The 72,089-nt window shown below is 43.3% G+C and overlaps 1 protein-coding gene and 1 non-coding gene across 2 annotated transcripts; both read right to left on the bottom strand.

Moving 5' to 3' along the window:
• Positions 1 to 1,518: 1,518 nt before the first annotated feature.
• trnac-gca lies at positions 1,519 to 1,594 on the bottom strand. The gene has a single exon. It is a non-coding gene; the product is annotated as a tRNA-Cys (tRNA).
• Positions 1,595 to 12,552: 10,958 nt separating this feature from the next.
• On the bottom strand, positions 12,553 to 71,132 carry LOC120022376. The gene is made up of 7 exons (XM_038966268.1): positions 71,053 to 71,132; positions 70,278 to 70,783; positions 39,202 to 39,398; positions 31,609 to 31,738; positions 21,237 to 21,377; positions 13,178 to 13,204; positions 12,553 to 12,581 (listed from the first exon to the last, which is right to left on the bottom strand). Exons 1-7 carry the CDS (start codon positions 71,130 to 71,132, stop codon positions 12,553 to 12,555), a joined length of 1,110 nt encoding a protein of 369 aa, XP_038822196.1.
• Positions 71,133 to 72,089: the final 957 nt, after the last annotated feature.

The following is a 72,089-nucleotide window of genomic DNA, read 5'->3' as shown; positions in this document are numbered from 1 at the left end:
CCAGGAGCGGAACAAATGACAATAAATTGAACTATTATAAAGAACAGAGGGCTAAAGAGGAATTCTAATTAAAGTGTAGCAACATACTGTAGTTTTCCCCCCCTCTCTGCATAGGGCTCCCGTGTGGCGCAGCGGTCTAAGGCACTGCATCTCAGTGCTTGAGGCATCACTACAGAATACTTTAATGCCCTGTATAAACTGAAAAGCACAGGACCCAAAATTGAACCTTGTGGAACACCACGTGGCATGTATTGTCTCTGCATTATGTTCACCAAGGGTGACAAACTTTCGACCGGTTAAATAGGTCCTAAACCAAATACAGCACTTAAATCCAAGATTTCAAGGACAGAGATCTGTTTGGCGTCTGTGTTGGCTCTTAAAAAATGATTTTGCTGTTTGAAAACCAATTTCTCAAGAATTTTGTTTAAGAGTGGAAGGTCGGAGATTGGCCGAAAATTGCTAAGAGCTGAAGAAACTAGATTACTTTCTTCAGAAAGGGGTTTCACCATAGCAGTTTTTAGTGCAGTGGGGAAAGTGCCTATAAGCAGGGAGTGATTAACAGTAGCTTGCACTTCATCAGATATGTAATTAAAAAACTGTTTTGAAGGTGGTGGGGATAGGATCGAGAAGGCCGGTTGAAGGCTTAAGTTGTGATATCACTTTCCTGAGCATGTCTGTGTCAACCAGGGAAAATAAATCCATAGTGCCTTTGCGTGGTAGGCTGGGTTACAAATCAAACGTCTCATCAGGTCTTGACTGACACCCAGCCTATTGTTGGTTCTTTTTTGTGGAAGTTCACATATGTTTGCGGGGGTAGGATTTATCAGGCCGAGAAGAGCGCTCTCAAATTATTCTGATTAATAGTGATCAAGTTAGAAAAATGGGCCCATCTGGCATTTCTAATTGCCTTGTGACAAGTTGCTCTCAGAATATCATAATGGACCTGCAACTTTGACTTTCTCCACTTCTGCTCTGCCTTTCTGCAATTGTGCTTTAATTGATTATGCATGATTTAGATGGAGACACATTAAAAAGAGGGACAGTGTGTTCTGTCAGACTTGGGCCCCGACAGTGAATTTCAGTAACTAGGTTCCCATCCCATTGGTGACAGATTATCATGTGAATATTCCCAAATCTGCATAAAGAAAATACAGATTTTCCTTCCAGTGGTGTGTTTCCACCAAATGGACTTGTTGTGGAGTAAAATCAGTGCGTGATGATTTTAGTGCACACAAAATGCAACGTTTTTGCTTTAGTGTTCATGTACTGAATAAAAATCTAAAGTTCAATGTGTTCCCATCGCATTTTTCAATTCTACAGATAGTTTTGTCACAAAAACAGTCGTTTTAAATAGCGAATGTCCTTACCCTGGTCTCGGCATCTGCACTCTAGCCAACAACTCGCAGATACATTGCGGGAAGGCTTTATGGGCAGGCTACACTTTACATTTGAGTCATTTAGCAGATGCTCTTATTCAGAGTGACTTACAGTAAGTAGTGAGTGCATACATTTTCATACCGGCCCCCCGTGGGAATTGAACCCACAACCCTGGCGTTGCAAGCCTCATGCTCTACCAACTGAGCCACACGGGACCGAGTCTACCTGAGATTATTATGGGTAAGAGCTAGAATATTAGTATTTGTCAAACAGCAGTCAAGCATCGATCATCATGTCACCGGAATAAGACCCTCAATATTTATTGGAAAGGAGAATCATGCTCATAACATGCACTTTCAACACCCTGTGAAGTTCATCATCTGTAGCCTAATAAACCGAATGGTTTCCCGAGTCGTAGCGGGAGGACCACACACACCATATAAATCGGGTGACTCCAAGTTTGTATTTGATCTGCACATGTTCCAGCACCAGTAGAGCATTCCTCCCTCTATGCTTATGCAGTTCGGGGAAAAAAACTGAACGTATGAATCTTTTTGTATGTAAAAACTATCTGTATATGTCCGAACTCTGAATCAAATAGGCTTCCCAAAATTGACATGTTCGCTGTGTTAGAACATTTATTTTGATTGGCAATTCTGTGCATTTATCAAAATCCTATCAGGTAGCCTGATTTCAGATGTGTAATGTAGGCTAAACCAGATTAGGGAAATTGTTCTTCTTGCAAAGCAATAATCGTGTTCCTATTGGTCAAAACATTTTGGACACGGCCAGAACTTTGTCGGAGCCTACGACCGCATGTAGTGGTGCTTAAAAATCGGATCTAGAACCTGTCACACTGAACAAGCCAAGATGTTTACGGCCTAAGAATATGCCCACGATGTTAACATGTTGTCTGGGATCGGCAAAATCGTGGCATAAAACAGTTAAAATCGTACAGTCTGTGCGGGCTTTAAGAGTGACCCCATTAAATGTGATTAAGACAAAGGAATACTGCTCATTCATCGGACGACGTGGATTTCAAAATGGCTGCCGTCCCATGGCAACAAATCACATCCACCATGACAGGTCATAAAACAGAAGAAATTGTTGAACATGCTTACAGCTAGATTATGTGACTGGAAATGTCCAACCCATTAATGTCATGTCAAAACTATGAATCTACAGCATGTTAACATCTGTATACTGGTACCACTACAGCCAGGTGCTAGCTTAGGCTAGGCTAACCCCTCTCAGCTAACTCTGCAGCCCATCTTCAACCATCCCCCCAATAAGACACTCGAAGACAAACATTTCTTCTAGTAAATTCCCATGCGTATTGAGAGAATATCTCAGTGGGGACACATCTCAGCGTTGGCTGGACACACATCTCTTCTTTACGGCGGTGCTGCTTGGCAGAGGCACACTGAGGCAGCCCAGGTCTGTATCATCAGCAATCTCTCTCTCTCTCTCTCTCTCTCTCCCAAGATGAGGAGTTCAGTTTGGAAGATAATCAAAGGGTGTAATTAAAATCAGGAGTGTCCCTCAAACATGGCGCCTGGCACGAGCAGGGCCAAAGGGGCGAGAGAAAGAGGGCCGACAGAAAGAAGGCCGACAGAGCGAGAGGTCCGAGAGAGAGAGAGAGAGAGAGAGAGAGAGAGAGCGCAGACTGTCATTCTTAGCTCGCATATCAAAGGGGCCAGAGTGAGATCAATCAACCGGAATGGCTAAAAGACCTTTCAATGAACCTCCTTTAAACTCAGTACAATGCTACAAACAGAGCGTCACAAAGTGGGGCCCTGGGGTTTAATAACTCCCTCTTTGAAGACCGTACATCTTTAATAGAGGGCAAGTTAAGCCTGCGGTGGCGCCGACAATGTGCACGGTGGTGCGCTTGTGCTGATCTGGATGCTCGATGATGCACAGACGACGACGACACCTGACACACACAAACTGAAATACGAAGTAGCATTACAGGGTTACACACACACACACACACACACACAACACACATACACACACAAACAAACAAACAAGATAGACGCAGAGAGGAAAAATGGATGAAGAACTTACAAATAAAAGCCTCATTTATATTTCACCCTCCTGGCAAACCTTGCCTGTATATATTTATAAAGTCATTAAAATGAAAGTTAGAAGCTCTCTGAAGCTCCAAGCCTTGTGAATTCATTTAGTCTCAGTTATAAAGATAAAAGGCCCTTCTCTGCACTTTTCATTCAGTAAACCATCAGGCCAAATCTTATCAAACGGCAATACATGTTAGGGCAGCGATTCTCAACTGGTGGGTCTCAACCCACATTTTTAAATATAGTTTTCCATATTGTACTTTGGCGATACTTGTTTGCAATGCGAATATTGGGTTGCGACTGAGACAACCTGGTCCAATTTGGGTCCAGAGGCAAAACCAGTTGAGAACCACAGTAGGCTGGTATGTTGGTAGGCTGTTGAAACTAAGTTGGGATCAACACATTTCTGACTGATACCCAGTACCTGGATATCTCTCTGAGGTAGCTGTAAAACTAAAAGAGCTTTGTCCACCACAATATACAAGTATCTTCCAAAATAAATGAAACACTTAAGTAAATGAGGAATAGAAAAGTAAATTGAAAGCAGGTGCTTCCACACAGGGTTGGTTCCTGCGTTAATTAAACAATTAACATCCCATCATACATAGGGTCATGTATACAAATGCTGGGCTGGACATTATTTTGGCTACAATGGCTATGCCCCCATAGGATGACAATGCCCCCATCCACAGGTTACGTTATGGTTTGATGAGCCTGAAAACAATGTAAACTATATGCCATCTCGGTCACCAGATGAGGAAATTCTGTGACAGCGGTGTCCACCACCACCACCATCAACAACAAAACACCAAAATGTTATTTATTGTGGAAGAATGGTATTGCATCCCTCCAATGATTATACACTGCTCAAAAAAATAAATGGAACACTAAAATAACACATCCTAGATCTGAATGAATGAAATAATCTTATTAAATACTTTTTTCTTTACATAGTTGAATGTGCTGACAACAAAATCACACCAAAATTATCAATGGAAATCAAATTTATCAACCCATGGAGGTCTGGATTTGGGAGTCACACTCAAAATTAAAGTGGAAAACCACACTACATGCTGATCCAACTTTGATGTAATGTCCTTAAAACAAGTCAAAATGAGGCTCAGTAGTGTGTGTGGCCTCCACGTGCCTGTATGACCTCCCTACAATGCCTGGGCATGCTCCTGATGAGGTGGCGGATGGTCTCCTGAGGGATCTCATCCCAGACCTGGACTAAAGCATCCGCCAACTCCTGGACAGTCTGTGGTGCAACGTGGCGTTGGTGGATGGAGCGAGACATGATGTCCCAGATGTGCTCAATTGGATTCACGTCTGGGGAACGGGCGGGCCAGTCCATAGCATCAATGCCTTCCTCTTGCAGGAACTGCTGACACACTCCAGCCACATGAGGTCTAGCATTGTCTTGCATTAGGAGGAACCCAGGGCCAACCGTACCAGCATATGGTCTCACAAAGGGGTCTGAGGATCTCATCTCGGTACCTAATGGCAGTCAGGCTACCTCTGGCGAGCACATGGAGGGCTGTGCGGCCCCCCAAAGAAATGCCACCCCACACCATGACTGACCCACCGCCAAACCGGTCATGCTGGAGGATGTTGCAGGCAGCAGAACGTTCTCCACGGCGTCTCCAGACTCTGTCACGTCTGTCACATGTGCTCAGTGTGAACCTGCTTTCATCTGTGAAGAGCACAGGGCGCCAGTGGCGAATTTGCCAATTTTGGTGTTCTCTGGCAAATGCCAAACGTCCTGCACGGTGTTGGGCTGTAAGCACAACCCCCACCTGTGGACGTCGGGCCCTCATGGAGTCTGTTTCTGACCGTTTGAGCAGACACATGCACATTTGTGGCCTGCTGGAGGTCATTTTGCAGGGCTCTGGCAGTGCTCCTCCTGCTCCTCCTTGCACAAAGGCGGAGGTAGCGGTCCTGCTGCTGGGTTGTTGCCCTCCTACGGCCTCCTCCACATCTCTTGATGTACTGGCCTGTCTCCTGGTAGCGCCTCCATGCTCTGGACACTACGCTGACAGACACAGCAAACCTTCTTGCCACAGCTCGCATTGATGTGCCATCCTGGATGAGCTGCACTACCTGAGCCACTTGTGTGGGTTGTAGACTCCGTCTCATGCTACCACTAGAGTGAAAGCACCGCCAGCATTCAAAAGTGACCAAAACATCAGCCAGGAAGCATAGGAACTGAGAAGTGGTCTGTGGTCACCACCTGCAGAACCACTCCTTTATTGGGGGTGTCTTGCTAATTGCCTATAATTTCCACCTGTTGTCCATTCCATTTGCACAACAGCATGTGAAATTTATTGTCAATCAGTGTTGCTTCCTAAGTGGACAGTTTGATTTCACAGAAGTGTGATTGACTTGGAGTTACATTGTGTTGTTTAAGTGTTCCCTTTATTTTTTTGAGCAGTATATATATATATATACACACATACACACATACATACATACATACATACATACATACACACACACACACACACTAGATGACTACGGGTGCTGTTTTTGATGCCACCGTGCCTCCATCTTGGCTCTCCACCACCATTGTAAAATATATTTTGGAAGCTATAGAAATGCATTTATTAATGTCTACATTTGTTTTTGCCATGTTTATTCTATTACAGACACCCTAATTCATATTTCTAAATTATAGTATGTGAGCTAAACATTAAAAAAAATTATACTTTAAGGTTCTAACGTTACTGTCCCCACTACAACAACAAAAAAATACATGTAATTCTGTCCTCAACATTTAATAAAAATACTGCAGAATACCCTTCATTCCTATGGTAGGACTGCTTCTTCTGGGGAGTGCCAATATGGCCGACCAGTGGCTTCAAAGCCTTCTTATTGGAAATTACATACTGTAGCATCAGTAATCCAGGGTTTCAATACGCAACATGCAACAATTTCAAAGATTTTACAGTTCATAAGGAAATCAGTCAATTGAAATCAATTCAATAGGCTCTAATCTATGGATTTCACATGACTGGGAATACAGATATGCATCGGTTAGTCACTGATACCTTTAAAAAAAAAGTAGGGGTGTGGACCAGACAGCCAGTCAGTATCTGGTGTGACCATCATTTGCCTCATGCAGTGCGACACATCTCCTTTACATAGCGTTGATCAGACTGTTGATTGTGGCCTGTGGAATGTTGTCCCACTCCTCTTCAATGGCTGTGCGAAGTTGCTGGATATTGGTAGGAACTGGAACACGCTGCCGTACACGTTGATCTAGAGCATCCAAACTGCTCAATGGGTGACATGTCTGGTGTGTATGCAGGCCATGGAAGAACTGGGACATACAGTTGAAGTCGGAAGTTTACATACACCTTAAACCAAATACATTTAAACTCAATGTCACAATTCCTGACATTTAATCCTAGTAAAAAGTTCCTGTCTTAGGTCAGTTAGGATCACCACTTTATTTAAAGAATGTTAAATGTCAGAATAATAGTAGAGAGAGTGATTTATTTAAGCTTTGATTTCTTTCATCACATTCTCAGTGGGTCAGAAGTTTACATACACTCAACTAGTATTTGGTAGCATTTCCTTTAAATTGTTGAACTTGGGTCAAACGTTGCAGGTAGCCTTCCACAAGCTTCCCACAATAAGTTGGGGGAATTTTGGCCCATTCCTCCTGACAGTGCTGGTGTAATTCAGTCAGGTTTGTAGGCCTCCTTGCTCGCACATGCTTTCAGTTCTGCCCACAAATTTTCTATAGGATTGAGGTCAGGGCTTTGTGATGGCCACTCCAATACCTTGAATTTGTTGTCCTTAAGCCATTTTGCCACAACTTTGAAAGTATGCTTGGAGTCAATGTCCATTTGGAAGACCCATTTGCGACCAAGCTTTAACTTGAGATGAGATGTTGCTTCAATATATCCACATAATTTTACTTCATGATGCCATCTATTTTGTGAAGTGCACCAGTCCCTCCTGCAGCAAAGCACCCCCACAACATGATGCTGCCACCCCCGTGATTCACGGGCTTGCAAGCCTCCACCTTTTCCTCCAAACATAACGATGGTAATTATGGCCAAACAGCTCTATTTTTGTTTCATCAGACCAGAGGACATTTCTCCAAAAAGTACGATCTTTGTCCCCATGTGCAGTTGCAAACTGTAGTCTGGCTTTTTTATGGCGGTTTTGGAGCAGTGGCTTCTTCCTTGCTGAGCGGCCTTTCAGGTTATGTTGATATAGGACTCGTTTTACTGTGAATATAGATACTTTGGTACCTGTTTCCTCCAGCACCTTCACAAGGTCCTTTGCTGTTGTTCTGGGATTGATTTGCACTTTTCTCACCAAAGTACGTTCATCTCTAGGAGACAGAATGTGTCTCCTTCCTCAGCGGTATGATGGCTGCATGGTCCCATGGTGTACATACTTGCGTACTATTGTTTGTACAGATGAATGTGGTACCTTCAGGCATTTGGAAATTGCTCCCAAGGATGAACCAGACTTGTGGAGGTCTACAAAAATCAGTCTTGGCTGATTTCTTTTGATTTTCCAATGATGTCAAGGAAAGAGTCACTGAGTTTGATGGTAGGCCTTGAAAAACATCCACAGGTACACCTCCAATTGACTCAAATGATGTCAATTAGCTTATCAGAAGCTTCTAAAGCCATGACATAATTTTCTGGAAGTTTCCAAGCTGTTTAAAGGCAGTCAACTTAGTGTATTTAGACTTCTGACCCACTGGAATTGTGATAGTGAAATAATTTGTCTGTAAACAATTATTTGAAAAATGACTTGCGTCATGCACAAAGTAGATGTCCTAACCGACTTGCCAAAACTATAGTTTGTTAACAAGAAATTTGTGGAGTGGTTGAAAAACAAGTTCTAATGACTCCAACCTAAGTGTATGTAAACTTCCGACTTCGCGACATGGGGCCGCGCATTATCATGCTGAAACATGAGGTGCTGGCGGCGGATTAATAGCACGACAATGGGCCTCAGGATCTCATCACGGTATATGTGCATTCAAATTGCCATCAATAAAATGCAAATTGTGTTTGGGGTCCATAGCTTATGCCTGCCCATATCATAACGCCACCGCCACCATGGGGAACTCTGTTCACAACGTGGCATACCACTCGCACATACAACACTATACACGCTTTCTCCCATCTGCCCGGTACAGTTGAAACCGGGATTCATCCGTGAAGAGCACACTTCTCCAGCATGCCAGTGGCCATCGAAAGTGAGAATTTGCCCACTGAAGTCAGTTACGACGCCGAACTGCAGTCAGGTCAAAACCCTGGTGAGGATGATGAGCACGCAGACGAGCGTCGGTGAGAATATTTCTGACAGTTCTTGCAGAAATTATTTGGTTGTTTAAACCCACAGTTTCATCAGCTGTCCGGGTGGCTGGTCTCAGACGATCCCACAGGGATACATGACAATTACATTAAGATTCCAGATTCGGTATATACATTAAAGGTGTTTATGTCTAACAACTTCAAGTATGTACACTACAAAGTATGTATACCAAAAGTTTTAGAATACCTAGTCATTCAAGGTTTTTTCTTTATTTTTACTATTTTCTACATTGTGGAAATGTAGAAAATTATTCAGACCGCAGAGTGACAGAAAAGCAGCCAACAAGTGCTCAGCATATGTGGGAACTCCTTCAAGACTGTTGGAAAAGCATTCCATGTGAAGCTGGTTGAGAAAATGCCAAGAGTGCTCAAAGCTGTCATCAAGGCAAAGGGTGGCTATTTGAAGAATATCAAATATATTTTGATTTGTTTAACCCTTTTTTGGTTACTACATGATTCCATAAGTGTTATTTCATACTTGATGTCTTCACTATTATTCTACAATGTAGAAAATAGTAAAAATGAAAACCCTTGAATGAGTATTTGTTCTAAAATGTTTGACCGGTAGTGTAAATGCTTATTACAAGTGTAATTTGAATTGTCCAAGTCATCATGACTAACTCAGTGACATTATTCCTAGTGGTGAATAGGTTACCTATACTCTATGTACTGTACTCAGACTGGTGCCATGACTGGCCTGTGAGGACCACAATGGGTCAGATCAGTTTGGCAATGGCTGACAATAACCAGACCTTCTCTCACCCGCAGAGGGGAGGAGGGTACTGGTGTGGGGGTTTTGACACAAACACATCCAGTCGTAAATTTAAGTAGGAGGCTTTCTCCCCCTTTAGTATAAACCAAAGGAATGTCTTAGTTTCACAGACAGTGTTCCTGTCGAAACTCTAACATGATCAAACGTGAATAATGGAATAATAATTGTACAAAAATGGTATAACAGAAATACTGTTAACTTGAAAAGTATATCCCCTTCATCCGTCAAGTTTTCATCCAATATGTTGTACATATATGAAACATCCTGAAAGTTATTTTGTTAAGATATGTGATGGATTTTAGTTCTCTAATAAGATAATTGTTTTTGATAATACTTTGTACAAGTAAGTAGTCACTCCCCGGGTGAGGTCAGAGAGCTTGTCAGCATGACGGAACGCCCCTTTTGACCAAGAGCGCATAAAAAGCCTTGGTAACGAAATTAACATTAGAACAGGACACATGAGGCGTTAGCTACATGTTTGAAATGGTTTAAACTTTGAACCTCAACACGAGGTGAAGAAAAAAACGACATTCCTTTAGACCAGAGAGACAAAGAGCTGCAGTTCATGCCCATAGTGGTCTGAATCCTGAACCCTTAAATAATCAACACGAGGAGGAAGAGGCGGCAAACTCCCCTCTCAGACGATCACTGATACAGCTGATTAGTTGTCCTGAGTCAAATATCTCAAACCATCCCATCTTACTATGATATCAAATCACCGTACGCTACTCTCGTCACCCCATTGGAACCATCGGCACGGCTGGCTTATCTTCAAATAAGCAGATTCAGGAGCTAATGGAAGCGTGAACTCTGAAGTTCTGTTCAGGATTACACAATGGATAAAGACAATCATACGTAAATACATTCATGATTTCTTATTCGAAACTTGCAGTGGTTTGTCTGCAAAGTATATGATTAAATGGGAGAATAGTTATAGAATGTATCGACGATAAGTGTATTTTTTGCTCTCTATGTCGTTGGGTAAAATGCCATATTGTGTCAGCCCGCTAGGGAACTTTGTCTCATGTAAACTCAGGGGGAAAAAAAGTCCTCTCACTATCAACTGCGTTTATTTTCAGCAAACTTAACATGTGTAAATATTTGTATGAACATACCAAGATTCAACAACTGAGACATAAACGGAACAAGTTCCACAGACGTGACTAACAGAAATTTAATAATGTGTCCCTGAACAAAGGGGGGTCAAAATCAAAAGTAAGTCAGTATCTGGTGTGGCCACCAGCTGCATTAAGTACTGCAGTGCATATCCTCCTCGTGGACTGCACCAGATTTGCCAGTTCTTGCCGTGATATGTAACCCCACTCTTCCACCAAGGCACCTGCAACTTTCCAGACATTTCTGAGGGGAATGGCCCAAGCCCTCACCCTCCGATCCGATCCAACAGGTCCCAGACATGCTCAATCTTTTACCTTTATTTAACTAGGCAAGTCAGTTAAGAACAAATTCTTATTTTCAATGACGGCCTAGGAACAGTGGGTTAACTGCCTGTTCAGGGGCAGAACGACAGATTTATACCATGTCAGCTCAGGGATTTGAACTTGCAACCTTTCGGTTACTAGTCCATCGCTCTAACCTCTAGGCTACCCTGCCACCCCTCAATAGGATTGAGATCCGGGCTAATCGCTGGCCATGATAGAACACATGAGGGAGGATGTCTTCCCTGTAACGCACAGCGTTGAGATTGCCTGCAATGACAACAAGCTCAGTTCGATGATGCTGTGACACACCGCCCCAGACTATGACGGACCCTACACCTCAATCCCGCTCCAGAGTACAGGCCTCGGTGTAACGCTCATTCCTTTGACGATAAACGCGAATCCGACCATCATCCTGGTGAGACAAAACCGCGACTCGTCAGTGAAGAGCACTTTTTGCCAGTCCTGTCTGGTCCAGCGACGGTGGGTTTGTGCCCATAGGCGACATTGTTGCCGGTAATGTCTGGTGAGGACCTGCCTTACAACAGGCCTGCAAGCCCTCAGTCCAGCCTCTCTCAGCCTATTGCGGACAGTCTGAGCACTAATGGAGGGATTGTGCATTCCTGGTGTAACTCGGGCAGTTGTTGTTGCCATCCTGTACCTGTCCCGCAGGTGTGATGTTCGGATGTACCGATCCTGTGGAGGTGTTGTTACAGGTGGTCTGCCACTGCGAATCTGTGAAGTTATTTGGATTTTTACTAATTATATTCGAAAGACAGGGTCCTGAAAAAGGGACATTTCTTTTTTTTGCTGAGTTTAGTAAGTGTGTGTGTGTATTCTGTGTTATTATTTAGTTAGCTAGTAAATAAATAATTAAACCAATTTGTGTAGTACTGAATTATCAGCAAGGCTGGGGTTTTTGCAGATGCATGAGGTTACGACTGTTCAGAATGATGACATGATAAAAGGTAATAATTAATATGTTGACTGTTATGGATGTTGTAGGTAAAGACCTTGTAATTTGGGAGATGCTAACTCTTTAAACGACCTCTTCCGTGGTGGCCCAAATTCCTAATTAGTTGTTACATGATTAATCAGGTAACAATTAAACATAGTTAGTGGATTAAATAAATAGCCATCAGATTAATGAAAGTGAAGTCACGACACTGGCATTACTAAGCAGAGAAACACATTTACTTTTGTTATCCTCCAGCTTGCATGTTCAAGCCTCTCCGTCCTAAACGGACAAGCAAACAATCACTTTTAATCTTAAAAAAAAAAAGAAAAAAAAGAAAAAGAGCCTGACATTTTTGTAAGCAATATAAAAAATATATAAAAAGAGATAAGGTGTAATGGTACCAATTATATTTGATGATGTTGATCAGTGTACCTCATGCAGGACTGTGTTTCACCATTTCTCCCCATGATACTGACTGAGTGCATGCTTGAACAGCAGGGAGGACTGGACAAAAGCCCAGATAAGGGCCACACACACACACAAATACAGAGAACTCAGGTTACAGACGGTGCCGGGACAGGCATTAGCACTGTTTGTTGGAGCTCAGTGTGACTTCACAGAGGAAAACCACAAGAGATTTAAATAGTACAGCAAGCTATAGCAAACTACTCGACAAAGGTTGACGCTAAAGTGTTTTGACATTATACAGATTCAACATCGCTGAGTACAAGTGGTCTGCTGTATATATACACTGGTAACACATTATGTCATGTATTCATGTTTTCAGTAAAAATTCAGTAAGTATTTTTTTTAAACTTCACGCTTTGGGCTAGATGTATAGTTCATACATGCATAATCCTTAATCAGAATTACTGTCTTACCTCAATTAGCCACGAAATCCCTAGTTTGAAAGCAACTTTTCTGTAAGCTGTGTGGCGTCATTGAGTACTGCAAGCTTGGCCACGTGTGCCAGACCCTTAGCAATTAGAGTTCCAGACAATGAGCTTAAGCCCCTGCTATTTGAGGAACAGCTAGCAAGATGCACATTGAAGAGAGTTGCACAGTGAAAGAAGCCTGGTCCAGGCCTGCCCAACGTTATCCAATGAGGTTGCAGGGCTTGCCCAACAGCTCAGTAACACAACAGAGAGAGAGAGAGCACGAGAGCGAGCAACGTTGTACTGCACATACATACATGACGTAGTACGCACTTTTCGGGGACCCGTTTTGGCTAGAGGCTACTTTCAGAACTACTGGCTAAAAAGTATGCAAATCTTCCTCAAAGTCTCTTTAAACCCATATTCCTTATTTCCATCACCATACATGTTCACCCATCATATGTGAAAACAGATATTTTTAATGTTCTGTAATTAAAATATGAGAAAAACATCCCAAAAACAATTACATGCACTTTAAATTTTTGTGGTTGTAAACAAAAATGGCCACCATGAGATGAAATGATTGTTTTGCTACTTTGTTTTAGAACAATGGAGGTAATTATATGACCACCACTTTAAATGCTGTGTTACGTTTCTCTGGTAATTACCATTTCAAACTAAAATCATGAATTACTGACAACAATCATATTTGCCCTCGACGTGAAAGATTATCAGGTGTAGCGCTGCGGCTATCGCTAAGTGCGGTATCATAAATCCTGAACACACAAATGATGATCCAGGACTTGCATTATAGACATAAAAGTAAACTATGTACCCCCTTGATACACATAATTTCCCTCAAAATGCCCTTGCTCTCTCGCGCCGTCTTCCTCCTTTTTACGACCATCCATATGCATCTATGGCAACATGGGCTAACACGTCCCATCTGTTCCACGCCTATAACTTAACCTCTATCGATCTTAACTGAAAGACCAAATACAGACAAACTCCTTGAGATTAAGATTGACCAGCTACTAAAAATGTACTAAGGTAAAAAAGAGAGAGCCACTCACTCTAGCGAGAGAACTAGACACGGAGTCACAAAAACAAAATAAGCAAGACCAGTACAAGAAAAACAGGCTATGCTCCAAACTACATTAAATGATCCATGACACACAATCTACTACATTAAGGTCACCATGGCAACACATAAACCCACCAAAACCTATAAAATGTATAGTTGTGAGGAGGAGTGTACTGCGTCCAGAAGCTAATTCACCTTTCATTTTCTGTATTCAGGCTTCACTCAAACATTGTTTTAAAGGTTTGTTTTACTATTGACAGTTACAGCTGATTTCGGGACTGTATATCGATTTGCTTTCCTTAAATATAAGTCATCTGATTTATTAGTTTCAGTCTGAGGTGTTTAATCAAACTTGTCGCACTCTGCTCCTGATAGAGGATAAATTCTACAAATCGGTCTCCTGAATTAGCCTTCTACGCATGAGCGCCCAGCTGGCACACGTGCACTAGGCCTGAGCTAGTTTTCCCCAGCTAAACTAGCGGAACTATGCTAGTTTCCCCCAGCTAAACTAGCGGAACTATGCTAGTTTTCCCCAGCTAAACTAGCGGAACTATGCTAGTTTTTGTCCTCATTGCCAAACCCTCAAATACTGCACCCTCAACTTCAAAACTCTTTTGCTAGTTATATAATCACGTAACTAAGACATTTGCTGGAAATTAACTTGAATAGTCACCGGTTCGAGATGACGGTGACAGCGGCGAAGGATATCATTGCTACTTAACGCGAATCCAAGTTCAGTGATCCACCGGTGTCATTGGTGTCGGGTTAAGATGGACGATTCTGAATGGTCTTGGAACTGTGACAACGGGCAGCCTCTCCCCGCTTGGCTCATTGGGATATGTTGTGATTTTGCCAACACAGCCAGATACTGTATGTAGACAGTCTTGTACCCTTAACCTTTTTTTTCAACTGACGATCATATGTTGTTTCAAATCTGACTTGATTAATATAATGAGTAATCCAGGAATGTCACAAGGTAATTGACACAAGAAAACTCTACAGATCGCAATGACTACAATGAATGGCTAAATGACTTCCGGACACGATGGGTCCGTGGAGCTCCAACTCTTCCACAGTCCTATAGCAACCCTCCATATAGGGTTGGAGCCAGCAGCCAAGGCCCAGGGATATATAATGGCTGTCCTCGGCTGGTGGTGCAACAGTAAGTCGTCCCTCTTAGGTATTGACCCAGGTTGGCTAGATCATGAGTGAATGCTGGGAAGCTGACTTCATGTGCCTGACTGCCTGGGCGGGCAAGTGTCTTGACTCCTGAGTGGCCGGTGGTGGTCGGGACGGCTGTCTACAGACTGAGTGGAACCAGCTACGGCAGGGCGATGCCTTTTTAACGCTCTTCGTTTCGCCGTAAACTGATGAATGTGGCTCAACGGGGTGAAACTTAAAACCGCCATGACCAGATGATAAAAAAACAATCAAGATTTTTGGGGGCTTTAAAATCGACCTTACGGGTCATTATTGTTGCAAAGTTCAGTGCATGGATTTGCAGAGTAACAGTTTGAAAAGTTAATCTGTAATAATAGTCTACTATGTTCACAACAGTTTCCATTTCTGATAAACTCATTTTCGTATAATGTCAATGTCCATGCTCTCTATAAAGGTCCATTGTAGGACATGAAACTAATAAAGCCTTTGCCTCTAGAGTCTATAGCATCAGCTAACAGATCAGAACCGTAGCACTGCCTTGACAGGGAGTCTGTTTGAAATATCTCTGTGCTTCTACCAAGTTCAAAGGTCGAAGGTGATGCTGCAGAGAGACTCACGTATGACTACAGTACCATCAGTGCCTCTGGCTATTCTACCTGCATGCGCTCTCGCTGCCCTGGGTATTCCATAGCGGTGCCCTCTCTCCTTCAGCTTCATTAACAGATCTGCACGTGTTGTTCATGCTTCACTGCCCTACTGCTCTGACATCCTTGAGAGAGCGCAGGTTAGAAGGTTTTGTTGTATTCTTGTATTCCCTGCTTCTCCCGGGATAAAACCAAATGAAATGTGCTTTGGCAGCTAACCTTGACGTTCTTCAACTCCCTCTATGCGAGTAGGCAGGGAAACCAAAGGAGAAAGAAAATGTCCGCTGCACACTCGCAGTCCGGTCTGAGGCATTTGTGAGGGAGCACAGTGGCTCTAATTGGTAACCTAAGCAGGGAGCCTTTACTCCATATTGAGGGGAATTGTTGCCGGAGGTTATCAAAAGGTAGAACTATTCTTTTCAAATGCCACAGTGTTTTGTTCCAGGCTCGTTTCAAAACACCTGGGGTACATTTCCCACTCATTACCAACTGTGGGGAGGCTGATATAGCGTCATTGCCGAGGCCCCTCTCAACACGGTGCAAATAAATGGAGTAAATGGAGTCTGGGCCTTTAAAAAAGAGAGAAATAATTATTTCCTGTATTTCATAACATTTATTAGCATGTGGGCTGTGTAGCTACATTGTCTCTCACCGTGGGTAGCCAAGCTTTCAGACATTAGCGGCTAATGAGCGAGGGCTCCGAGGCAATTTCACGAACAATGCGGCCACGTTACTTTGCTACATAATGACACCTAACCTTTCAAATATGAGCCACGATTGGTACCTAATATGTAGTGCCACCTAACGCAAACTTGTGTTTCAAGTTTAAAATAGGGAGTAACCAAACTGAGGACTTCATTAAAATAGTGATATTATGCCACTCAGCTTCTTTCTTATAGGTAAGAATTACATCTAAAGGCATTTCCCTTTTTCTTCACGTTAATCATATCTTGCCGACGTTCCGGTGCAGATAGGGTCTCTTTGGGGGGGGATCTCGCTGACAGGAAATAAAAAAAAGAACACCATCCAGGCAGAGAGATAGAGTAAAAGAGGGGGAGAGAAGGGGGGGGGGGGGGAGAAGGGGGAGACTGAGGAGTTTTCATGGCTAGTGACTCCACAGAAGACAGCAGCCTGCTGAGCAGAGAGCTCAGATAATGAGGCCTCTCAGTTCAGCCTCTTACTCCAGAGTAAATGCATTCTATTCACTAAAGACTCCAAGGAAAGACACTACCCCCCGAAGACTCCTTTGGAGTAAAGACAACTGTATATTTCGCTAAAGACTCCAGAGTCAAGACTCTAAATCAGAGGTGCCAAACCTTAGAGATCCTATTAAATTACTATTATTAGTGTTTTAATTTCTAATTCTGTGTCAAACATACATACCCATTCAATCCGGCCTGGAAGGTGGTTTGAGTAATATCTATATTTTATTTATCACTAAATATCACCAAGTGAAGACATGCCTATGAGGCCATAGAGCAGGGAGAGGTATAATTCATTAAGGAGCCTGGAGCAAGAAAACTCTGCACTTTAGACTACGGTGCAAAGACTCTTCATTAAAGAAAACACTCTTGCTTAAGAATACAGTGAGATCAGAGACCGTTTTAACCAGTGACCTACAGCAAAGACAATAGGTGACGTGGACTGCAGCATTTAGTTATTGTTGCTACTAAAGTTATCGTTCTTCTAACATAGTAACCAAAGTGTTTCCTGCTATATCCATCTCCACCGATTAGTCCAATACACTTGACGGGTAACTTGGTATCAAACTCTTTGTGCTGTGTCATTCAAGTTCCTAAGAGTAATGCAGTCACTTGCATCCAATGGCATGTTAATGAGGTTTGCCTCTAATAAAGAGTTACTATCGGAGTTATGCATCGTTTATGGCCATGAAATTCAATACAGAGGGGACAATATTTTTGAACAACTAACCGCTAACGTTCCAGTCTATGGAGCGCAGAGATCCAATACAGCCTAATGTGAACTACCCACAACTGTTTGAAAAAAAATATTCAGTACAAGTCAAACGTTTGGACAGACCTACTCACTCAGGGGTTTTTCTTTATTTTTTACCATTTTCTACATTGCAGAATAATAGTGAAGAAATCAAAACTATGAAATAACACATGTAGTAACCAACAACAACAAAAAAGTGTTACCCAAATCAAAATACATTTTATATTTGAAATTCTTCAAAGAAGCCACCCTTTGCCTTGATGACAGCTTTGCATTCTCCCAACCAGCTTCATGATGTAGTCACCTGGAATGCATTGTTAAGTTCAGAGTTCAGGCTTGGATCCATTTTGAACATCCATGTACCTGAAGGTGAACAAACTATGTTATGAAAGTATACTTTCAGGTACATGGATGTTCAAAATGGATCCAAGCCTGAACTCTTTACTCTCAATCTCATGAAAGAAGTTGTGCACAAATTCCAACTACATCAGTTAATGCCAAATCATATTAGTGATACTGTACTGTAAGAGGAAGGTGGGTTGCTACAACCGTTACTACAACCGTTGCTACAAAGTTATGAAAATGGAACTGCCCGTTTAGGCAAACAATGACACTATCACGCTTTACTAATGTGCTCCGCAGTTTAAAAACCTTCTTTCCCTAACTTGACTACTATTGTTTAGCGAAAGGACAACTCTCCCTTTTTGTTGATAAAAAGTAGAGAATCCTTCAGAATCATCCCTCTGGTGTGGAAACGATGAGGGGAGTGAGAGATGGGAATCCATTTTCCTCCCATGACCCACTGTGCCTTAAAGGTTAATCACTACACCAGCGATCTCCTCTCCTCATCTCTCCTTCAGTCTCTACTTTTCTCACAAAAAAAACATGTCACTTTTCTCAACTTCCCTCACCATTAGGTGCTTTCCAGCTGTTAGCCTTCCCACACATTTATTCCAAAGGTGTCTGAAGTACACTACCTCTCCTCTGTTTCAGGCTCTCTCCCTCTACCATCTTGTCATCCTCCTTCAGTGTTTGCTTCCCCCACAATTGACCCACCGAGCACTTTCCGCAGTATATGCACTAAAACTAGTTCTCCTCTGTCCATCTCCTTCCCTCAATCTCTTCCTTTTCGCACTTCCTCCTTTCTTCACACCAATCACCATTTCTCTCTCCTTCTCTCACCTCCTCTCTTCCCTCACTGTTCTAATTCTCACTACTCCTCCCACAGCAGTATTTCTAGTAGCACAAGCTTCGGCGTTCTAGGGACAAAGAGGCCCCTCTCTACCCCTTTTGTTCTCCCTTCTTTCAACTCTTTCCCAGCAGTAGCACCTACAGTGGACTTGCCCGGGGGCCCTAGTCTGTTCCAGCCTATCCACTGGCCTTTCTCTCTCCCCTCCCGCTCTCTGCTCGTCAGCACTGCAAGGCCAAAACAAGTGGCAAGAGAGAGAAGAGTGGCAATAAGAAAGGGGCATCAAAAGCGAAAACACAACTCCAACTGTTTTCCTGGAATTCATGATGAGAATAGTTTCCCAGTATTTGGGTTTCGCCCCCGAGGCAAAAGCGGTCTGCGTTGACAGCAAGAGACAAGTTGATGGGGATGAGGCTGATTCCAGTTGCCAGTGGTGATGTGGGCGTGTCAGTGCGAGTGATTCTGAGGAGAGACTAATCGCTAAGAATGACTGGATGTGAGGGGTCAGTTACTCAGTGTTGGGCTTGGATGATGATCTGATATGGGGAGACAGACTGTAGAGAGTAGGTCCCAGAAACACACACATAAATTGGCTGTAGTGCTGATTGGGGCAGGTGGCTGTCTGCCTAGAGAACAATTTAAACTGATTGAATGTAAAGACACACGACCATGCAATCAGGTGAGTGAAATGACCTATCATTTCACAGGCTATCATTTTTAAAGCTGGTCACTGGTCAAACAGGAATTATCATGACCAATGACAGGGGTTTTATGACGTGCATCCCAAATGGCACGCTATTCATTATATTCCTACTGTTGGTCAACAGTAGTGCACTATATAGAGAATAGGGGGCCATTTGAGACACTACCACACAGAATGGATATATTTTTTAAAAATATATCCTCAGCAATCTACACACACACACACACACACACACACACACACACACACACACACACACACACACACACACACAACTACCCCAAAATGACAAAGCGAAAACAGGAATACCTTATTTACATAAATATTCATGCCCTTTGCTATGAGACTTGAAATTGAGCTCAAATGCATCCTGTTTCCATTGATCAACCTTGAGATGTTTCTGAAACTTGGAGCCCACCTGTGGTAAATTCAATTGATTGGACATGATTTGGAAAGGCACACACCTGTCTATATAAGGTCCTACAGTTGACAGTGCATGTCAGACCAAAAACCAAGCCATGAGGTCGAAGGAATTGTCCATAGAGCTCCAAGCCAGGATTGTGTCGAGGCACAGATCTGGGGAAGGGTACCAAAAAATGTCTGCAGCATTGAAGGTCCCCAAGAACACAGTGGCCTCCATCGTTCTTAAATTAAAGAAGTTTGGAACCACCGAGTCCCTTCCTAGAGCTGCCCGCCCAGCCAAACTGAGCAATCGGGGGAGAAGGGCCTTGGTCAAGGAGGTGACCAAGAACCCGATGGTCACTCTGACCCGAGCTCCTCTGTGGAGATTGGAGAACCTTCCAGACGGACAACCATCTCTGCAGGACTCTACCAATCAGGCCTTTTGGTAGAGTGGCTAGACGGAAGCCACTCCTCAGTAAAAGGCACATGACAGCCTACTTGGAGTTTGACAAAAGGAACCTAAAGACTCTCAGACCATGAGAAACCAAGATTGAATTCTATAGACAATGCCAAGCGTCCCGTCTGGAGGAAACCTGGAACCATCTCTACGGTGAAGCATGGTGGTGGCAGCATCACGCTGTGGGGATGTTTTTCAGCGGCATGGACTGGGAGACTAGTCAGGATCAAAGTACAGAGATATCTTTGATGAAAACCTGCTCCAGAGCGCTCAAGACCTCAGACTGGGGCAAAGGTTAATCTTCCAGCAGGACAACAACCCTAAGCAGTCTCTGAATGTCCTTGAGTGTCCCAGCTAGAGCCCGGACTTGAACCCGATCGAACATCTCTGGAGATACCTGAAAATAGCTGTGCAGCAATGCTCCCCATCCAACCTGACAGAGCTTGAGAGGATCTGCAGAGAGGAATGGGAGAAACTCCCCAAATACAGGTGTGCCAAGCTTGTAGCGTCATACCCAAGAAGACTCGATGCTGTAATGGCTGCAAAAAGGTGCTTCAACAAAGTACTGAGTAATGGGTCTGAATACTTATGTTAATGTGATAAAACATTTTTTTTTACAACTTTGAAATTTAAAAAAACAAAACTGTTTTTGCTTTGTCATTATGGGGTATTGTGTGTAGATTGATGAGGATTTCTTTTATTTTTTTTTATCCATTTTAGAATAAAGGCTGTAACGTAACAAAATGTGGGGAAAAAAATCTACGGGTCTGAATACTTTCCCGAATGCGCTGTATACCTTGCGTGAGTAGTTGCAGGGTTCGGACTTCCTCTCTGACGCGGAGCTGCAGGACCTGCTGGAGGATGTACTGCCGTTGGCCTTCCTGCATGATGCCCATTCGCTCCAGCTTCCTGTCTGTCAATCTCATCAGAGCCCGTCCTGGATGGAAAGAGGGAGAGAGAGAGAGCGAAAGAAAGGTTAAAACCAACCCCTCACGAGATAAGACTGATGCGTCTCTCCCACCCAAAATAAACACCATAAGTAACAATGTATATTTAATGAAATTGATCAATTGTTTGGATTTGGATCACACTTCAGATCTCTGAAGCACCTCAAGGTGAACTAAAGCATAACTGACCGAAAAGGACTGTCTCTCTGAATGCTGCCTTCAACTGCATTCAACTTTGCTACATACAATAAGCTGCACAATATATACATCCATGAAATATCCCATTTACATTATGTGTAGATCTCATCAAGGGGACTATTCTCAAACCATGATTCTCTAGTTCAGGGTTCCCCAACTGGCAGCCAGTGGGCCAAATTAGTTTTCTGAGCAAAAAAAAAAGCATATATATTTTTTTTAATGTTCAGTGCTTGACATGTAAAAACACCAGGAAATCAGCTCCAAGTAATTTAAATTTCCAATCAAAATAGAGAGACGTGATCATATACAAAGGTAAGCAAGGTTTGAAATGATTGTGTTTTAGTCAAATATATCATTTTGGGCTTCTTGCGGTCAATCTGCAGTCTACAAATGATTTGTAATTACGTTCCGGCCCCCCGACCATCTGCTCAAGAAAAAAAAAAAGCGTAGTTTATGATCCCTGCTCTAGTCTATCCATTCAATACATGTTATTCAATTTCTGCGCGGGTATGCTAGCAGGTAGCGTCGAGCAGCCAACGATGACCCACTGAAGAAATATCTTCATCTTGCGACATAACATACTTAACATAATTATTCATCTTTCACCCATAGGCACCTCCTTCTGGGAGCTCTTGATTTTATTATCCCTAATTTAATATAATTTGTTTAAAAAAAGTGGCGGATTTCGTCCGGTAATAAAAACACAGTGGAGAAAGTAGTCTGATCAATTACGCTCGTTATGGAAGGCCTTTGTGGCAGTGTGCGGGATTGGGGAGCTAGATAGTAGATCATTCCCGGTGATTACTATGCATAAATCCGACCCCTGTAGAGCCCATCGCTCGTTTACCCTAATGACTCTGGGCTCCGGATCGCTCCTCCTGATTGGCTAGCAGCCGTTAACTTTCCCTGGTTTACGGTCTCACAGCGGGTCTACGGCGGTGTGACTGTCACATGCTCTCTCTTTCATCCCCGAGCTCCTTCCTCCCATCCACTCCTCCAACAGCACTGTACTTCCTGACTCTTTACGCACTGTAGATTTTCATAACGATTTGTTACTATATTTACTTTCTTTGACACGGCTCATTATTTGAGATAACAAAAATAACAAAAAAGGGTGTTTTGTGAAAGCATTGTAGGCTAGGTCGTCTTCTGAAAGTCACTTTTGGTGATTTATTACAGTTTTAGGCTTTATGCAACCATAAATTACCACACAAAGAGATCACTTAGACAAGCTACAGTAGGCTGTGTGTTGGTGGTATAAAGCTGACAGCATTGTAGAGCTGGGACGATAAACCGAAAATTATCAACACCATACCAATCACTTATCGCAGGCCTTTTGCTGATATTGTTCATTACAATAAGTAGCCTATACTAGAGAAATGTGAAGTTTGAAATGAATAACTTTGCTAATATGGGTATTCGTTAAATGCGACAATTGATGGCTACAACCATCAAACTACTAGTAGTTGTAGTTTAAAAATATAAACCCAGCAGATTAAGGTTATAAACGTATCGTTATCGCATCAGTTCAAGAAATGTATCACGATATTGGTTTTTGCCTATATCGCCCAGCTCTACAGCATCGGAAAATCTACTCTGCCAAAACACTTTATTTGCGGATGACTATGGCAAGTGCGGCAAAAACGCTAAATGTGTCCAAAAAATAAAATACAATTGTAATGCCAGCTCCTGTATGGTTTAATGATGACTACTACACAAATACAAAGTCGCTAACTATAGACATTTTACTGGTCTACGAGGGCCAGTAAAATGGGATGTGAGTGAGAACTACAATATGAACGTTAAAGGATCACTTGAGGAGTCTATAAATAACGACCAACCGTCACTTGGCACCTCATCCGAAATCCGACAAAAATCTGCCTTTCAACAGAGACACCTCTTTAGCTTTACCTCATGGCTATCTGTTCTACAAACAAACAGCCATACAGGACGTATGAGAGATAACGCTTTCAGATCAATGACTAAACAACTGCTATAATAACACATCTTTAGTCATCAACAGCTCAGAGTTGAAAGGAGATAGAACTGCAACGATTGTGGACAGCTTAAGATGCGTCGAAGATAAGAGGAATTCGGAGCCAAGCGGACAGTTTTTTTTTTTTTAAATGTTATCCCCTTTTCTCCCCAATTTTCGTGGTATCCAATCGCTAGTAATTACTATCTTGTCTCATCGCTACAACTCCCGTACGGGCTCGGGAGAGACGAAGGTCGAAAGCCATGCGTCCTCCGAAGCACAACCCAACCAAGCCGCACTGCTTCTTTAACACAGCGCGCCTCCAACCCGGAAGCCAGCCGCACCAATGTGTCGGAGGAAACACCGTGCACCTGGCCCCCTTGGTTAGCACGCACTGCGCCCGGCCCGCCACAGGAGTTGCTGGAGCGCGATGAGACAAGGATATCCCTACCGGCCAAACCCACCCTAACCCGGACGACGCTAGCCCAATTGTGCGTCGCCCCACGGACCTCCCGGTCGCGGCCGGCTGCGACAGAGCCTGGAGCGGACAGTTTTTTGGCGGCGGTGCCAACATGGCGCCTCTCCTCTCCTTCCAGTAGCAGCCGGGCGAAACACCTCTGTGGAGGTCCAGACTTCTCTCTCTCTCTCTCTCTCTCTCCACTGCGGTTCTGAGTCATTGACTCAACAATCCCACGAAGCCACAACAGGGAATTTATCAAACCACAATTAATACACAGAGCAGCGTAGCATGTCCGGGCGAAGAAAGGAGAGAGGAGTAGAGGATGAGGTGGAGAATGCCTGAAGAGAGAGAAGAGGAGAGCTGGAGAGAGATTAGGTTGAGAGGGACTGGGTGTGGATTTGAAAAAAAAAAGAGAACATAAAAAGTAAGAAAAGAGGAAGAGTGCAGAGGAAGAGGAGACTTGTACAGGACTGACTAGACAACGTTGGGTTGAGTGGAATGCTAAGACAAAAGCACAGTGTCTCCAAAATGCGGGACCATTGGGACAGTGGTGGAGTTAGAGTAGCTATTTCCTAAATGGGTCACATCATGGCAGGTAACATTGTTTTATTTAGAGAGTGGTTATGTTACTATTCGAATAATATCATGTCAGTTTTTCGGATAGTCAAAATTCTTAAAATAAGTAATTGCTCGACCGATCAGAACGACGCCAATGCACATTGCAAAGGTAAACATGGGACAGGGTGCAGAGATTTTTGCCATGACAGAAGAACTGCTATTTGAAGTGGGGGAAACAGCATACCGGTGTCAGGGCAGCCTGGACGGCGAAATGCTCAGCAGTAGCTCAACGCACCGTTTTATAAAAACGTCGCAAGGATTATTTCATTTCGACAAATCTTTTTCATTGTTAAAATAGGCCTACTCCAAAAATGAACACTCACTCAAGTAATCAAATACCAACGTCCGTTCGGATATCTGGATATTCGATTAACCGTGCCCTAATGCGCACACGCACACACACACACACACACACACACACACACACTCTCTCTCTCTCTCTCTCTCTCTCTCTCTCTCTCTGACTCAACCCCAGCTAAGGTAAGAGGGTTTCTATCTGAATAAGTGTAATAATTTCCTCTCCTCTAGCCCTGTCTGATGGGAACATTGCCAGACAACAAAGCTCCCTTTTTACTTCATCTCCTGTATCCACTTATCTTTGGCCAATTGACAGAGAAAATGATTTAAGCCACTTCTGCCTCTTCAGTTGCACAATATTGATTGGATTTAAATTTCACTCCCACTCTTCCCACTCTCCAGTAGCCTGTCCGCCCTTCTATATCATTACCCCTGTAGCCTGTTGGCTGGCGGTGTTAGCTCTGCCCTCTCTCACTGTCCGCCCCTCTATATCATTACCCCAAACCTGCCTGGGAATGAGGCACTGCCTCCTCCTCATCCAAATATGAGTTACTATTGAAAATGACTACTCCCCGCTATAAAAGGTACAGACACTGTAATATACATTAAAGTCAGCATATTCATAAATCTACATATACAAACCTACAGCAGTACACACACACACACACACCCCACGGACCAGGAGTTAGATTAATGACCAGGGGGAGTGCAGACCTCCCTCCGTGTGGGGCTGCTGGCAGATTAATCTATGGCCTGGCACAGTCAACCACCGCATTTGATGAATGGTGCTTAGAGTACACACACACACACACACACACACACACACACACACACACACACACACACACACACACACACACACACACACACACACACACACACACACACACACACACACACACACACACACACACACACACACACACACACACACACACACACACACACACAAGCACCCCTGCGGGATCTGTCCCTTTTTGCGTTTGAACCAAAAGCCATGCTAATTACTGCTCAGAGGGTGAGGACAGGGGCACAAAAGCAGCAAATTAACCTCACTTTCCCAACTCTCTCCAAATGGCTCCAGTCAGCAAACATACATGTGTTTGACAGTACGAGCTGGGCTGGCTGGAGCTGGAGATAGAGGGGGAGAATGTAGATCTCCTAGATAAAACCTTCAGACACAGCTGCATGTGTGGGTCTTCTGTGTAAGTGGGTATAGACTACTGAATGTCTCAGGAGTCTCTGGTTACCTTCCACATATGCAATAATTCCTTTCATGCAATGAGCAATACATCCTTATCAACGTAATATTCTATAATGGTCTAAAACTGGTGGTCTGTGAGCCAGATCCGGCCCACGAGCCGATTTAATGTGGCCCACTGTTGTCTAAGTAAATATGAGAGTTAACATTCCCAACACGCTGTGTATACCATCCTTTACTAGTACTTGGCTTACTGGCACACATTACAAATACATGGTGACCATGATGTGACTCTTAGTAACCTAGGCACGATATTCTAAATAAAACTCTGCTCCCAAATGTCCATGAGATGGACTATGCTCTGAGATCGTTTCCAAATGAGATGCTAATGTTATTTCTGACTGGAGAAAAGAGGGGCATCATTCTCAATGGGCTGCAGCCCTCTTCCTGAATGAAGCCAAGCACAGCAGCAGAGGGATAATCAGATGCACAGACTGCAACCTCAGCAGGATGCTAATGCAGAGTCACTGCCCAGCTACAGTATCTGGTCACTAATCGTTGTTTATTAACTAGCACAGAGGAACAATATAATAAATTGTATTTGATTTGTGAGAGGATCAAAATCGTGGCTCTCCAGATCACTCAGATACAATTGGATCACTTACTATACGTTCGTTCCACTGTGTCGGAGTATCACTCACAATGTTTTTCTCACAATCATTGAGGATCAATTTTATCCTTCAGAATTCTACATTTAAGATCACTTGGGATTAATCTAACCTCATAATCAAGCAATCCACCCATCGTCAAGACATAATCAAGGCCCACTTAAAAGAAAAATCACCTCATCAGTGGGATGACTAACTGACAATTGCCTCCGTCTCTCTTACAGGACTGCTGTCCAGATGGGTCATTTGTGTAATGCCCGGGGTGTCGTGGATGAAAGGAGTCAAACGCAGGAGACAGAGAGTTCAGAGTAGCGTTCCAAATTTAATTCTCCACACGGGTGAAAACAACGACGCTACTCTAAAACAAATGCTTCACCACAAACAAAGTGAGAAACACGAATAAACACAAACCAAAGAACACGTACCCTGACACACAAGAATGTACAGACAACAATCCCGCACACCCAGCAGGCCGGGCTGCTGGGTAATAAAGCCCCACAAATCACCCTAACCACAAACAGGTGTCAATAATCAACAAAAAAGGGAGGGGGAGGAAAAGTCAGTAGCAGCTAGTAGGCCGGTGACGACGACCGCCGAGCGCCACCCGAACAGGAAGGGGAGCCATCTTCGGTGGGAGTCGTTACAATTTGCTAGGAGATTTAGAGGTTTTCACGGATCCACGTCTACCCAAATACCAGAGACCCGATCCAGGACCCGAGCAGGTCCAGAATTCAAAATAATGTCACAGCTTTGGGTCAGATCTCATTTAATAGTCACAGGTATGTGGGTATGTGTAATTTTAACTGACATACAGATCCGAAGGAGAAATTGTATCATTAATAATGCGGCTCTTGCTTTTCATGAGAGTGGAACGTGGCGTGTGTAGCTTGCGGTTGGCCAATCATAAGTCCTCAAAGCAGCAATAGGCTACAGTCAGAGAGCCTCGCACCGTGAGGCAAAAGTTAGGAGATATGTAATCAATGGAAAATGGAATTAAAATGACGGAATTGATTGCCTACAACGACCAACAGCCAACATGCTGGCTCCTTTCCTGTTTCAAATTTGTTACGTGGAACGTATATATTTCCCAAATTGACCTTCTCCTGTAACATACAGTATATATATATGTAACACATGTAAGCCCTTTACTACAGTCAGGTTGCTACTTAATATTCTGAATGGAGTTGTAGGATGAGAAAGCGCATGCACTGCAGCCTCAGTTAGCCTAGCTTAATTAGCGTATCCCGGTTTGATGCAATCCAACACCGGTTCTACGTAATCACATTTGATGATAAATAACCTAGCTATGGCAGCTATAGTGCGAGATGGCTTGGTTGGTTGGTTTCTGTCTCCCCTCCCATCCTCCCTGCTCCCCATGTCACTCGCTCACAGTACGGACCCTCCCGCACCTGCTAGAGTGGCCCCCCTCTCCCTCTAGCTCCGGTTAATAAAGTAGCTTTAAAAATAAACAACATTTTCTGCTGCTTCCCTCACTCGGATCGTACCGGGTCTGGATTCGACCAGGTCTATACGGAAGGGATCTAGTTGTCCTTTGGTCCATTTGAAACGGGCCTCTATATTCATTTTTATTGATGCATATCGGTTCCGGGTGAGAACGGGTGAACGTTTTTGGACCTGTGAAGACCTCTAAGGAGAATATTCAGGTAGTGTCATGTTTATCAATTAACTTACTAAAATGGTCAACAGTGGAGCCGCTTGCAGGCTGAGCATCAATAATAAGCATGTAGCCTTTAGCCTGAATGCCTAGTCCTCGGAGAGACATTGGTGTAGTTTATGATGGGCTAGTGCTCATTCCTCAAGTGCTGTTTAGGCCTATGGCCCAGTAGACGGGTATATATTTTCTACCCTGTGCGACACCTACCCAGGCACGTTCAAATCAGTCTGTGTAGATTATGATTTGAACGTGCTTGGGTAGGTGTCGCACAGGGTAGCAAATGTATATTTGATGAGCTGTGAGAAAGGTGAAAAACACCATTTAAATGACTCTTCTACTGGGTAATTGTCAATCATAGACTGTTCTCTCTGCTAACACACGGCAAGCGGTACCGGAGCGCCAAGTCTAGGTCCAAAAGGCTCCTTAATAGCTTCTACCCCCAAGCCATAAGACTGCTGAACAATTAGTCAAAATGGCCACCCGGACCATTTGCATTGCATTGATTGGGTCCTAAACAGCACTTGAGGAATGAGCACTAGCCCATCATAACCTACACCGACTGTGATTTGAACATGCCTGGGTAGGTGTCTCACAGGTTGCCACTGTGTAATATGTGCCACTGTGATTTGTAAAGGGAGAGATGGACCGAGGGAGTAGTATAACTTTTAACTTTTACGTTTTACAACATTTATAAGCGGTGGGCAACGTGTTCAACTGGGTTAAGCAGCAGTCAGGGTTTTTCCAGTAGCACATGGTGATACAACAAAACACTCGATATTACAATAAAAGACTACTATCCTTCTTACAGTATGCTCTTACGGAGGTGAACCACGGAGTAGAACCAACGCTGTTAAAAACGGCACCATTTCCCTACAGTCACTTTAGATTGTTTGATTCTTACATTTTTGACTGCAAGTGTGTGTCGCAAATGGCACTCTATTCCCTACAAATTTATTTAACCTTTATTTAACTAGGCAAGTCAGTTAAGAACATTAAGAACAAATTCTTATTTACAATGACGGCCTCGGAACAGTGGGTTAAACTGCCTTGTTCAGGGGCAGAACGACAGATTTTTACCTTTGTCAGCTTGGGGATTCGATCTCGCAACCTTTCGGTTACTGGCCCAACGCACTAACCACTAGGCTACCTGCCACATAGTGTACTACTTCTGTCCAGAGCCATATGGGCCCCTATAGGTCAAAAGTAGTGCACTACATATGGAATAGGGTGCCATTTGGGGATACACAGTCCAACTGTCTCATATCTAATCCAATTCCTTTCTTTATCTGTCTGGAGTGGGCGGCCATTGGATCACCATGTTCTAATTCATTCAATGCACCGCTCCATGACAGGGGAGTGCGATTCAATCGACGGCAACCCCTTCACTTCCCTCTTCTGATTACATATGTTTGTGCACCTCTCCGCTAATTACACTTACGCTATCAGTAAATGTGTACTAAACTCATTTACCACACTACGCTGTTTGCTCGCTGCCACGACTCAGTCTTTGTAATTACACAAGATTAGGGGACTAATATCTAATTACACCTTAATATGCTTTAATGCATTTTAAAAATGACAGCTCGGTGTTAATGTCAAACTCGGAGGCGGTCTTTCGGGAGCGTCGAGAGAGGGGGGGGGGGGGGGATCTTGGCAATCGAGGCGCTCGGATGGGAAACATTGATTTTGACTTTGGCTGCCGCTCGACGTTGCTGGCAGGGGATGGCGACCGACGGCTGCATATTGAAGTCGTTCAAAGAAGTGAAAACGCAGTGCTGCTGCAAAGCCCGGAGATGTAAAATATCTTGCACTGTCAGAGCTAGGACATAAACAAGGGACGTGTCAGAGTTATGATTTGGATACGGTGCCCTGTATTGATTTGCTACTTCTGAAAGGATGACCAGTGGGCCAAGACCAATGAAATTGGTAGTATTGACTTCCTACAAGAGCGTTGGGTTCTCTCTGACTGTTGAAATATTATCTTACTACTCTGTTACCATAGATACCGTGGCAAAAGTGAGTCCTATCAAACAAAGGGCCTTCTCCTAATCAGACCAGAAACGAACCACACACACAGCATTTCCAACTCAATTTGCCCGGCCAGTGGGACTCAATAGATCTTTCTAGTTGTGTTTTGTGTACACAGTACTTATTCCTATTCGACTAGTTTGTTTACACAGTGTGGTTCTCAAGCACAATACTACATTCCTCATGATTTGCTTGCTCTAGTTAAATCTAATCTAGTGAAAAAATTATGCACGATATTTCTGCATGATTGGGATGCAAATTGCATTGCGAGCCCGATTGGTATGGCCTGGCCTGTTTTAATTGCAGTCTGTTAATTCATGCTGGTCGGGATGACGAGGGGAATTACTAGCGTGTTTTGTGCATATCGTTATCGCTAATTGGGCCAGTGGTTAACCCCTTATCCACTCCTCTGATCCTGAGACAAAAACATCCCACAACTGCAGGTCATTACACTAATTGTGAGACAACATCTTAGGTCATGTGCTTGTTTCATTATCGGCGGGCTAAATGAGGAAATGCATATTTGGAGACAACGTGCTAAGATGATCTAATATTTAAAAATCTAAGTTTATCGCCAAGGAAGTTTGAATTTAGCCAAACTCGTGGTGATGGTTCTCATGAGCAAAATGAGATGGATGAAATGGGCCCTTTTCTTTATTCATTACATAGTGCATCATTTGCTATTTCATTTGTTTATGTACATGTTACTGACATGGGATAAGTGTATGTAGCCAGCTCCTACTAATCTTAATGGAAAGTACCATTTTTCAGCTAGCATTTTCTACCCCTTAATGGAACGCCGCTGCCGTGTGCTCCGGTTGAGCCCTTAACCCCAGCGACCTCGGTTTCCTCACGGCCTAAGTGCATTATGGGTGAAGTGCTCAATTTCGCCAGTCACGGCGAGCTGCAAATAAACATTCTAATGTAATCAGTCGTGCTCCGAGAGGTTGAGTGCGTGGCAATTAGCCTTCGTCGCTATGCGGCAGGCGGGTCGTTGGCGGGTGTGACCTTGGAGGGGCTCGTTAGGGGGATGATTGACACGGCGACGATGGCAACAGTAAACGCGACGAGACAGACAGACTCAGGCTGTGGCGGGCGCACCTGTGATGTCATGCTGCTTGAAGGAGTCGCTGTAGATCTGGTGCTGCTTGGGGCAGTGCTTCTTCAGCCACTTGCACACGTCCTGCTGGGTCCACAGGGCCACCGGCTTGGACAGCTTTACGTTCCCCGACTGTATGGAGGGGAAAGACAACAGATGACTTGTAGGTGCAAAATAGACGGCACATACAGTACTAACACAGACTGTACATATACAGTGCACACACAAACAATATCAACCAATGCAGATAACATGGCCATCTGTATAATCCGGATGGCACAGTTCCTAAGACTAGATCTGCAGGTCAGTAAAATCGACAGCAATACACAAGAAAAGCTAGCATATACACCATGCAGGCCTTAGGGTTAGAAATTACACAGTACATGCCAGTCTTCAGAGGGTTAGAAATTACACAGTACATGCCAGTCTTCAGAGGGTTAGAAATCACACAGTACATGCCAGTCTTCAGAGGGTTAGAAATTACACAGTACATGCCAGTATTCGGAGGGGTTGTGTTAAATGCGGAGGACACATTTCAGTTGAATGCATTCAGTTGTACAACTGACTAGGTATCCCCCTTTCCCTTACCAATGATATAGCAATGTCTACAGATATGGTAATACGCGGATATGCATGTTACACAAGAAGCACTAATGGAATCATTGTACAGCACTATTCATCAGACCAAATGGGACACACTATAAATCCTTTGACAGACAACAACATGCAGCCAGGTTGGTAGTTCATATGTTGCCTAATCCCTCAGGCATTCAGTGTGCGTCCCGCTGAACAAGCCGCCACTGTAGCGAAAGTGCTGGCGTCCCTTCCTTTTGATTGAGGGGCGACTCAAATTACCCACCGAGAGAGGTGGTTAAAATTTCACATCCACCCCCTTCCTCCCATTTCCCTCCCACTCCAGTCAGCAGCGGCTCGCTGTGTGGTGCAGCATAGCAATAGAACATGCCTCCACCTCGGCTAGGCCAGCATAACAGTACCCACCGCATTCCCCTTTGTGTCTCTATCTCTACCTGACTGACGAGACAGAGAGAGAGAGATACAGAGAGACTGTCCTTCTCCCAGTGCCAAGCATAGTTAGAGTACAGACGACCGACGTGACTGCTTTGGCAGGCCACAGAGACACCAAATCTGCAGAGACGGAAGAGACAAGAGACCTCCGCTGAGGGGAAGATGGCGTTGCAACAACAACCCACGTTAACCATTAAATACAGCTCAGCTCGACACCAATTAACCCTGACTAGCAGCCTGGGGCGCATGGTACAGTACAGTACGGCGAATGAGCTAGTGTAGTTCTGGATGGCTTAGCCAGAAACACTACGATGAGCCAGTACGGAGGAAAGGGGAGGGAGGGAGGAAAGTAGGGAGGAAAGGGGAGAGAAAGAAAGAAGGCGTGTGTGTTTGTGTGCGGCCGATCAACAACCACAGGAAGCATTTGGTTGGGAGTCAGTGCTGTGAAAAAGTATTTGCCCTCATTCTAAATTCTCGACTTTCGCATATATATATATTTTTTATACTGAATGTCAGATCTTCAACGCAAACCTAAAATTAGATAGAAGGGAACCGGAGTGAACAAATATCACATACTGATTTAATTTCATTTATTTCATAAACAAAAGTTGTGCAACACCAACAGTAACGCACGCCCCTGTTGAAAAAGTAATTTCCACTTTACACTCAATAACTGGTTGTGCCACCTTCAGGAAGCATTTGGTCGGAGTCATTGCAACTAAAGGTGGCACAACCAGTTAGAGTGTAAAGTGGAAATTACTTTCACACGGGGGCATTACTGTTGGTGTTGCATAACTTTTGTTTATGAAATAAATGAAATTAAATGAGTATGTAATTGTTATTTGTTCACTCAGGTTCCCTTCTATCTAATTTAGAGAATTTAGAATGGGGGCAAATACTTTAAGGCACTGACTCCAACCAAACGCTTCCTGTAGTTGTTGATCAGTCTCTCAAGTCGCTGTGGAGGAATTTTGACCCACTCTTCCGTGCAGAACTGCTTTTAAACGCAGCGACATTTGTGGGTTTTATCAGGCATGAACTGCTCGTTTCATGTCCTGCCACAACATCTCAATTGGGATTCGGTCTGGACTTTGACTAGGCCATTCCATAACTTCAAATGTAGACTTGATTGTCTGTTTTGGATCATTGTCTTGCTGCATGACCCTAGCTGCGCTTCAGCTTCAGCTCACAGACGACTGGCCTGACACTCTCCTGTGGAATTCTCAGATAATAGAAGGAAGTAATCTCTAAGGCAAGTCATCCAGGTCCAGGGGCAGCAAAGCATCCCCAAACCATCACACTCCCACACCATGCTTGACCGTTGGTATAAGGTTCTTACTGTGGAATGCAGTGTTTGGTTTTCGTAAAGCATAAATGGGACCTACAGTACCAGTCAAAACATTGGACACCTACTCATTCAAGGGTTTTTCTTTAATTTGGACTATTTTCTACATTGTAGAATAATAGTGAAGACATCAAAACTATGAAATTACACATATGGAATCATGTATTAACCTAAACATTATTTTTTTAAATGACAGTTTAGCACACTCTTGGCATTCTCTCAACCAGCTTCATGAGGTAGTCCTCTGGAATGCATTTCAATTAACAGGTCTGCCTTGTTAAAAGTTACTTTGTGGAATTTCTTTCCTTCTTAATGCGTTTGAGCCAATCAGTTGTGTTGTGACAAGGTAGAGGTGGTATACAGACAATAGCCCTATTTGGTAAAAGACCAAGTCAATATTAGGGCAAGAACAGCTCAAATAAGTAAAGAGAAATGACAGTCCGACATTACTTTAAGACATAAAGGTCATTCAATAAGTAACATTTCAAGAACTTCCAAAGTTTCTTCAAGTGCTGTCGCAAAAACCATCAAGCGCTATGATGAAACTGGCTCTCATGAGGACCGCCACAGGAAAGGAAGACCCAGAGTTACCTCTGCTGCAGAGGATAAGTTCATTAGAGTTACCAGCCTCAGAAATTGCAGTTTAAATAAATGCTTCACAGAGTTCAAGTAACAGACACATCTCAACATCAACTGTTCAGAGGAGACCTCGTGAATCAGGCCTTCATGGTTGAATTGCTGCAAAGAAACCCCTACTAAAAAGGACACCAACAAGAAGAAGAGACTTGCTTGGGCCAAGAAACACGAGCAATGGACATTAGACCGGTGGAAATATGTCCAAATTTGAGATTTCTAGTTCCAACCGCCGTGCCTTTGTGAGACAGAGTAGGTGACCACAGCATTCTGCAACGATACGCCATCCCATCTGGTTTGCGCTTAGTGGGACTAGCTTTTGTTTTTCAACAGGACAATGACCCAAAATACACATCCAGGCAGTGTAAGGGATATTTGACCAAGGAGAGTGATGGAGCGCTGCATCAAATGACCTCTCCTCCACAATCACCCAACCTCAACCCAATTGAGATGGTTTGGGATGAGTTGGACTGCAGACTGAATGGATCAGCATATACCAAGTGCTCAGCATATGTGGGAACTCCTTCAAGACTGTTGGAAAAGCATTCCAGGTGAAGATGGTTGAGAGAATGCCAAGAGTGTGCAAAGCTGTCATCAAGGCAAAGGGTGGCTACTTTGAAGAATCTAAAACACATTTTGATTTAAAACTTGTTTGGTTACTACATGATTCCATGTGTTATTTCATAGTTCTGATGTCTTCACTTTTATTCTACAATGTAGTAAAATAAAGAAAAACCCTTGAATGAGTAGGTGTGTCCAAACTTTAGACTGGTACTGTATGTCATCCAAGAGAGAGGGCTTGGCTTTGCTCACTCTACTGCTCAGCAGTGAGTGTGTATAATGTTCACCGCACAGGGTGAGCTCGCTGGGGTTGGAGGGGGAACTGCAACAGTTCCTGAATCAATAGCCATCCACGTATTTCATAGTACTGTAATGTAACACAGAGCAGTGTTTCTGGGACTTTAACATTGGGTGAGGCTGAGTGAGTGAGTGAGTGAGTGAGAGAGAGAGAGAGAGAGAGACGGAGAAACAAAGGGAAATCATCCACAGAACTTCATGAGACTCTGGGCCAATTAGAGATTTGAGTGACAAGCGCCGGTGTGCAGAGCGAGAAAAAGCCAGCTATATTTCTAAGTGAGAAATTGAGAATATGTCTGCGTGCACAAGCTCGTAAACACACACAAAAAAACCCAGTCAATCTGTCCTTGGCATAATTTAACGCACTACGCAGTTCATGTATTTCACATGTTACCTTAGCAACAGAGCAAGGACAACTTCAAAAACACAAACACTTTAAGGATGTCAGTCCCCAAAGCCATGAAAACGAAACAAAATGAAACCTACAGCAACACAGACTACTACCAGGTGTAATTAATTGGATACTTAATATTGATACTAAAAGCCTTACCGATAGTTAATTAATTACTTACATTCATTTAAAGTAACACCATTATTACACGAATGTAAAGGCATTCAAGGAGCTCCTCCACCACTGTGTAGCCTAGTTAGTACACTATACAGCTCTGGCATTCACAAACATACACCGCCATCTAGCGAATAAATGGCCACACTGCATCATTCCATCATTCCAATACATTTCCTCACTGTTGAGAGGGTATAGCCATTAGCGTCACACTGACTGAGTGGTTATTTGAGACATCGAGCTCCAGTGTTGTTGTCGCCCCATCTCCTTCGTAGCTCACTTAATTAACTAGTCCAGCGTTGCAGCAGGCGTTGCCTGGGCCCGCTGTTTCTCTCCTTTTATTATTTCGCTCTCTCCCAAAGCTCAAAGGAAAAGAAAATTAGCTAATTATTCCATTACGTTGCGGGGATAAGGCAGGTTAGGCTGTCTCTATGTGGACGGCAGGCCGGGCTGGGAGGGAGAAATAACACGCTATTCTGAGTAAATTAATAACCGCTTTCTTTAAAAAGACGCCTCCAGGTTGAGAAATTTGATTTACAAGCAGTGTGAAGACCGACTTCATTTGGCCACATCAAAAGAACGTGCATACACAACGCTGGCTTTTAATTCCCTGACCTCGGGAAGTCAATATGGGTCCATTACACAGCAGGGCAATAGGAGCTAGTGTGTGTAGACAAAGTAAGATATTGCTTTGGGCATGATATTATCTGTAGGGTTTCTTGATTTTCCATAATCATATATGGCGTTTAGAAAATGCTGTTATCCAAAGTGACTTAGTCATGCGTGAATATGTTTTATGGGTGGGTGGTCCCAGGCATCGAACCCATTATCCTGGCGTTGAAGGCACCATGCTCCACCAGGTCATGCTTTCAGCTGATGCCGTTGCTTAGCCACAGAGTTCCTCTATAGGCAGAACTGCACCGTACTGTGATGACTTCGACGTTTTCTTTTCTTATTGTCCTTTCAAACATGTTCCAGCAACTAGGGGAATGTGTAGCCTGGCCAGAACAGTGCAGCTTGGCTCGAGTTGGTTTGGCTCAGTAGTGTTAAAAGGGTATCAAAGTCATGAACTCAAATGGCAGATACTGTACAATGCGCATGGTTGAAAATACAGTTCGTGATTAAGACATGTTGTACTTTATGCTACATGTGAAGAGTTGACTGATTCCCTACGAAGTAAGGTAACATAACGTCCACAGATTTTGTATGTCTTTTTACACTTTTTGGGGGTATTTCGCCCCAATTTCGATCTTGTCTCATTGCTGCAACTCCCCAGCTGACTCAGGAGATGAAGGTAGAGTCATGCTTATCCCGGAAGCCAGCCGCATGTGTCGGAGGAAACACCGTTCATGTGATGACTTACGTCAGCCTGCAGACGCACGGCCCGCCACTAGGAGTTGCTAGAGAGTGATGAGCCAAGTAAAGCCTCCCCCCTAACCCGGACGATGCTGGGCCAATTGTGCGCCGCCCTATGGGACTCCTGATCACGGCCAGTTGTGATTGAACCCAGGTCTGTAGTGACGTCTCTAGCACTGTGAAGCAGTACCTTAGACCGCTGCGCCACTCGGGAGGCCCCCCATCCACAGATTTTTGAATAGGATTCCATGCCGTCATTACATTCTTTTTGAAATGAACCTACATGGTGGTTTATCACACTCTTATACTGTAGGAACATAGGCCTATACCACGCAGTGAGACCATAAAAAACATCCTAGTTGTTCGTAGGCTTATGCTTTATACCGTTTACCAGGGTATTTGGAAAAAGCCACCGGACGGTTTTTCAATATTTGACATTTTTCAATAAAATGTGAATATTTGTAGCTACTTTAAGTTAATACCTGCAGTCAACTTGTGCAATACATTAGGAGATAAAGCAGAGTGCGTTCTTCATGTCACCTGTCACATTATGAAGCTTACCGTAGTTCCCCCAGAACAGTTGAGCCGGTCACGCGTTTGTCAGTAAATCGCACAACGGGAGTGTATAGATGTCTATAGTGAGTCTCTGTTGTACGGCGCACATGAGGAGATGAAGTTACACGTGTATGCAATTCACTACTACAATGTTTGCCATCAGATATCTTAGAATGGCTTTCTGCCAGACGTCAGAGAGCTCTGGATGAGTTCTGCACAGCTGCCATTTTCTCCCCGTGCTTCCTACTCGAGTTCTCATGCTACTCTTCCATCAGAAAAACATGCATCACAACTTTGTTCAGTTGCACAACTTCTCTCCTTCACTTTTGCTTGTAAATGTCCACACTCACCGGAAATGACATTCGGTAGCTACTAGCTATGCTTGTATAACTTTATGAGCTGGATTTGCCTGTCTTCGCAATTTAAGTTCATGTTCGTTTTCACTAAATCCCGGGATAAGAGAAGGATGGAATGACAACATTAAAATCTGCCCAAGCCTAGTTGTTCCTCTACATTTCAAAGGCGTAGCTACGTAGGGCTTCTTAGAGGACATATTGTCTGGGTGAAAGCAGTTCCAGGCAGTCAGATTGACAGATAATTATCTCTGTCATTTTCTTTCTCATCTCCCTTCAGAGACAAGAGGCAGAAAAAGGAGGAAATGTCAGATCCGTTGTCTCGACAGGATGCCATTTTTAGAGAGGAAATAAAATAAATTCTCCACTGACGACAACCTTTAATCTAAACAAGTCATTCTCAGGAAACATTGAATAAGGGCTGTCAAGGGAGTTCATTTGAAAAGTTGTGTATTTACTTAATGGATCAAGCAATGGTTAGGTGCCAGAAAGTGTAGTAAGTAAGTAATTACTGAATTCAAGATTGTCTGTTTGAATTACAGATCTGAAATTCCTTGAAAATTAGCAAGGTACAGCGAAAGATGGGACGCGTTACTAATATCCCAAAATGCACCTACAAATCTGTTACAGACCAATGATTATGGTGAGTGGTCACCCCAGCCTGGTACCCATCCTGACATTTGTTAGAGCAGCCTTTCGCAACCCAGTCCTCGGGTCACACCAGCCGTACCATACATTTAATGTTCTCCAACACCATGCACACCTGAAAACTAGTCAACTAATCAGCAAGCGTTTTTTTATTTGAACCAGGTGTGCTGGATTTAGGATACGTTAAATATATGTAACGGCTAGTGGGTCCCGAGGACTGGGTTGATGAAGACGGCATTGAAGTCCCCGTTCTTACACGTGAGAGTTCTGACTCGGAGACGGAGCGCTGGGGCGGTGAGCGGCGCTGGTACCCGGGGCTCACGTCCTGATAGGTGGGGCTGTCGTCGTCCAGCATGGCGCCCTGGTCCAGAGGCTCCTCCTCCAGGTGAGAGGTCACATCGTCCGGGCACATCTGGTGGTCCATCCCATTCTGGCTCAGGTTGCAGTGGACAGCTGCAGGGAGAGATAAGAGGGAGGGAGGGGACGAACACAAGGTTAAATAAACTATAGGACACCAATGTGTACAGTATAGATGTGTGTCTGTGAACCAACCATCATCTTGCTACTTGGTAAGTGTACAGTCGTGGCCAAAAGTTTTGAGAATGACACAAATATGAATTTCCACAAAGTTTGCTGCTTCAGTGTCTTTAGATATGTTTGTCAGATGTTACTATGGAATACTGAATAATAATTACAAGCATTTCATAAATGTCGAAGGCTTTTATTGACAATTACATGAAGTTGATGCAAAGAGTCAATATTTGCAGTGTTGACCCTTCTTTTTCAAGACCTCTGCAATCCGCCCTGGCATGCTGTCAATTAACTTCTGGGCCACATTCTGACTGATGGCAGCCCATTCTTGCATAATCAATGCTTGGAGTTTGTCAGAATTTGTGGGGTTTTGTTTGTCTACCCGTCTCTTGAGGATTGACCACAAGTTCTCAATGGTATTAAGGTCTGGGGAGTTTCCTGGCCATAAACCCAAAATATCGATGTTTTGTTCCCCGAGCCACTTAGTTATCACTTTTGCCTTATGGAAAGGTGCTCCATCATGCTGGAAAAGGCATTGTTCGTCACCAAACTGTTCCTGGACGGTTGGGAGAAGTTGCTCTCTGAGGATGTGTTGGTACCCTTCTTAATTCATGGCTGTGTTCTTAGGCAAAATTGTGAGTGAGCCCACTCCCTTGGCTGAGAAGCAACCCCACACATGAATGGTCTCAGGATGCTTTACTGTTGGCATGACACAGGACTGAATGGTAGCGCTCACCTTGTCTTCTCCAGACAAGCTTTTTCCGGATGCCCCAAACAATCGCAAAGAGGATTCATCAGAGCAAATTACTTTACCCCAGTCCTCAGCAGTCCAATCCCTGTACCTTTTGCAGAATATCAGTCTGTCCCTGATGTTTTTCCTGGAGAGAATTGGCTTCTTTACTGCCCTTCTTGACACGAGGCCATCCTCCAAAAGTCTTCGCCTCACTGTGCGTGCAGATGCACTCACACCTGCCTGCTGCCATTCCTGAGCAAGCTCTGTACTGGTGGTGCCCCGATCCCACAGCTGAATCAACTTTAGGAGACGGTCCATTCTGAGAACGCAGTGCTGAAAATTACAAAGACAGAATATGAGTATATGAAAGTTGACTGCCCAACCACACCGGTCATGTACACTCTCCCCCCAAATTCACAAGAGCATGATGCCACCTATACCAGGCAGGCCCATTGTGAGTAGTAACGGATCTCTGAAAGAGAATATCTCTACCTTTGTAGACCATATAGTGAAACCCTGGGTGATCGCTCTCCCCACGTATACCAGAGACTATTGATTTGATTCATCTCCTGAAATATGTGGGCCATATACCAGAACATTCTATTCTGTGTACTTTTGATGTTACCAGTCTGTATACTAAACATCCCCCACCAGGGTGGCCGTAGAGGCCCTCAGGTTCTTCCTCAATGAACGTGCCAATTGTATTGTGGACTTGGTGGAACTGACTTTTTCTTCCAGACCAAAGGGACAGCGACGGGGAGCACAATGGCACCTAATTATTCTAACCAAAGTTTGGAAAAAAAGATGGTGCTGAATCCAGACCTTAACCCCTTTATCCCCAATATTCTCCTAATTCAGAGATATTCTCCGGATCTATACAGGGACCCAAGAAGAACTATTGGAATTCCATGCCTATCTAAACTATGAATGAGCACCTTCGTTTCACCATTAACTACGCCCTATCACAAAATCAGTTTTATTAAGGACAAAACCCTCCCTCTACAGATCTCTATAGGAAACCACCCTCAAGAGGTGACAGCTTCCAGCCACGTCCCACTTATTTAAAAAGTCTCACTGTTAGTCGATTCAGCCGCATCAGAAGAATACGCAGCTCTGATGTTTCTTACCAGAAACCGACCACGGACCTCACAAAAGGAAGAGGGCTACAAACCACAAATTGGATAAAACATGCAAATGATTGTTTTGAAGGGCTAACACACTTGGAAAGCCTTCAACCAAAAGTAATAGAAAAAGCAGAATACTCACCATCGGGAAAGGCATTTAAAAAAAGGACATTATCAGGCAGCACTGGGACATTATTGATACTGACCCACAGCTGAAACCCATCTTCAAAAGGGAATCTTTCTGGATCCACAGGCTCAACACACGGTCTCCTTTGGCCTTAACTTAAAACCGTTTTTATAGTTCCAAAATGTCCAAATGCTTTTTTTGCACAAATTGAATAGTGTGAGAGATCACACACACACGCGCACACACACACAACCAAAAGTATGTGGACACCTGCTCGTCGAACATCTCATTCCAGAATCATGAGCATTAATATGGAGTTAGTCTCCCATTTGCTGCTATAACAGCCTCTACTCTTCTGGGAAGGCTAGATGTTGGAACATTGCTGCAGGGACTTGCTTCCATTCAGCCACAAGAGCATTAGTGAGGTCGGGCACTGATGTTGGGTGATTAGGCCTGGCTCGCAGTCGGCTTTCCAAGTTTAGATCAGGGCTCGGTGCAGGCCAGTCAAGTTCTTCCACACTGATCGACAAACAATTTCTGTATGGACCTCACTTTGTGCACAGGGGCATTGTCATGCTGAAACAGGAAAGGGTCTTCTTCAAAGTTGGAAGCACAGAATTGTCTAGAATGTCATTGTATGCTGTAGCATTGATATCCCTTCACTGGAACTAAGGGACCTAGCCCGAACCATGAAAAAACAGCTCCAGACCATTATTCCTCCTCCACCAAACTTTACAGTTGGCACTAGCATTGGGGCAGGTAGCGTTCTCCTGGCATCCGCCAAACCCAGATTCATCCGTCGGACTGCCAGATGGCGAAGCGTGATTCATCACTCTAGAGGACGCGTTTCCAGCTTTTACACCACTCCAGCCAACGCTTGGCATTGTGCATGGTGAGCTTAGGCTTTTGTGCGGCTGCTCCCCCATGGAAACCAATTTCATGAAGATCACAACAGACAGTTCCTGTGCTTGATTTGATTTGGATCTCTTTTAGTCCCCATTTGGACTAATCTTCCAAGAGTCCTTAATTGGACTAATCTTCCTTAAACATTCAAATACAATTTATAATACAAACACATTTTCACATATAACCCACTATTACAAACATACATAATATACTAACATAATGACCCAATAAATACTCAATCTAAAAAATATTGATTCTTCATCTACTATAGTCCCACAACATTTCTATATACACTGCTCAAAAAAATAAAGGGAACACTAAAATAACACATCCTAGATCTGAATGAATGAAATATTCTTATTAAATACTTTTTTCTTTACATAGTTGAATGTGCTGACAACAAAATCACACAAAAATTATCAATGGAAATCAAATGTATCAACCCATGGAGGTCTGGATTTGGAGTCACACTCAAAATTAAAGTGGAAAACCACACTACAGGCTGATCCAACTTTGATGTAATGTCCTTAAAACAAGTCAAAATGAGGCTCAGTAGTGTGTGTGGCCTCCACGTGCCTGTATGACCTCCCTACAACGCCTGGGCATGCTCCTGATGAGGTGGCGGATGGTCTCCTGAGGGATCTCCTCCCAGACCTTGACTAAAGCATCCGCCAACTCCTGGACAGTCTGTGGTGCAACGTGGCTTTGGTGGATGGAGCGAGACATGATGTCCCAGATGTGCTCAATTGGATTCAGGTCTGGGGAACGGGCGAGCCAGTCCATAGCATCAATGCCTTCCTCTTGCAGGAACTGCTGACACACTCCAGCCACATGAGGTCTAGCATTGTCTTGCATTAGGAGGAACCCAGGGCCAACCGCACCAGCATATGGTCTCACAAGGGGTCTGAGGATCTCATCTCGGTACCTAATGGCAGTCAGGCTACCTCTGGCGAGCACATGGAGGGCTGTGCGGCCCCACAAAGAAATGCCACCCCACACCATGACTGACCCACCGCCAAACCGGTCATGCTGGAGGATGTTGCAGGCAGCAGAACGTTCTCCACGGAGTTACATTGTGTTGTTTAAGTGTTCCCTTTATTTTTTTGAGCAGTGTATTATATGTAAATCGTTTTAAAATAATGTTTACATTTATATATTGAAAGGTTTCTAATTTGCTCAGTTAATTTATTCCATTTCTTTATTGCTCTAAATCGAAATGTTATTTTGCCTATTTCTCTTTTCTGTCTGGACAACGCATAGATGGTGGACAATCTATTCCTAGTATTTATGGAATGTCTGTCTCTTACCAACTGAATACCGTTGTGAATAGAACTTGGCCGTTTTAAATGATGTATATTATGAAATAAAATAAGCATGTTTTTTTCAATTATCTTGTCGATTGATGACCAACCAAGAACACTGCGCATGACTGCAACAGAAGAACCATATCTCCACCTTAAAACACTTCTTGATGATGCATTTCCCCAGACCACAGAACAGTAGTTCACCTGACTCTCAATTAATGCTTGTGTTATTTGCTGAATAATTTTTCCTGGTAAATATTTAGCTATCCTTCTGATTATGCATGCTGTTTTAATATATACATATTTTTTTACATAGATGAGTTATTTGAGACGACCATGATAAGCAGTTGTCTAGCTGCACTCCCAATAGTTTGGTTTCTGCCACTTCTTCAATTTGTACTCCTCCCATACTTAATTGTATCCCATGCTGTTTTGGCCTTTTCCTAGTTGAACAGACCAACATAACTCTGGTTTTCTTGGTGTTTAAAACAAGTTTGTTTTGGCAAACCCACTCCCTGATATTCTCCAAATCTCCTTGTAAAGCTTGCTGTACCTGTTGAACCGATTGTCTTGCTGCATAAATTGTAGTATCATCTGCAAATATAGTAGCTTGAGGTTCAACTAAGGCATAGGGAAGGTCGTTGGTATATATTAAATAAAGAAGTGGCCCAAGGCAGCTGCCCTGCGGTATTCCACAGTTTAACAGGAAGGGAAGAAAATGAACCATTGATATAGGTGGACTGTTTCCTATCAGTTAGATATGACTGTACCCAATTCAATGCTACCTCCTTAAAACCATAATGCATTAATTTTGTCTAAATTATTTCATGATCCACTAAATCAAATGCTGCACTGAAATCTAAAAATAGTACACCCACAAACTTGCTATTATCCATAGCATTGAGCCACTGGTCAGTCATGTCAACCAATGCAGTGGTAGTGGAATGGTTTTTGCGATACGCATGCTGATTGGCTGTAATCAGATCATTCTTCCATGTACTCCCACATTTGTCTACTCACAATAACCTCCAATATCTTACTGAGTATAGGGAGTAGACTAATTGGTCGACTATTGGCAGGAGTAATGGGTTCTTTGCAGTCTTTCGGAATAGGACACAGTTTCGCATCCTTTGCAAACATCCCCTTTTCCAGTGACCAATTAAATATGTATCTCAGTGGAACTGCAATCTGGGGAGCAGCACAGCAAAGCAAAAAATTGCCCATAAGACCATAACCTGTAGATTTACCATCAGGTAATGACTTCAATAGGCTTAACACCTCCTCCACTGACACCGTTTGCAGACTAAAAGAGCAGATCTTAAGTTGCTTCCAGAGGCAGTCTGGAACTCGGTAGTGATTGTTGCAACTGAGGATAGATGATTTTTACACACTACAGCCCTCATTGGTCCCATTCTGTGAGCTAGTGTGGCCTACCACTTTGCGGATGAGCCATTGTTGCTCCTAAACACTTCCACTTTACAAAAACAGCACTTACAGTTCACCGGGGCAGCTCTAGCTGGGCAGAAAGTTGACGAACTGACTTGTTGGAAAGGTGGCATCCTATGGCCCTGGTCCACAGTGTTCTATTGGTCAGAGCCTACAGCGTGGCAGTGGAACGCTCCACTACCGCCAGTGTCACACGGTCAACGTTTTGGATGTCAATGAGTTCACACCCTTCTGCTCCCCCTCAGTGTTTGTGTAAGTAACAGGACTCTACTGGATCACTGGGCACCTGACTAAAATCAGCCTTATATTCCTTATGTATATTTTTGATAGATTACATTAGGTCATGTCTATGGCCAGGAGTTTTCCATGACCACGTTACGTGACCATGACCATCTCCTAGAACTGGGGTCCAGACTGCAGTTTTGTTCCAAGATGGCGTAGGAGTCAGACTTCTTTTTCCTCGTCTTGTCCCGTGTATATATCTTTTATATCTTTTTTATTCGCAAATCTTTTCATATTTTTCCTAAACCTCAACTTTAATATACTCTCCTGCAACTCGCCTCAATCAATGTGGTATGGATCTGCAATTTTTAAAAGTATTTTTCTTTACTTTTGAACCAGAATCCCCCAACAGAAGCTAGCCAGCTAACTAGCTCCTAGATAGTAGTCAGCTAATCACTGGTAGTGGTCATCAGCTAACCTCTAGCTCGGAAATCCCTCGCCAGTTTGCACAACGCGATTCAAACCAGAGCATACCGGACTTATTTTCTCTCAATATCCCCGGATTCCTACCGCAAGCTCTGAACCTTCTCACCTGGATCATCGCAGCTAGCTAGCTGCAATCCGAGTTGCTACTCCTGGCTAACGTCTCTGTCCCGAAGCAAGCACCAATTAGCCTGGAGCTAGCCCATGCTAGGCCCATCTCTCGGCTAGCTGAAGAGGTCCATCAGCCACTCCTTGGGCTACAATACCTATTTTGTCAATTAGCCTGGACCCCTTTTACTACAAGAAGCCCTGCTAATCTATCACGACTGGACTACCGATGTAATCTGCCCGAGGGTTCTTTTTGAAACAGGCCCCTCCGTCGCGACGTTCCCTGAATGCCCATCTGCTAGCCGCGGCCCGCTAGCTGTCTAGAGCATATCGGACTGTTAGCTGAATAGGTCCATCGGCAAATTTCTTGGGCCACTATACCTATTTTGCCAATTGGACTGGGCACCTATACCACACGGAACCCTACAAATCCATCACGGCTGGTCTGCCGACGGAACCGTACGAGGAGGATACAACAGACTTCTTCCGTTGCGACGGACCTATAAGGCCCTTCTGCTAGCTTGCTAGCCCCGGCCCGCTAGCTGTCTGAATCGCCGTGTCTCCAGCCAGATTAACTACTCACTGGACCCCTATGATCACCCGGCTACGCATGCCTCTCCCTAATGTCAATATGCCTTGTCCATTGCTGTTCTGGTTAGTGATTGTCTTATTTCACTGTAGAGCCTCTAGCCTTGCTCAATATGCCTTAGCTAACCCTTCAGTTCCACCTCCCACACATGCGGTGACATCACATGGTTAAAATTATGTTTCTAGAGACAATATCTCTCTCATCGTCACTCCATGCCTAGGTGCCTCCACTGTATTCACATCCTACTATACCTTTGTCTGTACATTATGCCTTGAATCTATTCTATCGTGCCCAGAAACCTGCTCCTTTTACTCTCTGTTCCGAACGTACTAGACGACCAGTTCTTATAGCCTTTAGCTGTACCCTTATCCTACTCCTTCTCTGTTCCTCTGTTGACATAGAGGTTAATCCAGGCCCAGCAGTGCCTAGCTCCACTCCCATTCCCCAGGCGCTCTCATTTGTTGACTTCTGTAACCGGAAAAGCCTTGGTTTCATGCATGTTAACATTAGAAGCCTCCTCCCCAAGTTGGTTTTATTCACTGCCTTAACACACTCTGCCAACCCGGATGTCCTAGCCGTGTCTGAATCCTGGCTTAGAAAGACTACCAAAACCCCTGAAATGTCCATCCCTAACTATAACATTTTACGACAAGATAGAACTGCCGAAGGGGGCGGAGTGGCAATCTACTGCAGAAATAGCCTGCAGAGTTCTGTCATACTATCCAGGTCTGTGCCCAAACTATTCGAGCTTCTACTTTTAAAAATCCATCTTTCCAGAAACAAGTCTCTCATCGTTGCCGCTTGCTATAGACCACCTTCTGCCCCCAGCTGTGCCCTGGACACCATATGTGAATTGATTGCCCCCCATCTTCAGACCTTGTGCTGCTAGGTGACCTAAACTGGGACATGCTTAACACCCCGGCCATCCTACAATCTAAGCTTTATGCCCTCAATCTCACACAAATTATCAAATGAACCTACCAGGTACAGCCCCAAATCCATAAACACGGGCACCCTCATAGATATCATCCTAACCAACTTGTCTTCCAAATACACCTCTGCTGTCTTCAACCAAGATCTCAGCGATCACTGCCTCATTGCATGTGTCTGTAATGGGACTGCGGTTAAACGACCACCCCTCATCACTGTCAAACGCTCCCTAAAACACTTCAGCGAGCAGGCCTTTCTAATCGACCTGGCCCGGGTATCCTGGAAAGATATTGACCTCATCCCGTCAGTAGAGGATGCCTGGTTATTCTTTAAAAGGGCCTTCCTCACCATCTTAAATAAGCATGCCCATTCAAAAAAATGTAGAACCAGGAACAGATATAGCCCTTGGTTCACTCCAGACCTGACTGCACTTGACCAGCACAAAAACATCCTGTGGCATACTGCATTAGCATCAAATAGCCCCCATGATATGCAACTTTTCAGGGAAGTTAGGAACCAATATACACAAATCCCCACATTCTTATCGGCAGACTCAACAGCCTTGGTTTCTCAAATGACTGCCTCGCCTGGTTCACCAACTACTTCCCTGATAGAGTTCAGTGTGTCAAATCGGAGGGCCTGTTGTCCGGACCTCTGGCAGTCTCTATGGGGGTGCCTCAGGGTTCAATTCTCGGGCCGACTCTCTTCTCTGTATATATCAATCATGTCGCTCCTGCTGCTGGTGATTCTCTGATCCACCTCTACACAGATGACACCATTCTGTAGACACTGTTAACTAACCTCCAGACGAGCTTCAATGCCATACAACTCTCCTTCCGTGGCCTCCAACTGCTCTTAAATGCAAGTAAAACTAAATGCATGCTCATCGCCCCGCACCTGCCCGCCCAGCATCACTACTCTGGACGGTTCTGACCTATAATATGTGGACAACTAAAAATACCTAGGTGTATAGTTAGACTGTAAACTCTCCTTCCAGACCCACATTAAGCATCTCCAATTCAAAATTAAATCTAGAATCGGCTTCCTATTTCAAAGCATCCTTCACAAACAAAGCATCCTTCATTCGTAAAACTGTTTCACCTCGTAAAACTGACTATCCTACCGATCCTTGACGATGTCATTTACAAAATAGCCTCCAACACCCTACTCAACAAATTTGATGCAGTCTATCACAGTGCCATCCGTTTTGTCACCAAAGCCCCATATACTACCCACCACTGCGACCTGTACGCTCTCGTTGGCTGGCCCTCGCTTCATACTCGTCGCCAAACCCACTGGCTCCAGGTCTACAAGTCTTTGCTAGGTAAAGCCCTGCCTTATCTCAGTTCACTGGTCACCACAGTAGCACCCACCCGCAGCACGCGCGCCAGCAGGTATATTTCACTGGTGACCCCCAAAGCCAATTCCTCCTTTGGCCGCCTTTCCTTCCAGTTCTCTGCTGCCAATGACTGGAACGAACTGCAAAAATCGCTAATGCTGGAGACTCCCACACTAACTTCAAGCACCAGCTGTCAGAGCAGCTCACAGATCATTGCACCTGTACATAGCCAATCTAACTACCTCATCCCCATACTGTATTTATTTATTTAGCTCCTTTGCACCCCAGTATCTTTACTTGCACATCTATCACTCTAGTGTTTAATTGCTATATCGTAATTACCTTGCCACTTTGGCCTATTTATTTATTGCCTTACCTCCCTTATCTTACCTCATTTGCACACACTGTATATATACACACTTTTTTCCCTACTGTATTATTGACTATGTTTGTTTATCCCATGTGTAACTCTGTGTTGTTGTATGCGTCGAACTGCTTTGCTTTATATCTTGGCCAGGTCGCAGTTGTAAATGAGAACTTGTTCTCAACTAGCCTACCTGGTTAAATAAAGGTGAAATTAAAATTAAAATGACAGTGCCACATTGAATGTCACCAGGCTCTTCAGTAAGGCCCTTCTACTGCCAATGTTTGTCTAAGGGATTGTGCCGAAATTTATACACTGGTCAGCAATGGGTGTGGCTGAAATAGCCAAATCCACCTACTTTTGTGTGCTATATATATATATATATATAAACTATAAACTGTAAATATTGATCACATTCCTTGTGTATGGTCATATACTTTTATACTGTGAACCTGTTATACATTTTTACCTCCTGTTTCAGGAAGTGATTTAACTGAGTACTGCCCATACATGCATACGACCTTCCACCCCCACCTGGGATATGGATGCCTGATGAAGACCTGGGAGCATGAGCAGCAGTGTGCAGCATTTCCCTCCTTCAACTCCAGCACCTGCAAAAAGGTACCTGGATGTGCACATGTTCTTCAGCTTTTGGAAAGCAGACAACCAGGTTTTGCCTGTGCTTAGATCTATTCAGTTTATTTTTATCCTCCCCCCAAAATAAAACTCTAGTCCTTGCCAATGGCAAGCATAACCATACTTGAAAATATGAAGAGTGGTACTCAGTGATGTGTTGGATTTACCCCAAACATAGCGTTTTGTATTAAGGATAAAGTTAATTTCTTTACCATATTTTTTGCAATTTTACTTTAGTGCCTTACTGCAAACAGGATGCATGTTTTGGAATATTTTTATTCTGTACAGGCTTCCTTCTTCTCACTCTGTCATTTAGATTAGTATTGTGGAGTAACTACAATGTTGTTGAGTCATCCTCAGAGTTTAAAATGGGGAGAAAACTGTTTTAAAGTCACCATTGGCCTCATGGTGAAATCCCTGAGCGGTTTCCTTCCCCTCCGGCAACCGAGTTAGGAAGGACACCTGTATCTTTGTAGTGACTGTGTGTATTGATACACCATCCAAATTGTTATTAATAACTTCAGATAGTCAATGTCAACCTCCCTGGTCTTTGTGGTTGAATCTGTGTTTGAAATTCACTGCTCGACTGAGGGACTTAAAGATAATCGTGTGTGTGTGGTAAAGAGCTGAGGTACAGTTGTCATTCAAAAATCATGCTGAACACTTAGTGTAGTCCATGCAACTTATTACTTAACTTGCCTAGTGCCTTGTGTGCATTGCTGCACTTATGTGATGAAATATTCAATTAAAATTTTTAAGCTAAATGATCTGATCAGCTGCATCAGACTCATTGCTTTTTAACGTGTTTTTTTTTAGCCTAGGCCTACTGGTTGTATGAATTTGGGATCTATCGTCCCAGAGTTTGTTTGGGAAAGGCCATTTCTTTCTCGACAGGCTGACCAATAGAATATGCAAACTTTTCCACTATGAGGATAGTAGATTGACATGGGTCAGTGATTCTGCTATTCTTTGCTCATCTTGTTGGCTGAGGAAAAGTAAACGTGTACAGTTATTCTAACACCTTCAAAGTGCGCATCAGAATTCGGTAAGGACAGTAGATCGTTGCACCCTCGACTTGCGTGGTCTGTTCATATGAATTACCATAATTTGTCATTCTGAGCACCGTGGGTGGACGCCCTAATCGGGTTACGCACCCGATGCATATGGGTCCGGTAAATTTCTCAAAATGTCCAGTAAAATTAAAATGCCGCGCCACATTTTACTAACTGAACCTGTACCACATGTGAGTTCTTGGTGCATGATGTTCTATTAGAATATCACTAGAGGGCAGCATATAACATCCTTTGGTAGAGTGGCCGACATTATCTTACATTCAACATTTAGGTCCAAAGCTTTTTATAAACACTGACATTCATTACATAAATCACACATATTGATAAAATGTAGATTGCGGGCACTATTTGAAGTCTAATCAGAAAACAGACAAAGAGTACCGTCAGGCCTTACCATGGAATAGTTTTGAAAATCCAAACCTTACATCACCTCAAAAGGCTCGAAAAATGATCCAAAATAAATTATGAAACATAAACAAAATGCACGCACTCTCATGCTCGAGGTCAAAGATTAAAACCGTTTCCTTGACTGTAATCTCTAAAAACACATTCACTCTAATCCAATCTAACCCCACACTATTTTTGGAGGGTACACAAACTACACGAGCCGCATAATAATTTGATTATTTTCATACATTTCCACGACAGGCAAATGTGTCGTGGGGAGATATATATTTTTTTCTATATGACACGTCCATAAATCTGATGTTAGTCATGTTGGAGCGATGCCAGGTGGGGGAGAGCTGCCAAAGCCTGTTCTGGGCCACTGTCACCGAGAGATTACAGGAAACCCAACAAGGAAAACACATTTAAGAAATAAGTGTTTTTCCTTATAGAGTAAGGAGGCAAGATGCCCGTTTGGACCTGATGCAGTAGCTCTACTTCCACTTCAGTCCACGACAATGTAAAGCAGAGGATACCGCAAAGGGTTACTGGACAAAGTCCTGCCGGATTTGATTGTGACAATTATAGGCTACAAGACAATACTGAACAAAAATATAAAAACGCAACATACAACGATGAAAGAGTTTACTGAGTTACAGTTCATAAGGAAATCTGTCAATTTAAAATACATTCAGTAGGCCATTATCTATGGTTTTCACATGACTGGGAATACAGATATGCATAGGTTTGTCACAGATATAAAATAATAATAATAATAAAGTAGGGAAGTGGATCAGAAAACCAGTCAGTATCTGGTGTGACCATTTGCCTCATGCAGCTTGACATATCTCCTTCACATTGTCCTCAATGGCTGTGTGAAGTTGCTGGATATTGGCGGGAACTGGAGCACCCTATCGTACAAGTCGATCTAGAGCATTCCATTGCGGCCAGTTGGACGTACTGCCAAATCCTCTAAAAAGAAGTTGGAGGCGGCTTATGGTAGAGAAATTAACATTCAATTATCTGGCAACAGCTCTGGTGGATATTCTTACAGTCAGCATGCCAATTGCATGCTCCCTCCAAACATCTGTGGCATTTTAGAGTGGCCTTTTATTGTCCCCAGCACAAGGTGCACCTGTGTAATGATCATGTTGTTTAATCAGCTTCTTGATATGCCACACCTGTCAGCTTGATTTATTATCTTGGCAAAGGAGAAATGCTCATCAACAGGGACGTAAACAAATTTATTCACAGAATTTGAGCGAAATAAGCTTTTTGGGTATATGGAAAATTTCATTGATCTTTTATTTCAGCTCATGAAACCAACTCTTAACATGTTGCGTTTATGTTGTTGTTTAGTGTATTATCAACAAATAAATAATTAAAATGTGAGAGAAGTGTTTCAAATCGGAGCTGATTGAAACAAAATGTAAATTAGACAACTAGACATAAACCCCTGAGAGTTTCAAATCCAAGCAATAGTAAACACGCAATGGCAGCAAAACATGAACTCCACTGAACCCTTACAATGCCACCTCATTATCACCATTTTTAATCAGCATACTGACTTGTTAAGAAGGCTAGGTGATTACCAGATACATCTGGTGTCGTTTCAGTTTCACGCTCTGAGTAGTCCCCCTAGGCAGACGAGTTGCATCCCACAATGTTAAAACAATATTCCGGTACTCACCCTAGCTCTGGGACTTCCAAGATTGAGAGCAACTAGGCAGAAACCATGATGCAGTCTCCTTCAAATAGAAAGGGCAATATACATGACAGGGCCATGTTTTAAACAAAAGCAACTTAGGATGCAGGGCACGGAGCTATCCTCCTGCTCTCTCCCTCTTTCCCCCTCTCCATATCGTTACTCATTGCATGACTGGTGTTCAACCATTCTGGAGCAGCAATTCATTATGCATTCTCTGTTAAGCGTGTCTGTACAATTACAGCAATACTGCGATAGAAAGAGAGAGATTCAAAGGGGATAGAGGGCGAGGGATGGAAGGAGAGGTGAGGGACGGAGATGTGAAGAAAGGATGGAGGGAGAGTTGCCTGGTCTGTGTCCTGTTGGAGGGGGGCTTTGTGGGGTAGGTGGGGGTTGAGGAAAAAGGATGCTTTTTTTCCTGCAACAGTTACTATATATAGCCCAGAACATTCACCCCCCCCTCCCCCCTCCTCTCTGACATGTGCTGTGCGTACATCGTGAGGCAGAGTCAGTGAGGCAGAGTCAATGAGGGGGAAAGAGAGAGAAAGAGCTGAATGGAATTACATAGAACCACCATCTTGGCAGTTGGCATTACTGTATCAATGGTCTTTGGAAGGACTTGGGTTGGTCATGAATCCAAAGGTCGTACGAGTGTTTCAACATACCAGCCCTGGAATAGCTCATCCCAATGTCCTTGTGTTTGATCACCTGTATAAATGAACTCATATCACGCTGTCGTAATGGTATAGTTTCAGACAACAATAATATTGTCAAATCAAATTTTATTTGTCACATGCGCCGAATACAACAAGTATAGACCTTAGTGAAATGCTTACTTACAAGCCCTTAACCAACAATGCAGTTGAACAAATAAATACAATTTTTTTTAAACAAATAATTAAAGAGCAACAATAAATAACAGTAACGACGTGACGAGTTCAGATTTCTAAACTTTGAATATTATTAATCATTAGTTATGCTAGAGAGATGAGGGGTGCCATAGTCTAGGGTCTACACCAGCAGTAAATGGTTATCTGTAGGATGAATGTATATGATCAGTGCAATTAAGCTTGGAATGTGCCAAGTGTAGGCAAGATAATCACGTGGCAGCACTGATAAGGGCAGAGAGCTGTGGATTAGTGATGAAGGGGGTCGAGGTCAGGTCACATTAAGGGAGAAGGAACAGTTTATTGCCCGTATCACTTAACTTCCTGCCTAGCAATAAAGATGCAATGTTTGGCGAGAAGGAAGAGACTCCACCCCAAATTGGGGTATATATATATATACACACACACACACACCACCACTGGTAGAACCATTACATCGTCTGTTCAGCTGTTCGATCCTTTGGGATGAATAAACTTGGTTTAAGCTGTCATAGTGTCCGTCGAGTTCTTACTCTGATATTTAGAACCTAACAGAGGCTATATACAAGGGGTACTGGTACAATGAGTCAATGTGCGGGGAGTCCAGGGTGGCTGGAGTCTGATAATTTTTGGGCCTTCCTCTGACACCGCCTGGTACAGAGGTCCTGTATGGTAGGAAGCTTGGCCCCAGTCATGTACTCCGCCGTACACACTACCCTCTGTAGTGCCTTGCGGTCGGAGGCCGAGCAGTTGCCATACCAGGCGGTTGCTCTCGGTGGTGCAGCTGTAGAACTTTGATGATCTGATGACCCATGCCAAATCTTTTCAGTCTCCTGAGGGGGAATAGGCATTGTCGTGCCCTCTTCACGACTGTCTTGGTGTGTTTGGATCTTGTCAGTTTGTTGGTGATGTGGACACCAAGTGACTTGAAGCTCTCAACCTGCTCCACTACAGCCCCATCGATGAGAATGGGGGCGTGCTCGGCCCTCCTTTTCCTGTAGTCCACGATCATCTCATTTGTCTTGCTCACATTGAGGGAGAGGTTGTTATCATGGCACCACACGGCCAGGTCTCTGACCTCCCTATAGGCTGTCTCATCGTTGTCGGTGATCATGCCTACCACTGTTGTGTCGTCAGCAAACTTAATGGTGGTGTTGAGTCGTGCTTGGCAATGCAGTCATGGGTGAACAGGGAGTAAAGGAGGGGACTGAGCACGTACCCCTGAGGGGCCCTGGTGTTGAGGATCAGCGTGGCAGATGTGATTGAATCGTGTATAGTACTAGAAGCGAGCTAAGGATAAGTATGAGATGAGCATAGACCCTGATTTTAAGTCATATACAACTTCAATCTCAAATTGTACTTAAAGCTATACAATGACGAGCATCACAGACTTTCCCCCAGGTATTTTTTAAGTCAGGCTGCATAAAGCCCCCCATATCAGCATCAACAACATCAACGTTTGGATTGAAGACAGCAATATAGAAGGGTGAAACAAGGTGGTTAAAGTTGTGGAAACACAAGTAGGCTATTTAAAGTCAATCCGTACTATAAATACAGAGTTGATGTTCCCTGCAGGTATCCAGAGTCATATTTGTACCCACAGATCTAAAGAGAAGCCAGAAGTATAATCAGAAGTGAGGTTTGCTCGGTGTGAGCTGGTCCCCGGGGCGCTCTCTGGCTTCGCTGTCAAAGTAGAGCAGAGTGAATTGTTTGTGCACACACTGCATGGCCCAGAAACCAGGCCTGGAGAAAGAGGCCAACTGACTGTAGCCCTGTACAGCACAGATGGGGCCTCAGCAGCCAACTCCCCAGAACATTTTCCAAAGGTGAAGCTAATTAGTGATCCGCTAGAGGGCGTACAGGGGAAACGGGGGTTAGCGCTCTCTCTCTCTCCCCATTCGTACCAGGGGAGACCCTGAGGGGGGGCTTGAAGAGGAGTCGGGGATTGACTGGGATTCAGTAAAATGACAATTCATAGGCTCTGCTGCCAGCCCTGCAGCTGCTCTTTTAAATACTAACAGTAGCGTCGAGCACTAACTACAAATAAGCCTTTTCAGAAGCTGCAGAAAAATCATCTTTACTTCTCTATAGATGCTCTGAACGCAAACAACTTTTGTGATTTATGGACTGAGGAAGTCTGAATAATGTTTTTTTTTTTTTTTTTTTTTTTTTTTTTTTTTTAACTCTTCCATGCAGTCTAACTTCTTCCATCTGCGGTTCACTCGGTCATCTCTCTTCATAGCCCATCCAAATACTAATACAGTCTTAGGCCCACTTGCCAAATTTTATCGACAAAAATTACACTGGGCAACACTGATTCTCCCTTTCTACTGTAAGCAAAAGTCTCTGCAAGCACAGTCAGAGAAGCCTGCTAAATCTCTCCAAAAGGGTAAGTGTGTGTCTCCAACTGACTACCCTAAGGACTTCCAAGAGCACATTTTCTATCAGCAGGGGGACGGCACAGTCAGATCCTTGTTACACGCTTGCTTAAAGTACTAATTGGAACTTCTTTGAAGAGGGAAATAGGAGCTCATTGTCCCATATGGGGATCTTCACCTCATGTGCCTCTTACTAAGCCAAGGAGTGGATGGGGGGGGGGGGGGTTGAGAGGAACTTTGTCATCTATCTATAATGTCATGGCTAGCTCAGCTTTGAGATGCATAGGTCATCTCAGCCAATGGGGCATTGACATGCATGGGTCAACTTAGTCACAAGAGCATTGAGATGAGTGGGGGATCTCAGTTGATTGGAGTTACGAAAAACATAACCCCACTAAACAGATGAGTCAATATTGTTACTACATGGGTCACATATTTGGTCACATATTTTCCTAACACATAAAGGGTCCGTACACAAAGCCTGTGGCAAAAAGTAGATACTGCTATACACAACTATGCATGGTTAAATCCATTTGAATTCAATCACTTTCTGACAGCATCCCTTTTGATTTACACAAAACGTTCCATGCATGCTTGCCCATGGAAGAATTGGACAGAAAGTGACCTTTTGGACATGAAAGCCAAAATATTCGGGATATAAAAAGGAGCTCAAATTTTCCACACCCCACCATACCATGATATCCAGGTCTTCATCACTGAAAAAGATAAACAGTTGAGTTCGATATAATTTAAAATCTTACAAACAGGGGTTTCAAACGGTTTGACAATTTGTGGGTGTCATTTCAATCATAGAACGGACCCATCCCTTCTGACCACTGCAATTTAGCGGTTACAGCTAACTTCTACTTACTACCACAAAGATGGCCGCCTGTCCACCCACCGTCGAACTTAAAATGCTCTATTATCTATATTTCTATGATGGCAATAGATTTCCTATGGAATATTGCCAGTATAATTTAAAACATATTCCCATTCAAGTCAACATTCTCTGATGTGTGGACCTCCAAACATTTTTGAAAGTAGTACATTCATAAGCCAAAACATGACACCGACCCTGTATTCAAGAGCATGTTGTGTCTCAAACGATGGCAGGCACAACACAAAACCTCAGATGATGTAAAATAGGAGCTAAACTACACCATATGCGAATATGAAGGAAGAACAACAACAAAAAACAAGAGTTTACGCATTTTTAGGTAATGGACGTTTAAGGTAAAATAATGCTAAAAAAAATGTATCAAATAGTTTGACAAACCAGTTTGTAAGCTTTTAAATTATATCGATCTCAACTGTTAATCTTTTCCAGTGATGAAGACACAGATGGTAGAGTCTGCAAAATAGGTCAAATTTGAGCACCTTGATTTTGGCATTCAGGTCCAATTTTTTATATATAAATAAATAATAAATAAAAAAATGTAAAGGTACTTTCTGAGCAATTCTACAACGGGCAAAAATGGATGGAAGGTTCCGTTCAAATCACAAGGGCTGCTGTCAAAATGGGATTGAATTCAAATGGATTTACCCTCATATTTACCCTCACCAGCTACTCTACTTTGGTCACCCCAGGATGCTCTGGCAAAGTTCTTTGCCACAGGCTGTTTGTACAGGGCCTCAAAATGTATAGGTCAACTGTGTTACTTGAATTGAGATGCATTTAGCCATCACAGCTAACAGGGCCTTGGCATGCACGGGTCAGCTTTGTCTTGTCACTACAGGATTGACAGGTCAATTCAGTTGCTGCAAAGTTCCGGTATGAGTCAATACTGTTGCTGCATGGGTTATTAGCACATTTAAGATTCACAGGTCAACTCTGTCTACATGGGTCATCTACAACCTCGGGATGCACGAGTCGGCTCCAACATTAGAATGTACAGTATTAGAGTACGCACAAACAACCTTTGATGCCACTAACCATGCGCCTGACAGTACCGCTGAGGACCTGATCTAGGCCTACAGGAAGTGTTTGGGCATGGCGGGGCTTGATGAGTTCATTTCCCGGCTGTGCATGGGAACTTTCGGACTGACTGACGTTTGCGACATATCACAATTCTCCCCCTAATTCACCCTGACATCCTATCAAAAGTTAAATGTTCAAACTTTGCTCGGCTCCACCATGGCCCCCAGGCTGGCCTCTGATAGGCTGTCCAATGTGAATCAGAAACGGATGCATTCTCTGAATACAAAACGTGCACAATTTAACTCACACCGTTGAGTGTGTAGCTGAGGCAGTAAGCTACAGTATTTGCGCTGGGCATCAAACACAGAGTCAAATACAAAAATAGACTATATGCTCGATTTGGAGCATAAGGACAGTGTTTAATATTTCAGCAGAAGGCACAACACTCCCAATTTAGCAACGGCAGAGAACAAAAAAAAAACGAAGTGCCTAGAATAATCATGACTGAAAAATAAGCTTTAGGGGTTTCTGTACTTTTTCGACTTCAGCAGCCGCAGATTTTAAAGCTTGGTCCAACCCATAGGTATGAGGAGCCTCATGGGTATTTTCTGCAACCCCCTAAAACGATCGTCCTTCTATATGTTGAGTGCAGTAGGCAAGGCAAGTGCCCTCCTGAATGACTGTGTTAGGTGAATCTCAAGAAGCCACATTTCCCAGAAACCAAAACAGGTTACAACGGCATCTTGATGACGTCGGACTTCATGGTCAGATCTGGTCGGTAAAAAGACGTACAAAGACTGCTGGTTATGTGCCCAGATACCAACCAGAGTATGGTTGGTATCTTCCCTGACGTCTTCAAAGAAAACATCTTTACCTGGTTGTAATAGGATTGTGACGTCTGAACAACCCCAATGGGATGTAGATATCTATCTATCTCTATAACCCAGTAAGCAGAGTGTATTCTAACTCAGGTGTTCCATCATGCGTAGAATGTCATTCCTTACCAAGACATCTCTCTTACAGTACCTCAAGACATCTCGCTCACCTCGTGCGAAAGATGTCATGGCACACCCAAAAATATATATCGTACGCAAAAATTCAGTAAATAAGCCTCTACGGACTTCCTCTGACATCGAGTCCCTCATCTGTGCCCACATTTATATCAAGGACTCTGAAATGGTCTCACTTCAGCCACGCAGCAGAATGGGACTCGGCAGACTTCATGGTCGTCCAGAGCTGTTACAAAGTCAAATGAAATGAAATGTATATATATAGCCCTTCTGACAATAGCTGATATCTCAAAATGCTGTACAGAAACCCAGCCTAAAACCCCAAACAGCAAGCAATGCAGGTGTAGAAGCACGGTGGCTAGGAAAAACTCCCTAGAAAGGCCAAAACCTAGGAAGAAACCTAGAGAGGAACCAGGCTGTGAGGGGTGGCCAGTCCTCTTCTGGCTGTGTCGGGTGGAGATTATAACAGAACATGGCCAAGATGTTCAAATGTTCATAAATGACCAGCATGGTCAAATAATAATAATCACAGTGGTTGTCGAGCAGAGTACACAGCAGGTTGCGTCCCAAATGGCACCCTGTTCCCATTATAGTGTACTACCTTTGACCAGGGCGCTGATCGAAACTAGTGCACTGTAAAGGGAATAGGGTACCATTATGGATGCACCTCTATTCAAAAGGAGACGGGAATCGTATTTATAACTAAGAGAGGAGTTTCTAAAAAGGTAATTGGCATGTCCAAGACAGTCCTACTTTAAGTTGTTTCTCTCCCTAGTACTTTCTTAGGGCGTTTTCACACACTTTTGAGCTCTAGTTCGAATCAGAGTTCGACTATTTGTTACATTGTATTTATTCATTTTCTTTCATTTGGTCCGGGTGGTTTCACATTGCCAAAATGTCAAACATACAAACACTCCTGAACAAAACCATGTATCCATGCAATCCATTTATGATTATGATGAAGCATCACTTTTGTCCCAATCTTCATATTACCTTTCAACAACATGCACGAGGAAACAGCACAATAGCCGCTCTAACTGCTGTGTGAATAGGCCATATTCAGTAGTCTATATCCCAGTATAGGCCCCCCGTCTCCCCTAATCTGCATCGGATGCGCTGCTATTCACAATGTTTCAGCGATATCAAGATATGATACTGCGTTTGTTCCATCAAATGCTCGCAGTCAAACAACCAATAATATTGCGCAACTCTGTTTCTTTTCCTGTGTTTGGTCCGGACTGCATTTTTCACCGGCAGCAACCCGCACCACGATACGAAATGAACCGGACCGAGACCACCCTTTTACAGCACTCCCGAGTGCAAACAAACCAAACTAAGGGGTTAAAATGTAGAGTTCGGAAAAACTGCACCAAACCAATTTGGTGTGAAAGCCCCTTTAAAAAGGTCATTCATGCCGTTGACTGAGTGAATTGATTCTTTTGACAGACAGTAAAACTACAGGACCTGATGTTACAGTACACATGGGAGACATCAGCAGGTACGTGCTCTCAGTGCCTTGCGTCAATTGCATATTCATCAGGTCTAAAATTAGACTGCGTTACCTCTTCCCTGTATCTCTGTGTGTGACTCTGCCTCAGTATATAAATTGAGTGTGTGTCTGTGTAAAAAAAAAAAAAAAAGGACACCTTCCAATTTACATCTAATCCACTTCAGGAAATTGGCAGTTACACAAACTCAGTGGGAGGAATAGGAGGTTCTCTAATCAGTGACTGACAAAATATAGGCTGCTCTGTGAATATGAAGACAATTTGTGGGTATTTTGAAACCATAATGAATCTGGCACAATATAATTTTCCATCCTAACCGCTTTTATTGACTAGAATATGGCCAAAGATACTACTGAGGTTGTAATGTACTACGTAAGGCTACTGAATGACTAGAGCACAGAAGAAATAGCTAGAAGACATTCATATTTGTGTATCACTGACAACCACAGCTTTGAGGTTAAGTGTGATACCACGTAGGTGCTGTTAAAAGTGTTTTCTCCCTATACTGTGGGTGCTTCCACAAAGCCCTGAGTAAACAAAGTGAAAGAGGCTAGTGCTGAGGTGCAACAAAGAGCCTGTCAGGTTCCTCGGGAAGTGTAGCCAGCATCTTCCCCTGGGCTGAGAGGCCTCGCTGACGCCAGGTCTCTAGGCCGGCGGAACTGAGGGATTCAATTTAGGCTTCTGAATGGACCGCACCGTGAGGAGGGTCGGGGTAGGATGCATTAGAGCGGCTGAGCAGAGAGAGGCCAGACTGAAGGGAATGGACAGACTCGGCCAAAGGGGTAAACACTGTTTTTAAATCAAGGGTTAAGCAACGGCAAGCTAGCTAGCTAAAAGGCCATAAATGTTTAACGCTTTTCGACCTGTCCTCAAATGAATAGAATTGGAGTTTGTTTTGATATTTCAACATGCGTGTCGTGATCGCGTTTGGTGTGGGGGGACAAAATCAATTTGCGCACGGTGGCGGACGTCCGGTTTGGCCATGGTGTTAAGCAATGTTCTGTAACAGTTCACTGGAACCCTCAGCCACAAAGCCGCTTACAGTGTCCCAAGTATTATGCAACAGATGACATAAGCAGTCATAACAACTTATGTCAGTATGTGCAAGATAAGCTTCCACTGTCATACAGCAGATCATGCAGCGGGACATTGTCCTGACTGTTCGTATCACTTGTCATGAAGCGACACCAGTTGTGACATCACAGACAACTTTATGAGAACTATTGTCCTCTACATGTTTTCACGGCAGTATTAAGTTAGGCTTCATCACATAGAGGCACCATCAAGTAGAACAGCACATTTGTAACAGCACTGGTCTTTAATCAAGGGTGTGTGTGTGTGAAGATTGAGGGAGGCACGGTGTCTGCCCATAGGCTGTCTCACGATTTTGACATAATGAAAAAATATAAAAAATCTCAACACGCAACAATTTCTAAGGTTTTACTCAGTTACAGTTCATAAGGAAATCAGTCAATTAAAAATAAAATGATTAGGCAATAACCTATGTATTTCACATGACTGGGCAGGGGGGCAGCCGTGGGGTAGTCCCACCCACTGGGGAGCCAGGCCCAGCCAATCAGAATTAGTTTTCCCCCCACAAAGGGCTTTATTACAAACAGAAATACACTGCCAAATTCTCTAAAACAACTTTGGAGGCAGCTTATGGTAGAGAAATTAACATTCAATTCTCTGGCAACAGCTCTAGTAAAGATTCCTGTAGTCAGCATGTCAACTGCAGGCTCCCGCAAAACTTGAGACAACTGTGGCGTTGTGTCGTGTGACAAAACGGCACATTTTAAAGTGGCCTTTTATTGTCCCCAGCACAAGGTACACCTGCGTAATGACCATGCTGCTTAATATGACACACCTGTCAGGTGGATGGATAATCTCGGCAAATGAGAAATAATAACAGGGTTGTAAACAAATTTGTGCACAACATTTTAGAGAAATAAGCTTTTTGTGCATATGGAAATTCCAGCTCATGAAACCAACACTTTACATGTTGCGTTCATATTTTTGTTCAGTATATTTTCTGTGAAGGAAAACTATAGATGCACGTCCCCGATCACTCTATTGAAGTAACAAAACAAAAATCACTTGACTTTTAATATAAAACACAACCTGTCAATATGTCGCCTCATATTCCCGATATAAGACTTGGACGGCGCGACGGTATGAAAATCATGATACCGCCCAACCATAATGGACAAACAAATGAATACATACCATACTAAATGGAGTGTCCCGGATTTATGTTTACTATGTTGTCTACCCCTGAATCCAGGTTGTTTAAACTCAGCATAGAAAGGACTCAATCACAGAACAGCCTACACGCATTTATATTCGTTACAGGACATTTTTGCAGGCTAGAGAGTAGGACCAAGGTACATTTTGTCTCTCTGTACGTAGGCCCTATATGGTATTAGTAAGAATTAAATGTCTAGATATGGGGGCATCCTTATTAAAAGTGTGGAACAGCTGCATATTCTGCCTAAGACTAAGAAATAACCAAATACAATCTCCAGCACATTACAAGGATGTTTGGGGAGCTTTAGCAGAATAAGACCTGACCTTGGGCGAGATTAGAAATTCCTCTGACTTGCAGCTCACATATCTACACACAATCTCTGCAAAGCAAGAGAATATTGCAGCTGTCAGAATCATTTCTGCAGATAAAGGCATACCTTATCTGCAAATATAGCTAAGTGTCACCACAGTGAAGTTGGTCGTTGAGAAAATGTTAAATGGTATAACAATATTTAGAGCAAGGACATGTTGAATAGACCTGAGTCTGCAGTCTGGTCATATGGGCTACATAGGATTTTAGACTTTTCCTCATCAGTCCTACATAATAATAACACAATCCCAGGAGATGCAGGGGTGACCCAGGACAACACATGAATGATACACACTTAACATTACACATGATGATCACACGGTTCAGTTTGAACAAATGTTGCATTTCAAATTAGTGATGGTAGGTGTTGATTACACCAAAACACGTTACATTTTTACTGGAGAAGTGAAACCAGAGAGACCGTTTCGGGTTTGAAAGTGATAGCATCAGTGCATGGCAACACTTAAAGATCATGAGATAGGCAACCTGTCCACAATAATTCTCGTCACACCTGACACAGAGGAGGGTTTCATTATAAGTATACTCCCATAGGTTATGAACCCACCAAACATACCTCTCATTGGATTCTGGATCCACAAGATGCCTCCAATAAGGTGAGGTGACTGGCCGAGCATCGCGGAACTGCACACTATGGCGATCTATAACGTCTTGCCTTCTTCACAGAATGTCCACAACGTCGCCTTACGAAACTAAAGGCTATTATCACTGGTCTGAACAAAGCCGTTCGCTTGTCTACATGGCATAATTCCTAAACCAGACCTTACTGTAAATACTCGGCAGAAATAACGCGCTATCTATTTAATGCAAATAAAAGGCTTTAAAATGTCAAAAAGTGATGTTTCCTACGCAGATGGAGCACTCACCACGGGCATGTTAGTGAACAGGTGCAGACCGCAAGCACCGCACGGTAACAGCGCGCGTCACAAATGTAGACTAATTATGCAAACGGTTGCTCTACATTTACCCACACCGGCATAGAATGTAAATCATTATTGAAGAGAAAGATCTATTCTCTAGTATTTTCATCACAGCTCTTTCGAAGCAACGCTACACAGGGTTTCAAATACCGACTGACGCCTGCGTATTAATACTGATCGGTATATCATGTGAATGGACTCCTTTCCCTCTTTGCAAACACCATTGTGGTATCCATAGCAATTGCACTGTAGGAATAGATGACCGATGACCAGGCCAAAAATTATATAGAGCGCGGCAACTGCAACATCGTCCAATCACAGGCTTTCACATTTGAGCGCAGGTGACCAAGGATTGTCTATTATATTGACAAGATATTCGAGTGATCGCTCTAACAATGGAAATACATGTCCTCAAAGATGGAAGGCAGGAGGGGTGGACCATTCTAGCTAATGAGAGGGATGTGAACAACATGCCATAGAGATAGATAGAGGACTAATCTTTGTATCAGCGCTATTATAACGTCTGTGACTGCATGGGCAGCGCTACTGATCTCCAGCGCTGCCCATCTCCATTTTAAAGAAGTACATTTTCTTCTTCATTGGCTGATTACTCCCAACTCATAGGAATCCCCACCCAGTTGACTACTTTAAAATCTCAAGCCTTAAAAATCCTTCTTCAACCTGTCTCCTCCCCTTCATCTACACTGATTGAAGTGTATTTAAGTGACATCAAAAAGGGACCATAGCGTTCACCTGGTCAGTCTATGTCATGGAAAGAGCAGGTGTTAATAATGTTTAGTATACTCAGTGAATAGCTTCGTTATTGTTTTTTTTACAGTCGAGAGGAGTCAAGAGCTTCAAGTTCCTCGCTATCCACATTACTAAGTATGGCAACTGCACCGACCTCGACCGGAGGGCCCTACAGATGGTGGTGCTGACAGCCCAGAGCATCACTGGGGGTGAGCTACCAGCCACCCAGGACGTCATGTCAGGCGGTGTCAGAGAAAGGCCTGAAAAATTGCCAAAGGCTCCAGTCACCCGAGACACGGACTGTTCCCCATGATCCCCTCTGGCAGGTGGTACTGGTGCATCAAGGCTAGGACCAACAGACTTCTAAACAGCTTCTAATAAAAGTATTATTGCTGAAATGTTTTACGACCACTACGCTGCTGATTCATTGATTATTGATTGCCAATACCATTTAGTATCTATCTATTTATCCTGCTACTGGTCACTATTACTCCTATTTACATGCTGCTGCCATACTGTTTACTATTATTATTATTATTATTATTATTATTTATCCTGCTACTGGTCACTATTACTCCTGTTTACATGCTGCTGCCATACTGTTTACTATTATTATTATTATTATTATAATTTATCCTGCTACTGGTCACTATTACTCCTGTTTACATGCTGCTGCCATACTGTTTACTATTATTATTATTATTATTATAATTTATCCTGCTACTGGTCACTATTACTCCTGTTTACATGCTGCTGCCATACTGTTTACTATTATTATTATTATTATTATAATTTATCCTGCTACTGGTCACTATTACTCCTGTTTACATGCTGCTGCCATACTGTTTACTATTATTATTATTATTATACTTTATCCTGCTACTGGTCACTATTACTCCTGTTTACATGCTGCTGCCATACTGTTTACTATTATTATTATTATTATTATAATTTATCCTGCTACTGGTCACTATTACTCCTGTTTACATGCTGCTGCCATACTGTTTACTATTATTATTATTATTATTATAATTTATCCTGCTACTGGTCACTATTACTCCTGTTTACATGCTGCTGCCATACTGTTTACTATTATTATTATTATTATAATTTATCCTGCTACTGGTCACTATTACTCCTGTTTACATGCTGCTGCCATACTGTTTACTATTATTATTATTATTATTATAATTTATCCTGCTACTGGTCACTATTACTCCTGTTTACATGCTGCTGCCATACTGTTTACTATTATTATTATTATTAATCCTGCTACCAGTCACTTTCTCCTAATCCCTGTACCTACAGGTGTGGCGCAGTGGTGTAAGACTCTACATCTCTGTGCTATAGGCGTCACTACAGACAACCTGGTTCGAATCCAGACTGTATGTCACGACTTCCACCGAAGTTGGTCCCTCTCCTTGTTCGGGTGGCGGTCGAAGTCGCCGACCTTCTAGCCATCGCTGATCCTCTTTTCATTTTCCTTTGGTTTTGTCTTGTATCACACCTGGTTCCAATCCCATTCATTACATGTTGTGTATTTAACCCTCTGTTCCCCCTCATTGTCCTGGTCGGTGATTCTGTAAGGGTGCGTGCTGGTGGCAGGGAAGTCAGGGGCAGGAGATCGAACTTGGTATAAAACGGAGCAGTTTAATAAGTGCTCAAAAACTCAGAAAACCAAAATATACAAAATAATACACGTGGGTACAAAACCCGTCGCACACCAGAACATATCTTGCACATAGCTTACAAACAAACAATCACCAACAAGGACAATGAGGGGGAACAGAGGGTTAAATACACAACATGTAATTGATGGGATTGGAACCAGGTGTGATACAAGACAAGACAAAACCAAAGGAAAATGAAAAGAGGATCAGCGATGGCTAGAAGGTCGATGACGTCGACCGCCGAACGCCGCCCGAACAAGGAGAGGGACCGACTTCGGCGGAAGTTGTGACACTGTATCACAACCGGCTGTGATTGGGAGTCCCATAGAGCGGTGCACAATTGGCCCAGCGTCGTCTGAGTTTGGCCGGTGTAGGCCGTCATTGTAAATAGGAATTTGTTCTTAACTGACCTTGCCTAGTTAAATAATAATAATACAATTCTAGTTGGAGGATTCTGGATTTCCTACTTATTCCCCCTTGATTTTGAGTATCTTCCAACCAAGATTTCTAGAAAACCTGAGAAGTTTGGGAAAGTTACAGGAAAAAGTTACCTAAATTTTGCAACCATTTACCATGTTTCCATTACTAAAGGGTAAAGACTTCAGGAGTTGTTGGAAAGGAAGCGTTATTGTTGTGTTTCCGCGTTTGTCCTTTGTTAGCGATTATAGATAGAGTGTCTTCGGAATGTATTCAGACCCCTTGACTTTTTCCACATTTTGTGACATTACAGCCTTATTGTAAAATGTATTCAATTGTTATTTGTCCAACACTGCAATACTAATTTTAATGGGGACTGACTGGGGACTGACTATTTTGTCCCTCATAGTAATACTCATATTCATTGGATTATCTTACCAGCCCTCTCTTATCACATCTCTGTGAAGCAAGTGGTGCTGTTATCTTTATATCCAGTCGGTCTGCTATCTGATTGAAAGTTAATGCTATTGGTTTTCAACACAGATTTTAAATTCAAAACAGTCAGATGCTATACAACGGTCTCAGATTCAGTTTCACCGCTATGGATTCCAACTATAACCAATGCATTCTTACATTGCTCTTACAGTACAAAACATTATTTACTACTATTCCCGTTATTAATTACTATTATTAACTATATTCTTGCTTTGTAACTACCGTGTAAAAAAATGAAGTGCCATGTATTTAAAATGTTTGTAGAATTTACATGTAACCAAAAAGAAAAAGCTGTAAAAACACAGTTATTTTTGTCCTCCGAAGAGGGGCGGTAGTGGATGGGCCAATAAAAAATAAAATATTAATAAATACTATTCCCACTTAATGATACGAGCAATATTCAAATAATAAAAACAACTGTATACTCACAGATAAAGTGTGCATATAAAACCTGTTTAGAGGTAGAAGTCAGTGAAGGAGCCAGCAGCGGGTGTTAAAGAAGGCTGTCTGTGCATCAGTGTCTGATGTGAGAAGCACTGCTCTGTTCTGGAGTCTCTCCCAATGCTGTAGTCAAAGCCAAGGTGCTCCTATAATTACACCCGCTGACATTCCAATACATTTCCAGTGAGTGTATTCCAGAACATCTTTTAATGTCTATTCCTACCAGCATCAGCTTTGGCTTCCAGTTAAATATGTGCCTGAGGAACAAGGAAGCCATAGGCCACTGTAGCTGTGGGAGGTGTTATGCTCCTTATCACTGACGTTTATATTTAACTGGGTGACTTACATTTAGTGGTATTACCAGTCTGGCATGGTGAGGTAGGAAAAATCAGTTCCTCATAGATGGGCTTAATCATCAGAACATACCTCAGAGTACAAAGGACATTTGTTTGTGTGGGCGGGTGTGTGTGTGTGTGCAAGCTGTGTCTATCACATTTCAACTTTAAAACTTCAGAGCGAAAAAAAAGAAGGAAGATAAACAAAGACAAGTCAACCAAAGACTGTGGATGGCGTCAGACTGCCAGGAAAAAAAGAGAATGAATTGTTTGCCACAATATACATAATGTACTGAATACACTGGAACAAGGAACCCTGAGAACAATTCTGTTCCTGTTTTACGAATGAGCAAAGTCAGGTGTATTCCGCATTCATAAAGGGCAAATCAATATTTTGTATTCCTTAATTAAATATCCATTTTTAAACACACGACAACCACACGAGGATACAGTGTAATGCAATTCAAATCATGAAGGATGACATCAAAAAGTTACAAATATTTCCATTGTGGTCCTCTTGAAAATATATGAAAACAAAATATACACACTCGGGCTCCCGAGTGGCGCAGCGGTCTAAGCCACTGCATCTCAGTGTAAGGGGCATCACTACAGTCCCTGGTTCAAATCCAAGCTGTATCACATCTGGCTGTGATTGGGAGTCCCATTGAAATCCTGTCATTGTAAATAAGAATTTATTCTTAACTGACTTGCCTAGTTAAATAAAGGTAAACAGTCAAATAAATGTCACCGAAAGGGAGAAACATACAGTACATGATCAGTACATAGTGTAACTAATGTTACAGGTAGGCCATACATGTTCAGTCAGCAGAACATTATTTCCTGTTAAAGACATGATCATGATTCCTTATCAACTCAATAGATATTAGATCATTTAATTAATTGTTCTTTCTCCCAAGAACGCCAAAAGTTTAGCAAATTGCTTGATGTCTCGATTAGGTACAGTATGTTGTCCAACACAATACGACCAGTTCACATAGATTATGTCCTGTATTATTTGAGAGGAAATCATGCAATGTTAGGTGAACTTTACTTGTCTAACACAGTTGTTAGGTTTGGGCTATGGTTATTAAGAGTTCACTAATCAACAAAGTCCCAGGATTTAACTCCATAACAATGACATTCAAATTAGTTGATTGACAAATAGAAAGTATGGTTATTCAAATAAAAGTAGACAATACATATCAGAGACTAAACTGACACCAAGTTTAGCCGATAAATCTTTTGTTGATTAATACAATATCAAGCGTATTTTACATTTAGGATGTCAAACATGGTCACAAGGGCTGCGTTCACACAGGCATCCAAATTCAGATATTTTTTCCACTAAGTGGTCTTTTGACCAATCACATCAGATCTTTTCACATCAGATCTTATTCAGATCTGATTAGACGTAAAAAATATCAGATTTGGGCTGCCTGTCTAAACGCAGCCAATGTGCCCACATCTGAGTTCAGTCAGGTTCATGACCCCAATTCAAGCTTAATGGACAGATTTCCAGTTGATACAGACATTCCTGAAAATGCTCCGATGTGCCTTGACACAATTCTGTCTGGGAGCTCTACGGTCAATTCTTTCGACCTCAAGGCTTGGTTTTTGGTCTGACATGCACTGTCAACTGTGGAACCTTAAAGACAGGTGTGTGCCTTTTCAAATTATGTCCAATCGATTCAATTGACCACAGGTGGACTCTAATCAAGTTGTAGAAACATCTCAAGGATGATCAATGTATACAGGATGCACCTGAGCTCAATTTCGAGACCCATAGCAAAGTGCCTGAATACTTATGTACATAAGGTATTTCTGTTTTTTATTTGTAATACATTTGCAAAAATTTCTAAAAACCTTTTTTCACTTTGTGATTATGGGATATTGTGTGTAGATTGATGAGGAAAAATATATTTTATCAATTTTAGAATAAGGCTGTAATGTAACAAAATGTGGAAAAAGGGAAGGGGTCTGAATACTTTCCGAATACACTTGGTTCCACAAGAGAGGAAGCCACATGATAACACCATCATCCTGCCCTTGCCACAGCATCTCCCCGTCGAATGCCACCTTCCCATGCCTCTTGGCTCTCAGAAGAATCCCCACCACCTTGTCAGAGACGCGTACGTATCTATCAAACAGTTCTCTGAAAGTGACGCGGGTCTTCCCGTCGGGATCTGGGTCGTTCATAGTCCTGATCACATAGCACATGTCGGCTATCTCACCGTGGATGTGTTGCTCAGCTCGCCTGGCACGTTCGGCTGTTTTGGTGTCCTCCTTGGGGCGTCCGTAACCATCCTCGCCTTTGTGGAGGCGTAGGGACATGGAGTATTCATAGTCAAAGTCCTCACTGAAGGGGTTGAGCTTCTGGTTGACGGTGTTCGTCGAGGACCAGTTCTGCCAGCGGCTGTTCAGATTGCCCATGGCACTGTACTTCCTTGAGAGAGCGTTGATCTTGTTGGCGTCATCCAACTCCTTTTTGCTCCTGTGAAGAACAATCACCCAAATATTTAACAAAAAAAATGAAACAATCATCAATCATGGCAACGTTAATTTCCATTGTAAAGCTCTGAACAAGTTTTGCATTAAACTGTTTTATTTGAGCAACAAATGTGCTATATCAAGTTATTTAGGTGTATTTACAGTATCCCTTACATACTTAGGGGAACGTTTAATGAGGGACCATCATGCACCATCACTTGTACACGAATGTTAATACAGTCACCACACTGTTGCAAAGAACATTGAACTCACACTGAGCTGGAGGGTCTTTTGACCCTCACCCATGACTCAACTTTCCCTTTAGGTGAGATGCCGTCACTATCCCTCTGCATGGCCTCCCCGGATTACCCAGTGCTGTCTGTCTGTCCAGGTTTAGAGATGTCTGTCTGTCCAGGTTAGAGCTGTCTGTCTGTCCAGCTTCAGTGCTGTCTGTCTATCCTGGTTTAGTGATGTCTATCTGTCCAGGTTTAGAACTATCTGTCTGTCCAGGAGGTTCATTGCTCTCTGTCTGCCCAGGTTCAGTGCTGTCCATCTGTCCAGGTTTAGAGTTGTCTGTCTGTCCAGGTTTAGCTTGGCCGCCCTCCGCCTCAAGGGTCCTTTTCTCCGCCTCAGAGTACCCACTTTCCTCTGTGTCCACGCTACAGGTGTGCCCATCTCCAAATTGTCGTTACATTCCGCTCCTTCTCCTTCTCCTGCTTCCAGCTGAGGGTCAGTTTCGACACTTTGGAGCACTTTCTGTGGAGTGCGAGCGACCCCCTCTTGCTCAGTGTCCTGTCTATCTCCTCCCCTGGCGGTGGAGCCACCATACAAATTAGCTCTGTCAGAAATGTAGTTCCCACACTCCTCTCCTGAACGCCGCTGGTCACAGTCTTCAGCACCTGCTTGGTCTTGATCCGGGACTCCCGTGTAGAGGCACTAGAGGGGTCTTTATTTTACCCTCCGATTGGGAAGGAGGAGAATTGCCTTGAGACTCCTGCTTGGTAGCTGAAATGTTGTTCTGAGCAGCAGGTATGTTGTGGCCAGCAGTGGGATCCTGACAGGGACAAACCTTCTTCTGCCAGGTTCCTAATTTAGTGGTGCTTGGTGTCTTTGGTGGTTCGTCCCAAAGCTCTCTTAGGGGGTCAGGAGCCCAGCTGATAGGCTCCTTGGCCAGCTTGTCTTTGATCTCGGACACCCACTTCTGCCTTTTTATGTCCCATCTGTAAGGTTGGACACCATACAGATGGGCCTCCATATACAGTACAGTCGTGACCAAAAGTTTTGAGAATGTGTAACGGCTTTCTTCCTGG

Source organism: Salvelinus namaycush, chromosome 27, assembly GCF_016432855.1.
Source record: "Salvelinus namaycush isolate Seneca chromosome 27, SaNama_1.0, whole genome shotgun sequence".
Lineage (NCBI taxonomy): Eukaryota > Metazoa > Chordata > Actinopteri > Salmoniformes > Salmonidae > Salvelinus > Salvelinus namaycush.
This window is presented reverse-complemented; position numbering and strand designations above follow the sequence as displayed.

Excerpts from the sequence above, each read along its gene's own strand:
- LOC120022376 (XM_038966268.1), bottom strand. The coding sequence starts at position 71,132 with ATGCAGAGGGATAGTGACGGCATCTCACCTAAAGGGAAAGTTGAGTCA. Across the intron at positions 39,399-70,277 it reads GAACCAAGTGTATTCGGAAA|CTGTCCACTGCAACCTGAGC; the intron begins GTATTCAGACCC and ends CTCTCCCTGCAG. Across the intron at positions 12,582-13,177 it reads CCAAAACGGGTCCCCGAAAA|TCACACTGAGCTCCAACAAA; the intron begins GTGCGTACTACG and ends TCCTCTGTGAAG.